General features: G+C 40.2%; 1 protein-coding gene and 2 long non-coding RNA genes across 3 annotated transcripts; all 3 read left to right on the top strand.

Annotated features, from left to right (window-relative positions):
- The first annotated feature begins 566 nt into the window (after window positions 1–566).
- On the top strand, window positions 567–1,248 carry LOC116063359. The gene is made up of 3 exons (XR_004108251.2): window positions 567–708; window positions 792–854; window positions 1,097–1,248. It is a non-coding gene; the product is annotated as an uncharacterized LOC116063359 (long non-coding RNA).
- A 5,237-nt stretch (window positions 1,249–6,485) lies between these two features.
- On the top strand, window positions 6,486–15,988 carry LOC116063362. Its single transcript, XR_004108255.1, has 3 exons — window positions 6,486–6,497; window positions 7,839–7,842; window positions 15,913–15,988. It is a non-coding gene; the product is annotated as an uncharacterized LOC116063362 (long non-coding RNA).
- A 6,888-nt stretch (window positions 15,989–22,876) lies between these two features.
- LOC118496344 lies at window positions 22,877–26,163 on the top strand. The gene is made up of 6 exons (XM_036007703.1): window positions 22,877–23,016; window positions 23,176–23,284; window positions 24,370–24,561; window positions 24,862–25,234; window positions 25,822–25,865; window positions 25,961–26,163. The coding sequence occupies exons 1-6, from the start codon at window positions 22,877–22,879 to the stop codon at window positions 26,135–26,137; spliced, it is 1,035 nt and encodes a 344-aa protein (XP_035863596.1). The 3' UTR covers window positions 26,138–26,163.
- Window positions 26,164–64,287: the final 38,124 nt, after the last annotated feature.

A 64,287-nucleotide genomic window follows, 5' to 3' on the forward strand; every position in this document is an offset into this window, starting at 1 on the left:
GTGTTTGGAAACTATAATTAAGCCAGCAATATTGGAGCATACTGCTCACTTTTTCTTGCCTAAACTTAACCGTTTTTTCTGCCGAAATGACTGGCAGCTCACAGTGCTCTGTACCCGGATCACAGTCACCTATTCTTGGGTAACTGAACCACCAACTACCGCTGACGTGACGGAGCACCAATGCGGAGCACCATGCGGAGCACCATGCGGAGCACCGTAGCCAGTGTCTGTAGCGGCTAAAGACATCTACTAACTGCCGCTGATACGAAGCTCAGTAGCGGCTTAAACAGCTAGCAACTGCCGCTCGTTGTCACGGAGCTCTGTAGACGATGTCATGTGACCAGCTGGCAGTCTCCTAATTTTCGTATGATATCATACTTTTTTGTGTGTGTAAGCCTGTACATTTTGCCCCAATAAAGCCCTGAAATTATCTTTAATGCAAACGCTTAAACCTAGAATAAAGTGCAATATCTAGTTCGCCACTAGGTGGCAGTGCACAATGAAACGTTCTTTTTCTGCTGTTTCCTGGCATTCGTTCTTCTTCTGCTGTTCCTGGCATTCGTTTTTGCCTTAAAAAAAAGCCTGAAAAACGGGAGCTCGAGCGGAAGTAACTATTACAATTAAAATTGATCTAGAAGCTGAAATATATCCTCGAGGTTGAACTACATTGAACATTACACGACATCTGTTGTAAACAAAGTTATCTCGGTGAGTGAAACTATTATTTTGTGTTGATTAGCTTGAAGCTAAAATAGTGAAATGACTAAAAGGTTTACATTTCAACGTTACAGTGGATTTCAGTGGATTAAAAACCAGTCTGGCTATCGACAATAGCAGTGGATGTTACCCCACAGGTACATTTGTTGTATATTCTACTGTTTAGTACAATGAAAAAAATGCATTTTGAAAGGAAATAATTTTGTTTTGAGTCAAGTATGCCAATTTTTAGTTACTATGCTATACTGTACTTTTGTTGGTTCAATTCCATTTTATTGATTTTTATTTTAAGTTGTATTATTGAACACATGGACTTTTAAATGATGAAAAAAGGACATTTAGTTGAACATTAGTTAATTTTCTGCACATTTTTGTGTAGACTGTTTTTTTTTTTTAGGCTTCTCTGGTCCCGGATCCCTGATGTTCTTTCCATTGAGGCTGGATTCTTCTCTGTTCACCCTGGTGCCTGGTTCCTTGGTCCACTGCCTCATCTAACAGCGCTGCAACGGTCACATTGGGTGGTTTGATATGGACGCTAAGGATTGAAGGGGTGTTTGGACAGTTAAAATATTTGAGTGCACTCAAGGGTAACTATTTTTCTTTGGAAAGATTTTCCTTTTGTTTTTTGTTTCATGAGATCTCAAAAATAATTGTGGCCGATTTGTGAATATTAATGGTAGTGATGTTGTGTGAACTGAACTAAATATTGAATTTTGAATAAGAAAATAATTTTAATAAGAACCTCATTCAAACTTTAATCTGTTGTGCTGTGCTTCATTTGGGGTGGAATCTGTGAGTTTTCTGGCCATATGATTAGTACAAAACCAACCTCCTCATCGAATCTAGATTTAGATAACTCCTACAATAGATTCTTAGCCTGCTTATAAGCAGAACTACCACCGTAGGGTTACATGTGCATAACTTTTTTGTACGATATCATACAAACCTGCATGCACGAATGCATTGAACATTTTGCAAATTTTCAATTTGTGCATAAAACCTGAGCAGGGGAAAGAAATTCTAATACTGCAAAGATTTTTTCTTTTTTACGTTTGGCTAAGGTAGAGAAGTTGGTGTATTAACCCTCATGTTGTCCTCGGGTCAAATTTGACTCCACTGAAGAGACGAAAAGACGAAAAGAGTGTGGAGTGGACCTATGAGGAGCAGGGTAACGTTCGTCCATTAAATACATGAAACATACCACATTTCCATCACATTTTCCACATGGTTTTTCATCAGTTGAGGTGGTGCACTTTTAATTGTGCCCTCTTTTTCTGCAATGGTTTAATGGCACTCGCTTGTATACACTAGTTCAGCAGTTTTCAGTGAAATAAAAAGACAGCCACGTTGGATTGTTTAATACATTAATGAGACATTGAGGAGAGAGTTAAAAAAACTTACAAGTGGCCACACTTCCTAACAATTCTGGATTGACTGGTCTGTATTAGTGGTGTGCGATACTGCAATATTTGGTATTGATCCGATAGCAAGTAAATACAGGGCCAGTGTCGCCAATTCCGGTACCGGTGACGATACCGATACTTTTTAATACTTAAGGTGGATGCATCATCAAATTGCTGAATCTGAATGAATTTTTATTTGTTTAATTTTTTTGTAATTTTAACTTTGGATTATTAATTAGCCTACTTAAAACCCAGGACAGAATTTTCATATGCCTGAATACATTTGTTGTGTTACCACTGTATCTTACAGCCTTTTTACAAATTATACAGCTTGCCGTTGTTTCATTTTTGGCCTGAAAATATAGCCACACGGCGCTCCTCTTCTTCTCTGCCGTTCTTCTGCTCGATCTCTGTCCTGCTTGTGTGTGTGTGGTGCTGGCCGCTGCTGGGCCTGGCTGCTTGCTTGCTTGTTCGCCTGGCATCGCTGAGTCACGTGACGGTACAACATCAAATCACAAGAGGGGGGAAGAGGAGCAAAGTGTGCCTTCTCCGCTGCTGTGACAGGAGCAGCACTTTAAAGTAGCGGCACTTACACAGACACACACAGCCAGGTCGCCTTTTTGATGAAACTGCAGCAGTGCATACTGGAGAGAAACTGAAACTAAAGTATCAATCTCATTACACTCGTATTGATCAATGTCAATATCAACGTTGGTATCGTTATTATCGATATTTGGATCGATCTGGCTATCACTAGTCTGTATTTCATTTTATATATATTTTTTTTTTATTATTATTTTTTTATCTTTTGTATGCCTGTTTTTCCTTTTCTGTCTCGTCAAATATTGCTCTATTTGAAGGTCCTTGATTTAAAATTCTGCTAAGATTCAGTTCAGACAGCTGGCATGAATAAATAAACTCAAGTCGGTTTCCTGATTGCCATATGTTAACATACCCCTACAAGCCAATCTTGAAGTAGAGCGTATTTAAAAATGAATAACTGAAACCATACATATTTACCATGATTGGAGATAACTTTTATACTTTGCTAATGCTAAGAGTTAATTAGTTTGTGATAGCTAGAGTGGATCAGAGCAACATGTAGACAGTTAGATTTACATTTTGTTGTATGAAGTTATTTCCACTCAATAATGACATTTTTTTTTTTGTTTGAACCATCCATCACCCCAGCCAACCGCCTTGCGCAGATTTTCGGGGCATTTCGGTCTTTTATACTACTCGCTACCATTGTCGCTCTAAATTCTTCTTCATCTTACAGCGTGGTCGAGCTGCTGCTCTTCTCGGTGCGTCCCATATGGATGCTGAAAGGTGCTTTTTGCGTCGTATCTGACGCTGAGAGCCACTGACCAAGGGTCCATATTTTACGAGTTGGGAGTGAGAACAGGTTGTCTGTGGCACAGCAGCCTTCAGGCTATTACTCAGAACGTGTAACCAATCAGATAGTACTGAGCGGGACATCGTGCAAGAATAAAGAGTGGTGACTAAGAGAGAGGCCAGCTGCATCAGAGCCAAAAGCACATTTTTTAAATTCATTAATTTTATCAGCAAACGGAATAAAAAAAAAAAAAAATTCGGATAATCGTAAAAATGCTTAATATCGCAGCAGATATTGGGCTCGGCTGATATTTGGCCAGGTTGATATCCGGCCAGGCTGATAATCGGTCGATACTTAAAGGGCTAGGTATTGTACAAAAATGTTCGATACTGGTACAGATACGGTGAATTTGATACCGATTCCTTAACGATACTTTTCTCGATACCAATTTCATTAAAATCCATTTTTAACAAAACTAAATTACAACATTATTCACTATGGTACAATTTAGTTTTTTTCAGCTCATTTAAACTATGTGATGCACACTGTAGTAAAGCCTTTCAAACCAATACACGCACTAGCGTAGTGTTTTTCCTGAATGCCTCTTCGACGTGTAGACAGCCAATCACCAGCATTATTAGAACTTGGCAGAAACATGGTGATTGGCTCACTGACGCTGATAAGATTTACTTCATAAGTATTGAAATTTGGTAATGAATGACAAGGCATTTTCGATACTCAATACTATGGGGGAAATTCTGTCGGTGCCCAGAAGTATTGACGTTTGATAACCAGCCCTTATCCTTACCTATAACCTTCCCTTCTCTAAGCTATCATAGCAGGCCAGGCTATCATAACGGAGTTGCAGATTAAGGCTGACAATGTCACAACACATTTCTCTTTCAAAGGGCATTATTGACCCCCTGTTGTCAAGGAGTGCAAAGATTTTCACAGCAGCCCTAAATAAAACATCAAATCTTCCTCTTATGTCTTTTTTGTCTTTAATTATCATAGCCCTATAAAATATAACAAGTTAAATAATAGACTCTTTAGTAAATGATGGGAACACAAATCTTTTGTCTATTGCCTGTAAAATAATATGTGCTGTTATTTTTTGGCTCCTTTACTAACAAATGACAGAGAGTGAGGAGACAATGTGTTCCAAATCAAGAGCCAGGATCACAGCATTGCAGGTAGGCCCACATGTTTAGTGCTTGAACCCAGTGACCCGTCAGGGCAGCCTGAAGTACAACACACAGCAGCTGTATCAGGGAGAGTTGCATTGTTTGACGAGTCTCAGTTAACCTCAATAGCACACACCAGACGCATTATACCGACAGAAGAAGTGGCCAACTAAATACGAGCCGGGGAGTGGATCTGATGAAATTGCTGCTTTTCTGGAGAGTTGATGTGTTGAGACCTGGCTATATAACAAGCTGACACATGTCAACAGCAATGACGACAACGGTGTGCTTACATAAGTGTTCTGATGCAGTGTAGAATGTAACACACACTGGCATTGTATGTTAAGTTGAATACTTTTTGAGATCCATTTAAATCATGCATAGAACGTCAACATAGAACAGAATAGCACTTACCCCTACATTACCGTGTTTTATGTATATTATGTAAATAAAAAAAATTAATGGTAGCACTTTACATTACAGCACAGTAATAAGGTGACAATAGTGGGTTAACAGTGTGATAAAGGGGTAATAATTATGTAATAACATGTAATTACGTAAGTAGTAATAACTAGGTAATGACCTGATAATAACAATATGAATATCTGGGTAATATGTCACTGAAATGTATGTCAAAGGGCAATAATGGCCCAAAATCTAAGGGTAATAATAAGGTAACCAATTTGAAGAGGTAAAACTAATTGGCAAATGAAGGTAATACTTGGTTAACATACTGACAGTAAAATGGGTATACCAGTGCAATATTTGGATTCAGAAATGGTAATATTGTGATAACATGATAATAAATGTGCAATATATGTTGTGTTCACAGTATTATAGGCTTAGCCCCAGATGAATTACAAAATTCTGATTGCTGTTCTATTTTGAACAAGTCCTCCAAACCATACGAAGATATAGGTTGTTTATTCCTAACCTCTAATACTACCCACAGGAGCGTTTTCCATCCTCATATCTAAAAAAAGACAATGTAAGGTTAATGGTGTGAAACAGTCGCAGTTTGGTAAGGTTTAGGCACAAAAACTACTTAGTTAAGGTTAGAAAAACATTGTGGTTTGTGTTCAAAGTAGACATTACTTCGCTTCCGGGTCTTCAATGTTTTCAGGCTAGGGACCCCTTAGCTGAAAGAGAGACCAAGTTGGGACCCCCTACTGTATAAATAGTGCAACCCAGTCTCATGGCAGTTCGTGAAATGGTCACGTTATTTAATCTATTGATTCGTGTACATGGACACGTTTATGTCGTTTTTTCGGGGTGGTGAGCACAAATTTTAATCTAATTTATTTAAATGGGAAGCATCTTTCGTGATCACAGCATGACTACGCTAGGGAGTAGTATGAAAAGCCGAAATTCCGCGCAGGGAGGTTGGTCGGGGTGATAGGTCAAACGATACAGGACTTTCACCCCGGAAACCAGGGATCGTGTCCCGCGTGTGACGATTAATTTCCCCGTTGTTCTTTTCCTAAACACAACCGTCCCAAGACAGCGGCTGTTTCCCGCGTCTGGCAGTTCATTTCCCCGTTGTTCTTTTCCTAAACACAACCGTCCCGTTGTTGTCGCGTGTCCCCCAGAGACCCGGGGGCGTGTCCTGGCGTGTGACGTGTCCTTTCCCTGTTCTTCTTTTCCTAAACCCAACCTCCGTATAGATGCTTCCCATTCCGTGCTGAGGACCACGAAAAAAACAAGATCAACGTGTCCGTGTACACAAATCAATAGATTAAAAATAATGTGACAATTTCACGAACTGCCGTGAGACCGTATTGTATATTGTATACAATTGAGTTGCATATTAAACTGAGCTGAATGGATGAAAATAAATGGTTATTATTTATACATCATGTTTTAACGTTAAACATACATTCGGAAGGCACAGTGAATCGTTAAGCTTAACTGCTATCATAGTGGCTACCAGAGATGGCAAAAGTACTCACTTCCCATACTCAAGTATAAGTACAGATACTTGTGTTAAATGATGAGATGAGATGCAGTGATTTGTAGTCTGAAGATTTCCCCTCTCTGATAAACAGGGCTGTACTTGAAACTTTTTTCCATGTCCCGAAAATAAAATGGGGACGGCGACCCAGACCGGAGGGACCAGATGGACAGTTATCCACTGAGTAAGTACACTAGACAAGTTATGTTTTACATTGGTGTGATTATTTCAGATATACTGAGCAAATTGCTTTTGATTTTATTTTGCAGCCAGCTGTAAGTCATGATTGGTTTTCCGATGTACGAGGCTCTGTGGCGGCATAGCTCTCTCTCTCTCTCGTAGCCCTTTCACGGAGCTCCCGCAGCTCTTCGTTCAATAAACTGTCTGTACACTTACAAAGTTCTCAATGCTTCGGTTAACATGTAGGGACCCTCATTATGCTACCGTTGAAGTTTGGTGATATTTTGAGCCTTTTTAGTGGTACAAAGTAGCAATTTATTTTTACTTTCCCTGTGCCCCGAATACTAGCGTTGTAAGCTAATCAGCAGCATGAAACACATGTCCCAGAGAACGACAGAGTGGGTACACATCTCTTAATAACCCCTAGGTTCGTTTTGCGACGGAATTGTCCTTTAATAAGATTCTGACTGAGTAGCAAGATATGAATTCAATTGTGATTCTGTGAGAATTCACAGATCCACTTTCTCTTATTTAATCTTCCCCTTAACATTTAAATGAATCTACATGTATGTGTGTGTGCTCAAATATGGCTTCTGGAAAGAAAATAAAGGATAAAATTACTAAACAGACATTAATTAAGAAGTTCCCCATCATTTTAGAGTTACTCAGCACATTCGCCAGGAGTCATTGTTGATGCCTAGTATCTCAAACATCTCTCTCAGATAAGGCCAAGGATGATTGGGAATGTCTTGCTGCTTGTCTGCCGAATCCGTCCATACTACTACGTGCTAATGTTACCGCCATCAAGCTGCAATGATTTGCCGTGAATGAATGCTGCCAAATCTGTCGAGTTGTCTTGTAGTGGTGCGTCAAGTACAACTTATATTCCCATCCAATTAGATTGAATTCGGTATTGAAGATGCGAAAAATAATAATGATAACTCTACTGAAATTATTTGAAACGAAAGTAATGAGCCAATTTTGTAAAATGTAAGGAGTAGAAAGTACCAATATTCGTGTTAAAAATGTAAGGAGTAAAAGTAAAAAGTCGGCACAAAAATAAATAGTAAAGTAAAAATATCTGAAAAATCTACTTGAGTACAGTAACAAAGTATTTGTACTTTATTACTTCCCATCTCTGGTGGCTACGTTTCCTATAGTAAGCTTATCTTCAATGTGTAAATAATTTTTTCACAAATAGGCCAATTTATCTTTGCTATTAATATGTTCGATTCATATTAATGTATATTTTCAGACATTTAAAGTTTTGAGTGAAGAAACTTTAAAAAAAAATTAAAAAAAATGTTTTTACATAATTTGGCGGCCCCCATGCACTAACTCTGAGGACCACCTGTTGAAGATCTCTGCCGCAAAGTAAAAAAACCCACACAGTCTAATTTTATTTTCAAACAGGACTCAAACCTCGGTCTCCTGGGTGAAAGTCCTGTGTATTTGACCCAACCGCCACCCCAATCTCCCTCCTTGCATGGAAATTTGGCGCTGTACTTTGTCACCTTACTTTCTGCTTTACCCCTGTCATAATTACTACGGCCGCTAGAGGGCACCAACATTATAAATGTAAATATAGGTTGTAATTGCTGCTTGAACAAACAACTTATGTGGCCGTTTTTCGGGGAGGAATAATTGCAGTATGTGTAGAGACTAGATGCAAATCTCACTGCAATGAGAACTTGATAGAATATTTTTTAAATTGGAGTAAAATGGAGTTAAAGTGTTACATTATGTGTTTGCTACATTATGATAAATATGCTCTCACTTTATGTTATCTGCCTGACATGCAGAATAGCCATAATCCACTCAGTGCAATTCCACATTTTTTTATTTCACTTTTATTGATGTAGATTTTGTATGGCATCTACTCTGTAACTACTTAAGCTTGACTATGCCTCAACATTGGCCTTTATCATTTGATAAATGTTTTTCCCCTGAGTGCACGTTGAGTCCCCTTACAAGAAATCCATGGCTTTTACTAAAAGCCATCGCACCAGGAAGTAATCTCATAATGAATACAACAACAGTTTACACACTGCCTGCCTTTGTGCCCATAATATAAACAATGGGAACTGCAAGCATCCAGGCCACCTCTAATGGAGTACCCAGAGCAAACACATTCATTTAATCACAAGCCTTTCTTTCAAAGCAAACTGGCCAAGCAGCAGAGGATGAGAGGCTAATGACCCATGAGCAATAAGCAAGTGTTAGACTGAATGTACTCTTGCAAAAAAAAAAAAAAAGCTTTTACAGAATAGCGTATCAATATTTTAAAGCAAAGCCTCTATGGCAACCCCCCCCCCAACCCCTCTAACTGGATTAGCTGTGTGATGTGTTCTGACAGTATGTGGTTAGTGATACTCCATTTGCTTTGTCTATCATCTGATTTTCCCATGGTAATCCACAGAGCAGCGTTATATTTCACAATTTGTTTTGCTATCAGGGCTGATTTGTAAATGTGCAAATTCTAATTAGCCGTAGCTACTGTTTCTAATTTATTAAATATTAAATGATTCCTGTGGTGCAGTCTTTCTTCACATCCCCCAGATGAAAGTTTGTGGTATGCAAATTCAATTGCCTTTTAGATGTCAGCAGTTATTTTTTTTAAATGCCCCATTTTGCGAGTGAAGCCATTTTCTCCCTTGTTGTTTGTTTGTCTGTCTGTCGCCGCTCCTTTTTAACTTAATATTTATTCATCTCCAGTTGTGTTTAGGTTTTCAACAAAAGTTACACGTGCTTCGTGTAACTTCATGCTCCGGTACCACTGCTTTGTTTAACTTCATTAGTGTTGTCTGAATAATGTGCTTTGGTCACTTACAACAAAGGATGATTTGCATACTCTCTGAAGTTAACTTGTAGGTTAGGACACAGACAAGTTTTTTTCCCTCACATAGCAATCCTTTTGGTTTTGGAGTCTATAAACCAGGGCCCTGATTCCTGATAACACTTGATCTTAGAAGTTAAGAGTGTTTTTTAAGAACATTTCTATGAGCACTTTTTAAGATAAGATAAGCCTTTATTGTCTTGTATCGGAGAAATTCGTTTTGCGACACATCGCACCAAAACACACAATAAACATACAGTAAACATCCATGAAACATAATCATATATTATCTCATCCAATGCGTTCAATGAACATCTGATGAACCTCACACAAGAGCCCCCTACCTTCCCTCACACTCACAGAAGAGAAGAGAACCCAAAACACACCTTCCCCCTCATATTGCACTTAATTCTGCCCACATTGCACATTTCCCATTAACTCATGCTGTGGTCAATCACTTATGTATTGCACAACGCCCAAATGCACAACACCATATCAAATTAAAAATATTGCACCAGTACCCTATCAGATATTGCACAACCTACAACCATAATGGTAAGTACCACAAATATTACCTATATATCTCTATGGCCGATCCTCAAACACTGGGCCACTGACACCAAAACAATCTCGATTGATAAATAGCACTACAGGTAAGAGGAAAAATACGTCTTTCTGATTTTGGGGTGAACTGTCCCTTTTAATGTTCAGTCAACAGGGAGGAAATAAACATTGATTGATTTAGCTGCTGTTATAGGCAGACGTCCCTTTAAACACAAGTTAAAACTAGAATCAAGCAGTGATGGTCCCTACAAGTTTCATATGCACCACATCAACAATTTTGAATGTCCCTTTGGCATAATGTTTTTTTAAATCTAACTATAAATCGAGGAATCTCTGTGCGTGCTTGTGTGTGTGTGTGCGTGCTTGTGTGTGTGTGTGTGTGTGTGTGTGTGTGTGTGTGTGTGTGTGTGTGTGTCTCCCGCATGCACAGTACATCAGGAGTTGCTACATCCCTAGAAGGCTCATTGATTGCAATTCACCGGCTCTGCCCCGAACCCTGGTCTCTTGGCTGAAAGTCCTGTGTTGTTTGCCCATCCACAACCCCAACCTGCCTCCTTACACATAGATTTTCAGTCTAGTCTAGACTACTCTTTACCATTGTCGCTCATCATACTACGTAATCTTCATAGATGAGCCGCAGCTGCGCCGCACCTGATTGAATCGCACTTATAGTTAGATAAAGTTTGGCCCGTTCTGAACAGCTCCAAACGGGACGTGCACTAGTTATTTTAATTTTGAAGAAATAATATGAAATATATTGTATTGTATTATATATATATATATATATATATGCGCAGATTGTGATCTTATCTCTTGTGCATGTGTACATGCATGCAGATGTGTATCTAGATAAGTCTGATAAATCTATATATGAGGAAAATGCACCTGTCTGTAAAGTGATCTGCAGTTGTGTTTACATATGTATTATGGTCCTTCAACATTCAGGTTCATAATTGTATTTAGAGGTTGTACCAGAATAGGTTTACATGGTTTAATTTTCAAAAAACACCATATTTTTGTTGTACTGCACATTGCTGCAGCTCCTCTTTTCACCCTGTGTGTTGGGCTCTCTGTTTTAGCTACAGAGTGAGGCATCACACTTCTGTTCCATCTTTGCTGGGAGTAGAGGAAAACTAGCCATTAAGAAGCAGAGTATGAGGATGTGCTACGCTAGCAGCTAGGTGAGCATTATGACGTGTGTTACAAAGTGACGCACGTTTGTCACAGAAGTAAAGGCTGGACTACAATAGAGCTGTTTGGAGCAGTTTGTGAACAGTGTTTTCTGTTGGAGATGGTAAGTCCCTTTGGGGTGGACTTTGGGCTGTTTCACTTTGTAAACCTATTACATACACAAAAAAGATATATAACACAATAAAGGAAAGGGGAAAAGCCAAAAAAGCATAATATGAGCAGTGCACTTTAAGTAGAATGCTATGCAGGTATCTATGTACATACTTAAACATAATAAGGAAATAACAAAAAAAGAAGATATGGAAACTACAAAAAGAACATCAGGAAAGTGGCATTTTCAGCTAGAAGAGACATAAGAGGGAAATCATGACAGGACAGGCAGATTATGATTATTAATTATGCAAATAAAATGTGTAATGGATGTTTTTGAATCTGTCTTAGTTCATTTTTATTTTTCTAATGTTTTATTTAAATATCATTATGCATCTTACAGCACATAACAGAGGGCAAAAATTCCTAAAAACAATAAAAACACATATGGTTACTGCAGCAGGTCCAGGAGCTTCTTTAGATGCTCGTAGCTTTCTATGAGTAGTAGTAGCTTTTCTACAATATACTCTACAATCCTTTCTTAAGTCACAATGCTTTTAGAAATTTGGACGGTAAGTATTGTAAAACCATGACAATCTAGTTGCCTTTCTATTCACTCCTCTTGCTTCTTAGTGATTGTTGTCACTTTGTGACAGTTTTCCTGCTGCACTCTCAGCTTTATGTGATTTGAAATGTGTTTGAATGCCACTTGTATCCAACTGCTAGACATTTATTGAACGCCCACTTATCTTCACACTAATTAAGTTTTTAGAAACACATCCATCAAGCCATTGAGGCAGTTAATTTACTATTGCAGTGTGAATCTGAAATTCTCAGGATGATGCACATTGTGCTGGCTTCTTCCACAGTCTGGCTTAAAGATTATAATAAAACCATTGTAGCTAAATATCTTTCTTACTGACCTATTGTAGATAGCCTATATTGTAAATATCGTTAATAAAAATGAATCTGCATTAAAACAATGTAGGGTGTTTTTTTATGGTTAAAAGATCTTACATTTTCAGTTAACATTCAAAAAAAGAACAACTCTGTTTACAAAAAAAACATTGCATGGACTTCAAATATACCAGCAGTAGTTAGCAACCAAGCAAAAATTTTAAGTCATTACCACAATTTCTGCCATTCCTAACTACGCCTCCCTTTATTTCAGCTCCTCTCTGTCTCTGTTCTGCCTTCCCGTCTGCATAATAAACCTCCACCCAATTTGTCATGAAATCCCTCATTTGCTGGATACTCAGAAAGGCAGATTATGCTTATTTTTCATTTGGACAGTGGGAGATGGAGCCAGGTGTTTGGCAGCAGCAGAGTGTTCAGGTGTAACTGTGCCGGTGACGGGACATGACGAGCAGCCGCAGATGAAGGATGAGGCGTGGAGGATTTTGGGAAGAGGGGCACCCCTCGACCTGCTCCCTCAAGAATACCCCCACTGATTGGGAGCAGGTAAAACTTACTTTTGAATCACTTCTTGCTAGAATCAGCTCCTATTTCTTAATTAGCCAGTTGAAGCCATATTGGAAATAACAGCTGTTAATTTGGGAGAATAGAGAAGGGATTCTGCTTTGCTCGACAAGATGAATTCATGCCTCTTCAGACAATAGTGCCCTGATATAACAAGTCTATTAAATCAGTCGGCTTCGGCTGTAGTCGAATTATGTGAACAAAGTGGTTGGGTTTCACGAGTGTAATTTCTATTATAAGGACGTGATTACAGAGCTTGAATACAAACATATATATATATATATATATATATATATAATGGACCTCCTCCTGCATAGTGATCTACTTTGTAAGGTGTGTTATAGGGATCGACCGATACTGGTTTTTCATGGCCGATACCAATACCGATTATTAGTAGTTAATACAACCCACAACCGATATTTGTAACTGATATGCATTTACAATGAAAATGGCATTTTTTAAATCAAAATTAAGATTTTAGAATGTTACAAACTCCAACAAAAGTTCAATGTAATACCCAGTAAAAGATAGTCAGATAGTGTCGCACTTTTTAATTCATTAACTTTATCGGTTATCAGGCAAATGAAATGATACAGATAATCTGCAAACTGCCAAAAAACGGGCCGATAATCGGCGAGGGCCGATAATCGTTCTATCCGTATTGATTCAGTCAACTTTCTGCTTCATAAATATGTGTATATGTTACCATAAATACCATAAATATTGCCATACAGTAAACTATTTTGCTGTCGCGTAATATTCTAAATTTACCTCTAACCATAGTTGTGTTTTTGGAATTAAACACAGTAATACAATATCATGAACAATCAAACACTTTCTCGTACAACTAGTAGTTTTATTGTACAGTAGTAATTGTAAAACAATATTCCAGAGAACGGTGAACTCTGTACACGTGTTAGTAACACAAACCACGAAAACAAATGCAACAGATCAACGGAAGTTCTCCAGGCCTCTAGGGGGAGCGCTAAGTGGAAAAGCTTAACTTTCGACGAGACAGAGAGACAGACAGACAGAGAGAGAGAGAGAGAGAGAGAGAGAGAGAGAGAGAGAGAGAGAGAGAGAGAGAGAGAGAGAGAGAGAGGTTTGTTTTGGAAACGGGAAGAAAAGTGTAGTACAGAGGTGACATAAAAAGGTGCATATTCATTTTTACGTTGTCCATTAATACCTGACAATGGATACCTTATCGGGCATTAACTCTTACATAACATTGTGTTTTACATATATATATATATATATATATATATATATATATATATATATATATATATGCCACACTATATATATATATCATATCATTTGCACTACATGTCCAAGTACATGTTCACTCTCCTCAGTCCAGTAGGCTTTTGTTTGTGTATGGAATAGTGTATGTATTTCAATTAAAGAAAATGTTTTCACAAAAAATCGAGGTATTATGGGTAAATACTCAGCGGCTTCTTCTCCCAAGCTCTGTAGTGTGTTAACATACAAATTAGTTTTCACTTTACTTTTAAAGGGGAGTGACTTTAGCATTTCTGTATTTCCTTCTATGTTTGACATCAAAATCCCTGGGCTTGACTTTTCTAGCAAGTCAAATAACTAGCCATGCCTGCAAGCAGGCTCATCTGAGCACACAGCCCCCATCATGTAAGCCCCTGAATTGAAATATCCTCTGCTTGAAATATTGACTTCAATATCTCATTTGAAAAATTAATGTAACCTTTTGATGTTAAATCCATACTCAATTTTGCAGAATGTTATAGAAATATGCAGAAAGGGGATAGGAGGCATTATTATGTTTTTTTCCTGCAGAGAAATTACATTTTACGGTTGTAACACCAACCTCCCCTGTGTTCTTTTTAGTCCACGAGGGAAAAAAGACGGGGCCATTAAGGCAAAATGAAAAGAGCTATTGATTGGGCTCATATGCCTTTTCTATTTGCCTCATTTCCTAAATGCATGATAATAAGGGCCAGCCACTGAAACTAACAATACTCTTTAATGAATCAAACTCTAAAGAATTAACCTACAGTACGTTTGCATAATGATTCACAGATGTTTCCATCAATGGTTGATATGCATTTGTTTTGTTGTTTTGTGGATTCATATTCCATTTACCAATTACACACTCATCTCCTTATATCATTATGATGCAATCAAGACATTATTTGATGATTTCTGTTCTGAGAAATGGGTTTCTTGTTATCAGAGATGTCTGGTGTGACATTTTTAAAAGCTATCATATTAGAATAATGTCACAGTTGATGTATTGGAGATAATAATAGTCAAATAGGGAATAGTAGGGTATAACAAGTATGGAAAAACATGCTTTTAGCTAATGGAGTCTTTTTAATGGAGATATTGGCATTAGAGCATCACAAAGAGGGAGAGGGAGAAATGAAAATGAAATCCACAGTTTGCTAATAGAGAGGGTGAGGAGTGCCTTGCTAATATAGCAATTAGCAAAGTGTGTCAAAAAAGGTGGCACTCATGTTGCCATGTCATCAGCCCATTTTTTATCATTACTTCATGTCACAATCGCACACAAACTCCTTTAAAGAACAGATTTCTACAAAAGGACAACCATATCCCTTGAGGTTTTGGCCACAATGGGTGCAGTGTTTTCATGAGTAAGCCCCTCAAAATGCTTGTATTTCAATAACTAAATATAACTATAATATCACAATATATTGTAAATACTATATGGTTATGATGTGGCTAACCCCATCTTATTTTCTGCTTTCATAATTTCATATGATTTAAAAAACATATATTATATTACTTGTCTCCTCATTGTTTCCGTTTGCTCAACCAGCTTCTTTTAACATGCAGTTGTGTGATGGTTTTAGCATGAAAAGGAAGTGCAGTGAGTTGCGCTAATGTTTCTGGTACACTTAAAACTGGAGAAATATAATAACTAAATATATCATGTTATATTGCTCAAATAGTATAGCATTTCTAGCACTTAATGGTCGGTTAAGGAGATATTTTCCTGATTTAAATCCAGCTCTGTGTCATGACATTGTGGGCAGTGTGTTAAGGATGAACAGTGTTTGGAATCCCTCTGCCCACATAAAGATGACACAGAGCTGGTTAAAAATCCGCAAAGCATTCCCTTATCATAGCACTGCGCCAATAGAGGAGAAGAGAACATTCAAAAAACCTTTGCAAATGTTTTGTAAGATATGAAATGCATTTAGCATGTTTGTAAGGCATTAAGGATACACACAAACCATTTGGTAAGCAACACTGAATGCAAACAAAATCATGTTTTTTTAGAATGAAAACACTGCAGGGTAACTTGAATTATCTTTCATAAGTTAATCCTGGCCTAATTAATTATAGTTGTTGTTCTCTTTAAAGTATTTACCCAGCTACTTGGACAGATATTTGCACCTTATATTCTTTAGTATGATGAAGTGGCGCATGTTTGTCCTAGTTTATGTTGCTGATAAACTCTTCTTTGGCTACAACAGAAGCATGTCAAATTGCTATGAGTCTCCTTATCAGCGACGTTTGCTCATACACTTGATGCTAGGTAACTTATTTCCTTCTGGGCAAATTATATATTATGTGTCGAACCAGCATATCTAAACATTAAAGCAAAACAGGGTTATATCACAGACCTCACTCCTTTTATCCAAAATACGGTAACATTGTTAAATAAGATGTTAATTGTAGTGTCTTTACTCTCCAGAATTGTATCGTCTGATTTGCTTTGGCTGTTTGGCCGTGCATTACCTCAGGCTATGTATTTGCATAATGAGCATTTGGAGTTGGAGCAGTGTATTGTTATTGTCATTCTCAGTCTTTCAGTAACAAAACTGCAATGTTTGCATGGCATTTTAAGTAAAATGCAACTCTTTAAACATCACTAAGATACCTGAGCTCAGGATAAAGGTATATGCAAATAATCAGCTGATACCATTGTTTGCCATTTATGACTCCCTAAGTCTTCTTTGTGCAGTGGTTTTGTTAAATATTGTTATTTGTAAGTACTTCCATGACCTCATCATTGAAAATGATGCTTCTTCGTGACGTGGTATATACAGCATGTGGCACTCTTGGCCTTTCGAAGCCAGTGACAAATCCATGGCCACAGTGTCACCCCTGGTGAGACACCCAGGAGGATGTCATTCAACACTGGAAGCAGTGCCACTGTGGCCCCTTTGGCACACGCTCCGTTCTAAATTAAATGCATCACTGTCACAATCTGAAAACATCAGTAGATTTCAGAGAAAAAGTGCCAGCTATAAGGTGGCTTTTAGTGGGCCATTACAAGGCTGTGCCTGCAACAGCAGCTTCATAGCAGGACAGTTTACCCTGCTGCTCTCTTTCGCTGTCTCAGCTTAACTCCATCCTCTATCCGGGGACAGTCACCTGCAGAGGGGCAGATGGTCTCATTTCTCCCACTGGGACTGTCTCTCTCTTACGTGCAGCAGTGTTGCAGTGCTTTCTTCTGCAACATCTTTTCCGGAAGTATTCATAGCATTGGTAATACTTGTTGTAGAATTAATTTTACTTACAATTTTGATGCTGTTTGCTTTATGAATTTGTGTGGATACAATCTTTATCTACGTTTGAGTTGGACTGATTAGTGTGATCGCTGACCTACGCAAGCCCGTTGTCTCATTAATTTTGTAGTCGTGTCCCACCCGTTACTATACACCAACAATACAAGTTCCTACTTTTACACCTGCCTACTCAGATTGATATACAGCAGGGATACTTTGTCTTTTAACTTGTCTACAAGGGACATTTTATTTTGTAGGTTTGCATCTGCTGCTTGTGTAGTTAGTCTTGCATTGCCAGACTTATCTCCACAGCGCTATGGTGTAAGGTCTGGCTACACGACAGGTTCTGGGATAGGAGGAAAAAATGCTCTGGGTTGTTTGCATTTTGTCTTTGGCGGCACTAAGTTCTGAATGCAGCGACGGTGCCTCTGCAAAATAGTCTCGGCTCAACTTCTTTCAGTGGAACATTTGCACCCTGCAAAAGAAAAACCATCCCACATCAAATATTACATTAAAAGTTAACTGTTCACACAATACAGTAAAGTAAGCTATTTAAATTAGCTGGATACATGTCTACATAATTTGCTCTTACCAGTGTGTATCGCCGTGTCCCGTGTGTACTTCATAGTACAACCATACCAATCCCTGCTAATTGGTCCTGAAACATTCAATTTAGATAACAAATGTGTCTTCTTTGAAACATATTCTTTGTAAATCTTTACAATCATTCCCTGAAAGAACCAATAAGGCCTGTCTTATTGCATGATCCAAATTTTCATCAAAACTTGCTATTTTCAGCGTGTAATGTTTGCTTGCAAGCTCGGATGCTGTTCTTGTGAAGTGACAAAGCTGGACATCCGGCGCTTCACTGTAGGAGTATCACAATTTCAATTTTAAATCGAAAATCGATCGAAATGAGCTTTGGATTTCGACTAGGGCTGTAAATCGATATGAAACCGAAATCGCAACACTCAGATCCACGAACCTGTGTCGCGGAGTGAGAAGGCAGAATCGCGACACACCCCTTCCAACTCCCAAAGTTATACTTCCGTCCAGATCCAATGCTACCACATCTTTAAATTACTATTAGTATTAGTCGTTTTGGTGCCTTATCCCCCTTTTGTCAGGTAAATTTAGCTAACTGTAAAGACGGCTAAACGCGAAGGCCCCCCCCCCCCTTCGCGATTTAACGTAACGTTACGAATGGCCGCTGTTCTGACTCGGGTGCCTGGGTCTGTTTCCCGACGATTCAGTAAACTGCTGTTAGCAGCCTTAGCACCGGAGTTAAGTGCTGATCGGGTTTGGATTGCTGTAATGATAGTGGCTGGCTGCTAGCTGGCTGGGGGCTGACTGTGAATGTGTCCCCAGGCCGGGGCTGTTGTCAGCTCTCATCCCGACTGAAGCCTTGCAGCGCCGGGAGAGTGAGGCAGACAGACAGTGGTGTGCTATCTGGCTAAATTACCATTAGATTAGTCGTCTACAACGTTACTGATGAATTCGTGGGTTAGCCCAGAGTTGTTAACCGTGGTCAAAACAATCATACTAAAAATAACTGAGCGTGTTGAACGATGTCGTAATCTTATGTTACCCACCAAGAATTAGCTAACATTATAGACCAAGCATTAGCATTAGCTACTTGTTAACCAGCACCTTTATAGTAGGCTAACCTTAAAGCAACACCAAAGCACTTTTCCTCTTCAGTCCCCCTACAGGTTGGAAGCAGAATTGTCCATTACCGTTACCATTACCATTATTTTTATGTCTCATTTTTGGAATCATTATTTTAAGGTACAAGAAGAAGAATCTATGGTGTTGGATTGATCGATATTGAAATCAATTAATATCAATAAATAAGGTCTCTGTTGTATTATTGTGTTGCAAAGTGGCATGTGGCAGAAAAAAGTTGTATTACGTTTACTGAGTATAACCTTTTCTCTTTCTAAACATTAATTGTCCACTTTCACAAATGCAAGTCCTCATGCTTGTGTAAGGTATTATTTTCTTGCATACACAGTGGCCGCTTTGCCTCGCATGTCCCACATCTCAACACCTCATTAATATTACATGAACTTGTTAGTGTCTTCTACCTCTTCTTTACCCTTCCAACCTCCCCGCCCCCCACCCAACCTCAACGGCTGTCAGGTAGCCAGAGGGAACATCTAAAAGTAAACTTGCATCTCCTGTTTTTACCAGACTTGCAGACATGGGATAGGCTCGTACTCATCCAAGGATTGTCCTCCACTGTCTCTTACTTCCAAAAAAAAATCATTATAGGGAAATGTCAAAAGAAATGAGATTAGTTTTCACTTCTTCCCTCTCCGCTGTGGCAAATACATTTTATGTGTGATTTTCACCCAAATAAGATGGGGGTACAGATGAGTAGGTTCTTGACAGTTATGAATGAGGAGCGTACTATGAAGGTAATGACGGATGGAGGAGCAAGTGCAAGTTTCAAAAAGCTTTTGAATGAATCATTAGCAACTGTGTTGTGGGTCCAACACTCAATCACTTGACCTCTTATTACCTCGGAAGCATTCCTTTAAATATATTTATAAAATGTTCAGTGGTTGGAAGTCAACATTGAACTGGTGTCCATATGCAGAGCCACTCCCTCATTACAGCAGGCAGTCAGGGCAGCAGTGCAGCAGCATATATAGGCTGTGGTAATGAAGACCCCACAGAGGCCAAGGGAAAAGGCTACAATGGAGAGGGAAAACAGGTGGAGTGCTCTAGGAAGAAAGGTCAATACTGGAAGTGGAATAATAAAACAAAGTGTTATAATTTAAAAATGCATCTGCAGAACAACTTTCCCATATCAGAAAAAGCTGTAATTATGCCTGTATTTATACCTAAACATTAGCATGCATCTGAGTGTGTGTGAGTGTGTGTGTGTCTATGCCTGATTTGAATAAGATAGATGCAGACATTGGCCAAGCAATAACCAATGCATAAACAATGTATCGACATCATGAGTATAGCACAAAGTAAGAAAAATCTAAAAAGCTATAATTTGAATTGACTTGTCAGCATTAGGTGCAGCCTTGACTACAGTTGGCAGGTGAAAGAAACACTGTGCTTTGTAGATGTCGTTTTTAACCTCTCTTTGACTACCAGTGAAACTGTTTTCAGTGTAGCTATTTAGCATAAGAAAATGCTGTTCAAAATTGTTTAATTGTTTAAATTGTTTAAATTTCTTTGAAAATATATTAAAGTTCTGTGTCTGTGTCTATCTCCCTCCATCTACTTGAAAATCCAGTATTCATACACAGCCCTGGCTCTGTAAATGAGAAACATACAAAGTGGCTCGGACTGAGCCCCACAACACTATTCCGTTTGTGTTTGGGAACAGAACAGGACAGGGGAAAAGCCATGGCTGTATAAAGAGAGAGGCAGTGGGAGTGAGAAGGACGGTAAAATCTGGCACATGCTAACGTACTGAAGGAGCACTGATGGGATGGGGTTATTTGTTTGGGTGTTGAGTTTAAATATTAACAATCTTCCTCCAGAATCATGAACTGAAAAAAGCAGTATGTGCAATGCATTTATGATTAAAGTAGGGCTATAATTAATTATCATTATTGCTTAATCTTCTGATTTATTTTCTCGATTAATCGTTTCGACTGTAAGATGTGACGTCTTGCTTTGTTTGACCAACAGTGCAAAACGCACATATAATTCAGTTTGCTTTCACATAAAACAGAAAATCTTCACAAATGAGCTGGAAGTTGGAAGCAAAGAATAATTCTTGCATTTCTTTTATCGATCAATCAATTGACTAATCCACTAATCGTTGCAGCTCTAGAACAAAAGGTCAGAATCTTATCAAAAAGAAAAAAAACAATTTTATGCTGTTTGGTCAAGATGTTATTGAATAAAAGAATTGACACACTTAGTTGTTTGAAAAAAAAATCACAATGATGGCCTAATGGTTGCATTCTGAAAAGCAATGAATAAAGCAATTATTATGTAATTGCCATAATCCCGCAAACCCATTATGTTCTTTGCATATTGTGACTGAATCTCTCTCACAGAGCTACATTCGGTGTGTTAAATGCATGTGAGACCTCACAGTAGGCATCTTCCATCAGCTGTCAAAGCCAAAATACCTGCTTTGACATCACTGATTGGATTGTGGCTCCTGTGCAGCTTAGCTGCTGTTTTTTATTTAAAGAAGACCTAATGTGCTTTTCCATATTTTCTGTCATATATATATATTATATATATATATAATATATTAATAATGTTACAGTGTCAGATGCTTATTTTAAACGTGGCCAAAGCTTCAAAAATGGAGGTAAATGTATCTAAAAGAAATCCTGTGAGCAAAAACCTCATATTTCACACAGTTCTGAATGCGGCGTTTTCAACAGTTTTCTGTCTCTCTGCTCAGTGACGTCATACTGGGCCGGTTTTCTTTAGTGTGCCATATATGGTAATTTGCTCCAGGCACACTACTGCCGTGTTTACATTACATACCCTGTAGTTTATTTCCACGACGTTCTACTTCAGGAATTGTTCCGTTGCTGCCGCAAATTCTGCTGGTGTTATGTGGGCAGCTGTTCTCTCCTGTCCTGTGTGTGTCTCTCCCCTTGTTTCCCTACTGTGTCTGTTTGTCTGTATGTGTGTATTGCTGACTCTGCCTGGAAGTAGGTCATGGGGCGTGGTCGGTCGATCTACCTCTCTGCACAGCTGCTGGCTATCCCACTGATCTCTACCTACACAGCTGCTGTCAATTCCACTTACCAACCATGCAGTATTTATTCCTGGGCGGGGATCAACACCGGCGCCAGATTGTTGCACCTACCAGTGTGGTAACTAGGCTCCCAAGTTGAACTTTGTTTGTGCCAGTTTAGTTGTGTTATATTCCTCGTGCTTTTGTTAACGTCCTGTTTTCCCTGTCCAGACCTACGCCTCAAGACCTGCTGCCGTGGCTAGCTATTCCGCCATCACGCTCAAGTCTTCCTACCTTCCCGCTTGGATTCCAGAAGGAAATTTTGGACACACCACTGCCTGCCCGCCTCAGCCCCTATCCAGCTCGGAGTCATCCTACCTTGTGTTTTCTGTCCTTGGTTGCTATAAGTACTGAACTTTCATTAAAGCGTTTTTGAATCGTTACTCTGTGTCCGTGTATGTTTCTCTGTGTTCTGGGTCAGAACCTCGGCATTATCAGAATGATCTGGCCATGGACCCTATAGAGAAACAACACGAGGTTAGCAGGGATAGCGTCCGGCGAACTATCCAGTCCCAAGGGGCTTTGTTGGGGCAATATGACCAGCTAATTTTATTATATTATTATAAAGCCAACTTTATTGGAAAACAACCACCAACTGCTAAGTCAGGTCTCCTAACCTCCCAAATTACTAATGTCTGTCGACAGTTCTCCACCTCTCTCTGATCCTCAGCTTCCCTCCCTCAAGCTGTCTCCTCAGACATGACGGTGGCTCCGTTCCACCGGGAACCCCCAGTTACGTCACCAGAGCTGTTCAATGGAGAGTTGAAGTGCCGTGGATTCTTGCTGCAGTACAGATTTTTCAACAAAGACCACTATCATTCTCTACGGAGGCTTCAAAGGTACATTATGCTCTGGGGTTGCTTAGAGGAAGAGCGTTGGTGTGGGCTGTGGCTGTATGCTCTAAATCAACAAATGACTGAATTAACCTTTGCTGATTTTTCTACTAAGTTGAGAACTGTTTTTGACCATCCTGACCATGCTGGAAATGCTTCAAAAAGACTATTCAATCTGAGGCAGGGCACGGACAGTGTGGCAGAATACGCAATTGAGTTTTGGACTCTGGCGGTGGATTCCAAATGGAACAAGGAAGCACTTCAAGGAGCACCGGTTTGAATGAATCAGTTAAAGATGAACTTGCAACCCGTGACGAACCAAATAACCTGCACTCTCTCGTGTCCCTTGCTATTAAGCTTGACAACAGGTTGTGGAGAGGCGCCGGGAGAGAGGCGGTCGGTCACATCTCACAGGACAAGTTACCACGCCTTCAACCTCCCAAGCCTCACCTCCCCTGAGACAGCTTCCCTCATCACCAGACCCCATCTTAAATATATTTTGATATTATCATTTCATTGATCACAATTTAGGTAACCAAGCTGGTATTTCCATTGAGCCACTTCCAACTCCCCTTCGTGTTACAGCCCTTGATGGTCACCTCCTCACAGAGATTGCTCATCAAACCGCCCCCGTTTCATTAGTTTTTATCTGGCAACCATCGTAAAATCATTCAATTGAAAGTCATGTCCGCTTCTACAACCCCAATTATCCTCGGTTTCCCCTGGCTGAGTCTCCATAACCCACAAATTGATTGGAAACATCACTCCATTCTCAGTTGGAGTACTCACTGTCATTCTGAGTGTCTTGGGTCAGCTGTTCCTCCCGCTGAAGAAAACCCTGCACTCCCCATTGCGTGTTCAGTAAGGACAAGGTGCTTTCGTTACCTCTCCATAGACCTTACAATTGTGCCATAGAGTTGCTTCCTGGTGCTCCTTTGCCATCAAGTCGTCTTTACAATCTGTCCCGAAGAGAGAGAGGCGATGGAGAAATATATTGGTGACTCTCTGGCTGCTGGCATAATCCGTCCCTCGTCTCCTGTTGGTGCAGGATTCTTTTTTGTAGACAAGAAAGACAAGACTTTACGTCGTTGTTTAGATTTTCGGGGATTAAACAACTTAACCATCAAAAACAAATATCCCCTGCCACTCATCAACTCTGCTTTCGAACCCTGCAGGGCGCCAGGGCGCCAGTGTTTTCCAAACTCAACCTCAGAAATGCCATTTTGAATATTTAATTATGCCTTTTGGGCTCACTAATGCCCAAGCTGTGTTCCAAGCCATGGTGAACTATGTTCTAAGGGATTTTTTTGAACCGTTTTGTTTTTGTATACCTCGACGACATTCTCATTTTTTTCCAAGTCTCCCGAGGAACATGAGTCACACGTCCGACAAGTCCTACGTCTCCTGGAGAATAAGCTGTACATTAAGGCTGAGAAATGTGAGTTCCACAAACAGTCAGTTCCTTTCCTCGGCTTCATCGTTGAGAGTGGGCAGGTGAAGGCAGACCCGAGAAGATCCGGGCAGTTACAGAATGGCCCACGCCCACTACCCGTAAGCAGGTTCAACAGTTTTTGGGCTTTGCGAATTTTTACCGGAGGTTCATTAACTCTGCCCTCACTAGACTCACGTCCCCCAAAACCCCTTTCCAATGGTCCCCTGAGGCTGAACAGGCTGTTTGTGTGCCGGCCTGCCTAAGTCTGAAGGTAATGATTCTATACTTACCATCGTGGACAGATTCTCTAAATCTACCCACTATATAGCATTACCAAAATTTGCCAGTGAGACAGCGGATCTCTTAGTCCAACATGTATTCCGTCCCCATAGAATATCTGTGGACATCGTGTCTGATAGAGGCCCACAGTTTACTTCTCGTGTCTGGAAAGTTTTTTTTGTACTGCTTTGGGTGCATCTGTAAGTCTGTCCTCAGGGTTCCATTCCCAATCCAACGGTCAGACTGAGAGCGCCAATCAGGACCTCGAAGCATCCCTTCATTGTGTGGCTGCTCAGCATCGATCCTCCTGGGCCAAACATTTGCCGTGGATAGAGTATGCCCACAACTCCCTGACCACCTCCGCCACTGTCCTCTCACCTTTCGAGGTAGCCCTGGGATACCAACCCCCCTTGTTTCCCGCTCAGGAGAAGGAATTGGCTGTTCCCTCGGTGCAGGAGAACCTTCACCGCTGCCATAAAGTTTGGAGCGACGCCCGGGAAGCCCTGCTTCGGACCGCTGAGCGGAACAAGAGGGTGGCGGATAGGCACAGGACACCTGCACCCATGTTTCAACCTGGCCAGGAGGTTTGGCTTTCATCTAAGAACATCCTTCTTCGTACCGAGTCGCACAAATTGTTGCCTCGGTATTTAGGACCATTTGTGGTGGAGTCAATTGTTAACCCCTCAGCGGTCCAGTTGAAGTTGCCACAGGCCATAAAGGTTCACCCTACGTTTCACGTTTCTCAACTGAAACCCATGTCCTCCAGTCCATTGTGTCCAGCTGTGGATCCTCCACCACCTGTTCGGATTATTGACGACCATCCGGCCTACATGGTCCGGAGGCTCCTGGACTCTCAGAGGCGGGGTAGGGGCCTCCAATATCTGGTCGATTGGGAGGGTTATGGACCCGAGGAGAGGACTTAGATTCCTAGACGCTTTGTTTTGGATCCGCAGTTGATTAAGGACTTCCATCGTGATCATCCAGACAAACCTAGTGGGTCGCCAGGAGGCGCCCGTTGAGGGGGGGGAAGTACTTTTATGTGGGAAGCTGTTCTCTCCCGTCCTGTGTCCACTTACCAACCCTGCAGTATTTATTCCTGGGCGAGGCTCACCACCAGCGCCAGATCGTTGCACCTACCAGTGTGGTAACTAGGCTCCCAAGTTGAACTTTGTTTGTGCCAGTTTAGTCGTTGTGTTATATTCCTCATGCTTTTGTTAACGTCTTGTTTTCCCTGTCCAGACCTACGCCTCAAGACCTGCTGCCGTGGTTGTTATGCCAGCTCATCACGCTCAAGCCTTCCTACCTTCCCGCTTGGATTCCAGAAGGAAATTTTGGACACACCACTGCCTGCCCACCTCAGCCCCTATCCAGCTCGCATTCATCCTACCTTGTGTTTTCTGTCCTTGGTTGCTATAAGTACTGAACTTTCATTAAAACGTTTTTGAATCGTTACTCTGTCCATGTATGTTTTTCTGCTGGGTGTCCCTCTTTTCGGCCGAATGTCTTCACCTTCCGCTTTCTTTGTGTTGGCATTCTAAACTCCGGTGGATTTATGAGGACTATGGTTAACTGCTCCTCAGATCTCTGCAAGGTAAATCGAGACAGCTAGCTAGACTATCTGTCCAATCTGAGTTTTCTGTTGCACGACTAAAACAACCTTTGAACGTACACATGTTCCACCAAAACAAGTTCCTTCCAAGACTATTTTGCAGCGGCACCGTGGTTCTGTCCGGTGCTTAGTGCCACCATGACGATTGTGATTGGTTTAAAGTAGGGATGCACCGAATCAGGATTAGAATTTATTTTTTTTACCGAACCCTACGCTTGCACTACGCGCGCTACGCTGGTCGACGTAATGACGCCGCCGTTGATTACGGGAAGGTGTTTACGTAGGTGGACCGTTCAGTTAGGCAGTAGGCAGAAAGTGAAAATGTAACTCGTGAGCAGAGAGTGTTTGGCAATACTTTCAGTCAAAAGAAGGCGATTCAAGTCGAGCTACATGTTCAGTTTGCAATGCCGATTTGTCTTGTGTTGGCAAGGACACTAAACAATGCACTACTACAACATCGCCGCTGTTAAAACATTAGCATATGAAACATCCGAAAGAATACAAGTTGTGCATGAAGAAATCTACATACAGCAGCCAAAATGCAGCAACTTCAGGTACGGCAAAGGAAGGATAGTCACAGCTAAACTTATGTTAACCAGACAGTGCCTCTCCCGGGCTGTCAGCCGTTCTCTCGGCAAATGAGTCTCCCTGCAGTGGAAGCGGAGCGACCAAACGGCCGGCTGCTGCTCGTTAGCTTTCTAATTTCACCCACCCAACATGCCTTCATCATACACCGGTTAGCGAAAATTTGCCAAACAAAACTGTCACTCAGCTGGCGATAGCGATGTGCTTTCCTACGATGTAAAAAGAGCGTGTGAATTCAACATTAAGTAGTTACATTTAACTATTTTAGAGGCTGTGGATGTTGTTTATTTCATTAATGTGTTTACTGTGTTAATGGACTGAGGATGGGAGTAGGATTCGGTTTCGAATTCAGCAGAATCTTAACCAGTGGATTCGGTATTTGGCCGAACCCCAAAAATCTGGATTCGGTGCATCCCTAGTTTAAAGGAATGCCAATAAACCAGAGCACGTTTTTCTTCCATCTTGGAATGCTGTGTGGACTCACCAGACCTCCTCCGCAGCGCTGTGGAGGAAGGTCTGGCAAAGCGAGACTACATACCCTGCTACGTGTAGCTACATGCTAATTTCGGATCACCTGTTTTTGGTTTATCAGCCTTTATTGATGATTTTTGTCGGTAGAAAGTGCTGCTATATACTCCATTGCAGTCAGTCTCCAGCTGGAACAGCAACGTAAGCAGAGCACAGATGTGGATACTTGTTCTGTTTTGGCCTAACTAATCAAAAGTGAGTTTGTCCCGTTGAGGTAGTGTTTGCAACAATAAAAAAATATACTAATTTAGGAGTTATTATGATCTATACGTTGACGTAGAACATGTACAGCTGCTTTGATGTCATTTTTGTGGCCATGTATCTGTCCCTATTTAAATTAATGAGCCTAGCTCTATAGGAAGATGACAATCACAGGATGGTTTCTGTAACCAGCAGGAAAATAGTTGACACAACACCAGACTATCTTTAAATTAAACAAGCCAACGGTGTACTGAGCTGACACGTCAGATGGTTTGTTAACACAGAACCATCTGAAAAGCCGTCATTGGAAACTGTGAATATGTGGCAGGTGATTGGATGAAACCCCTATCTATTAAATTCTTGCCGGAGCCAGTCGTGATACGTGCGGAAAAAACTTTTCCTTCGGAAAAAGCTTTCAGTGCCATTCCTAGCTCTTCGAGGAGCATCTCGCTGCAGCCTGCGGGAAGGCAGGGCTTGACATCAAGCCCCGTCCACATCCAAGTCAGTCATTTTGATTTGTTTACGTCACGCAGCTTTATATCCGGGCACTTGGGGCGGAAAAGTTTCGCTAGGATAACGCCTTAGAAGAGAAGAGAAGAGAAGAGAAGAGTACAGTACAGTACAGTAGAAGAGGCAACTATGTTGGCAAGTAACAAACATGAAATAATATAAAAGCTTAATTTTAATTGCAAAAAAAAATGTGTTTGTGAAATGGGTTTTTGATGGATCTAACTACTTATACTGAGGCACGTGTTATACAATTAGCTTAGTACTACACTGTACACTTTGTTAAGCTTCCATAAGTTTATCATTGTTTTAAAGAAAGCGTTCCTCTCAAAGCCTTCTTGATTTAAGTTGTCAAGTAGATGTTAAGTTAATGCACATCACGACATCTTTTGTGGCACCAAGTTCATAGCTAGGACATAGACTTAGCTTCAGGGACATTTTGGCTGCTAGCTAGGTGCACAGCACATGACATGATAACGTGTATACAGTGTGAAGGGAACAGCAGGAGTAGACAGCAGAATAATTACATTATAAAATAATCCGATTATACAATCCTTCTGAGTTTGCTAAAAGCAGGAAACTGTCCTTCCAGGAATGATGTGAGAGCAATCATGTCACTTAACACTAATAAAACTGAGGAGATGATCTTTGATCAAAAAGAACCCTATAGTTAAAGGAGACTGTGTAATTCACAGTACCTCGGCATTCACATAGACTGTCACATAGACACATAGACTGTAGATTGTCTCCGGACGTTGTCTCCGTCACATTTTGACATTGTGAAGTACTTTACATTACATTTTTCACTCAACCAAAACAACTTGCAGTCAAGAGAGTTAGTAAGGCTAATCACTCACTACTGATCACCAAAATGCAACAAACGGTAAACTCATCTTTATTTCCCCAGCACCCTACACATTTTGAGGGCCTCCCAGACCCAGGAAAATATCTTGAGGGTGGATCCTATAAATGTCCATGTTGTAATTACTTCACCAATATGTTGTACAAGATGAGACTTCACCTTGAAAACCACATGCAGCTTGCAGTGCAACACAAAGGTAGGGTTTGTTGGGATGGACAATATGTGTATGCTTGATGTTGAGCACCAGTGGATATGTAAAGGATAATGAACGCTTTAATTTATTTCATTTATTATGCACACTTTGGCGGCCATTATCCCTTACATATAGGCCTAGGTGGTAAATCCATGACATTCAACGATATTTGTCTAAATGAGTTCAATCAGTTTCACTGTTGCTTGCCTCTTACCCTATCAGGACACAGTGCAGATCAAATATGATAATTGCCCCTGATTCTGTAGGTAGTTGTAACTTTGTACAATGTAGGTCTTTGTTTTAATTGTACATTTTCATTTGAAGCCATGGTCAAGTCTTTGCACATTGGACAGCGGAGTGCCAGGAGCTGTTGAGTGGAAATTATTCCCCAGTGTTGCGGCTGAAGAGAAGGCGCGAGCAGGACCCTGAGGTTAGTTGTGAGGAAGAACCTTGATACACATAGTCTTGTCAAAACTCTTTTAAATTGTCCCCCTTTTGCACCTACCACCATCTCACAGTCTCCATCTCACTGTCCCGCTTTTGCACCTGCCTCTATCTCACAGTGTCCACCCTCTGCACCTGCTACAATCTCACAGTCAAGACAGTGTCTTGCTGAACAAAAGGGCTTCTGTGTTTTCCAGTCATCAGCAAACTCTGGACAGAGGTGGGTTAAAAAGCAAACTGAATATTTTTTTTTTTTTCAACTCTAACATCTGTTGTGTTTGTAGAGTCTTATACCCAGATGTTGAGCCAATGGAATGGCTGCAGTGTGAAACCTGCAATGAATGGCTACACAAAGACTGTGTGGGTCCAGTGCACCATCAGAGTTGGTCGTGCGGCTGTTCATGTAGCGCTGATGTCCGAAGGTGCTACTCCACTTATTACTGAAATATATGCTTATATCGTTTTGTATTTTTTATTTTTTTTAAATAGTACAAAATGTGAACTTCTTAAGTAAAGGATAACATTCAACAAATGTTTCTCATCATGAATTGTCAGCCAAGTTGACCTACTTACTGTTGTGTTGAGATTCTGACTATTAAATGATTGGAGAATTAGTTTTGAGAGTCAGTATAGAAAACATTTTTTTTTTTGCAGTTGTTGTTGTTGGCGGTCCACTTTCCAAAAAAATATATTTCCCTCTTGTCTACAGAATAATTGATACTGTTGAGAGGGAAGGGATTTTATCAATTTTCTCAAAGGTCCAAATAAAGGTAATTATTAAGACATATATTAGCCGTAACAAAATGAGAAGTGTTCTTATGTGTTCACACTTTCGTTTCAGAGCTTATATGATGAGCTCATCTGTGGGAGCAGAAGGTCCAACAGGATGTTCCTATGGAATCATCCTGTATCCCTTTCTCTCAAACAGCACCTGAAGCAGAAGATGCTGCTTTTTAGTGAGAAGCGGGTAAGCAAAAATGTCAGTGATGTGTATGTGTGTACCCATGACTGCAGTGCCTTACAGAGAGTGGTCAGAGTACCTCTCCCTAACCTGCAGGATACCTATAAGAAAAGAGTATGTTAAAGGGCCCAAAGTATTTGAATGGACTTTTCACATCCTGACCATGGACTTTTCAAACTACTGAGGTCAGACAGACGTCTCTGCTGCTACAAGACCAGAACAGAGAGACTGAGGAGGAGTTTCTTTCCTCAAGCTTTACATTAGTATGTCTATGTATGTGACAAATAAAAGTCCTTGTATCCTTGTATTGCTTTGTCTCCATAGACCATTGAGATCTGGAAAATAACAGAGGAGGTGACTGGCTTGGGCTCATCCAGCAGGGAAATGGGAGCATATATGAGCGCTGACTTTGTGATGGATGTCATGTATCCAGAGGTAAGATGGTCACTTTTTCAAGGTAATGTTATGGTCCCCAAGACCCTCATGCTGCCTCCACTGTGCTTGACAGGTGGCATTAAGCATCAGTGTAACATCTTATGTGGTAAAATGGGAGATTTGTATAGAGTGAAAAGGGGTCTTGAAGAAAGAAGTCTTGCATACCCACGTTATGCAATACCCAGTGGACGGCACTTGATTGGGGGATGGGAAATGGAGGAAACTTGATATACGAACCCTGCACTCATCGCATGATATGATTGTTTGACTGTTTTCCAGATAGTCATCAAAATCCTGGAAGGCGAAGGTCTGTCAAGACTTCAATCTGAGGTCCTGATGACCAGAGGAGGCATCGCATTTTAAATATCATTGACCTCACATGCTCTGGTCGGTCAGCATTTCCAGATCTTCTGCATCTGCACTCTCTGTCTCTGAATAAGGGTTATTAGTTATATTACAATACTATCTCTGAATTGTAATGCGTTACACTACTTTTCATTACTTTTCACCAAAATAACAGGGGAAGTTTGATTTGGCAGCTAGCTTGTGAAGTTCACCAATGGATCAATAGTCTCCTCTTTATCCAGGAAATGTTCAATAAAAACTCACTATTTACAGTACTTGATTTACAGCTGATTTGTGAAAAGGTAGCCTACACAACCATTTAACAGTAATTTAGTTTTACTGCGAACCATCACGGGAAGTGCTTTTATTTTGAAGTAGGCTACACGGAAGTTGTCTGTTGTGTATGCAACATGTCCGTCAGGCTCAAGTTGTTCACTGTTTGTAAAACTGCAACATATTGAAGAGTAAATGGTCCCAGTAAAAGACACGCGTTTTTGGTCGTTGCTTATTGTCTGCATGACTTGTTTCACCTGTATTTGTTTCACCTGTTAATAAAGCAAAATCACCCCATTGTACATTTGGTTGTAATGGAGACTGAATTGTTATTGTTTCAAAATCGGAAATCAAATGAACGAAGAAGTACACGGGCCCAATTACAGTAAACTTCAGTAAACTTTACTGTTGTTGCATGAAATGTTGTTTGTGTTTAGCCTACATCATCAGTTTTATATCATCTAATGTGAAAACGAGGCTAATATCAGCTTTGCTACCAGGCTAGCTTCCAGGCTAGCTTCCGAGCATATGGGGAGGGCTAGCTTCCGAGCATATGGGGAGGGCTAGCTTCCGAGCATATGGGGAGTGACGTAAGGTAAGCAAAAAAAAATGGCTGACTTGGATGTGGGTGGGGCTAAAATGACTGACTTTGATGTGGGCGGGGTCAAAATGACTGACTTGGATGTGGGCGGGGCTTGATGTCAAGCCCTGCCTTCCCACGGCCTGCAGCGAGATGTACTTGAGCTCTTCTTTTAATGAAGAATGGGTCGACCGATACTGTTTTTTCAAGGCCAATACCGATACTGATTATTAGTAGTTAAAACAGAACAGATATTTCCAACGTAAGGAGGAACAGGAAGATCAAGATGGCGCACGGTTGGTTGGGCTCCGTGCTCCTCTTGCTTTTGCCTTTTAAAACTGGCAATTATATGCACTTTGACAGACTATTTACTGACACTAAGATTAATAAGCAGCAAATACGTGAATATGTTATTAAACCAGAAGCCGTAAGTAAGAAGGATAAACAACACCAACAAATGAAATGTCGGCGTGGAGCAAACAAGCAGCGTCAGCGTTATGACCTGCTGTTCACCTGTTTGGTGTGGCTTCTTCTGCTGCTAATATTTGGATCGCTTGTCCTAAGGATTCCACAAAACGAGCCTGACAGTCATTTGTGCCACACGCCATACTTGAACAACGTTGGATACGGCCGATTTACCATCTACTATTCCCTCCTGAAGTTTGGAAATGCACGCGTAATAGGCGCACCAAAGTGGAGCTGGGTAGCAGGATAAAAGATAATGGGCGCGCTATAATATATCTCTCCTTCTTGGTCCTGTTAGCGGGAGATATCCAGCTTAATCCCGGTCCAGACGCTGATTGTGCACAGCGGGAAGCGACAGGCTGGATTGGTGGGCATGCGGGAGCCTCCGCGGCGGAGCTAGTGGGTCATCTGCGGCAGCAGGCGGACCCGGAGGTGGTTCGCGGATTTCCAGTGGGAGACAGCTGTGGGTCCTCTGTGCAGACGAGTGTTCGCGCGCCGGCACCGGAAGACACGGAGGGAGTGGCTCCGTGTGCCCGCGTTGACCGGTCTGCGGCGGGGGTTGCGCCCGCGGATGGCCCGGCGGGCTGCTGGAGCGACCTGGCCCAGAGTTGTGCCCTTCTTCTCGCGGATTCTTCTGTCGACGAGGCAGAGGACGCCATACTGGAGACGGATTTTAAATCATCCGTCTGTGTGCAAGGATCCAGAGGCGCTCATAACCGTAAGACTGATTATACTAAGAGTAATGTCAATACAACTCATACAGTCAAGTATAAGCGAATAAACAGAGACACTATTGACAATATAAAAACTTTGCAGTCACAAGCAATAATAAAGCAGAGACAATATTTATTTTTCCAGACAGTAAATCATGCGAAAATAATCTGGGATCCCACAGTAAAGCCTAAGGGTATTTTAGGAGGGCATTTAAATATTAGAAGCCTGTATCCAAAATGTGATGAAATTCGAATTTTGCTAACTGGTTCCAATCTTGATTATTTGTGCATAGGTGAAACTTGGATGCATGATAAAATCCCCACCTCAATGATAGATGTGCCAGGATATAAGTGCTATAGAAAGGACAGGGTTACTAGTAGAGGAGGAGGAGTTATGGTTTACATTAAAGACTCCTTTAAAACCAAGGAAGTTCAATTAGATGAATCTTTATCACTTGAAAGTCTTTGTGTAAATGTGGCTCTATCCTCACGCATGATGTTTAACATCCTTGTGGTGTATAATCCACCATCTAGTTGCCTACAAACTTTTTATCAAAACTTGGAAAAAATTCTTTAATCTTTTAAACCGAACAGTGAGGTGCTTATTTATGGAGATACTAATGTTAATTGGCTAAATAAATCCGGTAGGAAACAACTCAAAGAACTAATATCAAAATATGACTTTCATCAATTTGTAAATGGACTGACTCGCTTGACAAAAACATCACAGACAGCAATAGATTTAGCTTTCTCAAATAAGCCGGAAAGAGTCTTAAAAACATACAATCTGGTGTGTGGCTTATCAGATCATAACATGATATTAATTTCCAGAAAACTCTCAAAAAAACGTCTAAATGAATATAAATATGACCGAAAGGCAACCAAGTTAATAATTCCCTGCAAGGATCTTATTAAATTTGAGAATGAGTTAGCAAACACAAATTGGGATGAAGTCTCACAACATAGTCAAGTGAACAAGTGTTGTGATATATTTACTTCTACAATGAGTAACATTTTAAATAAGTTCTTAAAACAATGTAAAAGGCCACAAAGAAAGTTACAGCTTCCATGGGTAAGTGATGCAGTACGACAGCTAATTAAAAAAAGAGATTTTGCTCTAAAAACCTATCTTAAAACCAGATATGACACAGATCTGATGTTATTTAAAGGTTTACAAAATCAAGTAGTAAAAGAATTGCGCAACTTAAAAGCAAACTATTATATGAAAATTCTAACTGAAGCTAAAGGAAATTGTAAAGCAATGTGGAAACAAATAAACAGTCTAATTAAACCTAATGCAAATACAAATAATTCATATGAACTAAAATGTGAAGGAAAGGACATATCAGACCCTGTTCAAGTTGCTAATGCTTTTAATCAATTTTTCATTAAATCTGTACAAATTTTTTAGATGGCGAGCCTAATAGTAGCAACTTAAACATATTGTCATCAGAGAATGAGAATTCCTTTAAAATTAGAGAAGTGAATCATGCAGTGGTATTGAAAGCTATTTCAGACCTGAATACCAATTTATCCAAAGATAACTATAACATAGACGCAACCTTCCTCAAAAAATATGCACAAGTTATCATTCAACCTTTGACCCACTTATAAATGTCTCTATTAAAACTGGAATATTTCCAGATGCTTGGAAAAAGTCACTGGTAAAACCCATCTTTAAGTCCGGGAATACCACAGACGTTAGTAATTATCGACCAATAAGTCTAGTTCCGGTAATGTCAAAAATACTAGAAAAAATAGTTTCAGAACAACTAACTCAATATTTAGAAATACATCAGTATATACACTCTCAACAGTATGGTTTCAGACAGAACCATTCCACTGAAACAGCCATCTGCGCATTATTGGAAAATATTGTGCAGCCGCTTGATAAAGGAAACATCGTGGGTGCAGTATTCCTGGACTTAAAGAGGGCATTCGACACCGTAAATCATAGTCGTCTTATCTCAAAACTATCATCTTATAATACATCACACCAGGCATTATCATGGTTCGAGTCATACTTACAGGGTCGAGAACAATGTGTAGTTATTGATCACGCAAAATCTGCCCCATGTGAAATTAAGACCGGAATCCCGCAGGGAACCATACTGGGGCCTGTTCTCTTCAGCCTGTATGTGAATGAGTTGCCTGAAGTATGTCCTGAATTTGGCATTCAGATGTATGCCGATGACACTGTGGTTTATGTGTCTGGCAAGAGCCCTGTTGTTATCGGCAGTACATTGACTAAAAGTCTTGAGAAAGTGTTTGATTGGCTAAACAAATCATGTTTAACACTTAATCTGAGGAAAACTAAATCTATGTGTTTTTCTATAACAAGAAAGCGGATAATAAATGATCTTAACATTAAAATGAATGGTGAACTTATTGATCAGGTAGAAGAAGAAAAATATTTAGGAGTGATTTTAGATTCTCAACTAAATTTTAAAAGTCATATTAAAAATATCTCAAGAAAAATGAAGGTCAGTATGAACTGTTTCAGGTTGATCAGGAGCAGTTTAACATTTGAATGTGCTCATGTCTTTCTGAATACTATGATCCTGTCCCACCTGTCGTACTGCACCACTGTTTGGTCCCAGGCTAGCCAAACTACCCTAAAGCCTATTGAGAGGCTTTATAACCGTGCCCTAAAAATTTTAGATAAAAAGCCCATTCGATTCCATCACTGTTACATTTTAAATAAACATAAAATCTTAAACTTTGTTAATTTTGTTAATCTTAAATACATAAAGCTGTTTTTTAAATGTTTGACTGGATTTGCACCTGAGCCACTTTGTAAATTTGTGAACAGGCTGGAATCCTCCAGATCCACAAGAGCTGCTGCATGTGGAGACTGTAAAGTTCCATTTTGTAAAACATCTTTTGCCCAAAATGTTTTTTCTGTGAAAGGAGCCAATCTGTGGAACTGGCTTCCTACAAATATAATGACTCTAACTAAAATGTCCACCTTTAAAAAACTATCAAAAGCATGGTTCATACAGCAGCAGCAGTGTGATCATGCCACATGAACTGTATAGCTGTGTGTATGTGAGGTGTGCATCTGTGTGAGTTTGAATGAATGTGTTTATTTACTATATTTATTTTTATTGCTGCTAACTGGTTTCTGTACATTTTATTGTATTCACTCTAAAAATTTGACTCTTTTATTATTTTAACTGTTAAAAGCCCTTCTAGGGACAGGTGTTGCGAATTAGCCATGGCTATAAACACTGTGATACAGGCATCGGATTGTTCTTTATGTCATAATCTATGTTTTTTGTATCTGTCCCTATTCAAATAAACAACAAATAAATAAATACATTTTGAACCAATATGCATTTACTGTATGAAAATCTTTCAGTCAAAATTAACAATTTGGAATGTTACAAACTCTTGTGACGACCCTCTCTGCCATGTCTGCCTGTTACTTTGTTTGTGTGGCTGCTTTCCTTGCAGCTACTGCAGGTGGGCGTGGCAGAGGATCATTAGTAGAGTGGCAGATCCATGGGTTCATTAGTTACACTGGCAACACCTGGGCTCTGTGGGCAAGTGAACTTTTAAAAGGCCTCTTGGATTCAGTTGTGGTCTATCCTCGCTAGGGTTGGGCATCGTTTGGATTTGAACAATTCTGATTCCAATTCCAATTCTTCTTTTCAATTCTGGTTCTTATCATTTCTCGATTCTGATTCTTTGAGGGGTGGAGTTGAAGCGGGTCACATGCTTATTTCACAAATAAAAGGAAAGTTTTATTTTGATTCAATGGTTGTTTGCAGTTTTACCAGGCTTTTTGAACGTAAAATAAAGCCACACTCGTTGATGGAATTGGAATTTTTGGAGCGATTCCAAGTAGGAATCGATTCTCGATGCCCAGTTCTTTTCCTCGCTGACACATCATCATCCTGGCCTTGTTTGCTGTTTGTTTTGCTGCACCATACAACACTACACATACATTCTTTCACTCATGCACTCACTGATCTTACTGAATTCATTGATTACACACCAAATATCGGCCTCGATAATCAGCCAGGCTGATAATTGGTCGACCCCTATTCTCTAGTTCTGATATAAGTGATGCTACGCTAACCTCCTAAGCAATTGTTGTTTTGGAAGAACAGTCGGCCACACACACACCTAAACCAACCCCGTAGCTGCCTGTAGCTTCTCACTGGATGCTGATTGGCCGTTTGATTCTGGTCCGGACACAAACGCATTACTTGAAGCCTACTTGAAGATATGTAATCCTGCCTTGTAATATCACAAGAATTCAGCTTCTGTAATAGGTAAACTGTGTACCTCCCTGAACTTCTAAAATGGTATTAACATTTCTGTATGTTACAGATTGGGACAAAAATTTGGCCCTGGCAATTCCGTCCCTTACCGGCCCAATTTCAGACGGGGACGTTATTTCCTTTATAACTGCAAAAACCAGGCTCACGTAACACCAACAGCATGAGGAGCACTTACAGGCTTTTATAATTAAAGAATACACACACTGGAGAAATTCATAGAACCTTCAAATAAACTATCATGGCATCATCTTAGAATAGAATGGACATGCTTACATATTTAACACCCAAAAACCAAAGTACGAAGACATAGCGGACAAGATGCAAGCTTTTATTTTGAAAAGTAGAAGCCCGATGGCACCAGAGAGGAGGCTCCAGGCTGCAGCCATACTTGCATATTTTGTCAAACTTGTGTGAAATGCCAGTGTTGCCGCATTTTTTTCTTTTTCATCGGTTTTTCGGTTCATAGGTGTTAGAATAATTTTGAATTATTATTAATAAAACTGTTTGCATAAGAATACCATATTATACTGATTACTCTAAACAAGATACCATGGAGCCATCGTCTGTCCATGTGAAAGGCACAGGATGCTTCTGAGGGCAGAGCAGGCAAAGGAGATTTCCAGCCTGACCAGACATAACATCAACATTGACTCTTTATTATGACTATAGACTTTGTATCCACATTGTATTATAAAAGCTGTTGTAAGAGAGTGTTTCGATGGACATTATCTGTACTCTGTGGAGTGCTGAGCATGGCTCCTTGTAGGTTCGGTCTATTCTTGATAATGTAATTATTCTAACAATCGGCCCCTGGCAATCACCAAAACTGCCAGATTGCCAGTCCACCTATGTTACAGACCCATGAATGAACTATTAGTACTACACATAATTTACTGTATTTGTATGGCTAGTATGGATCAGGATTGGATGTCCGGTGTCTCTCGTTCAGTAAGAGACTCACACTGCACACACAGGCCATCTTGCATGCTGATGTTTCCTTCTGGCAGGAAAAGGAACAGGCAAGTGAAATGTTGCTTTCATTGCAACATGGTGTAAAATGTGAGGCTGCCCCTTGAACTGCTGATAATTGCACCCAGAGGGTGACTGATATCTCAGTTTAGCAATCAAATCTCTTTCAGATAATGTTTAAAAAAATGACTCTATAAGCACCATAATTCGATTTTTTTACGACTACATCATTGAAACAATACAGTAAATCTACTGAAGGACGGCACACCAAACAAGGTATTACTTTTTCTATGGGCATATGTTTAAATGTGGGGGGAGGAGAATTCTGAGAACTCTGGAGATTACGTTTTGTTAATTGCCATCATCCATCAAGCATAACATTCATAAATGGGATAGCCATTGGACATTAAAGATAATGCTCAACTATTCTGATGGATCATGGTTTCAGTGCTCCTGTTAAATCTAGGTAATGTCTAAGATAATAATTTTGCTTTAATCAGTCTCATTTTGTAGATTTTAAATCACCACTACCTCCTGAGGCACTCATGGGTTCATGTGGTCCACAACTAATAACACAACAATTTAAAGGACAAATAATTGAACTACTAAAACACATTATCTGGTAATTTGATGCAACAATGGCTCATACCCGTGATCTTAGGACACAGTATGTAATAGTAGTTGGCATATTTGTATTGTAAAAATAGCCACTTAATAGTCTTCATTGTATTTGATGTTGCTATGACTACCGCAGTCCTGGATTTAGTGTAAAGTTCAGCAATGGAACACATACGCACTCCACTGAGTCATCAGAAATAATACTAGACTTAAATCTGTCATTTACCTCTTAGGTTTGAGTCTTACGCTAAAAGTTTTCTTCTTCTGCGTCTGTACTTAACATACTGCACAAGGGTTATGTATTGGGGATCAAAGGTTCCACCATTCATACACCGTATATCATTCCAGTTTGACTTTCAAAAGACACAAGTGTCAGTGTCAATAAATGACAAGCAGGTGGAGCTGTGAGCAAAGTTAAGCTCAGAAAAAACTCCCAGTAACATTACATTTTGGGATTTCTTTCTCCAAAGAGAGAGCCATGTGTCGATGCTTTATTCCTGAGTCGGTTCCTTCTCATAGACGGAGCTTATTACAGTGCCGCCTGCTTCCACACAGTTAAGTCTATGTAACATCAAGACCTTGCCTCTCTGCACTTACTCCATATCGGGCATAACTAGAGGCTAACAGTCTCATTTTAATTGATGTTACTTCCACATCTCTGCTTCTTCCTGTGCATTCTGACGCTACTGCTGGTTGGTGCTGTAAGTGACAGTGTGGAGAGGCGCTTCTAATCCGGAGGTGGCAAATAATCAGAATAATTTGGCCCGCTGTGTGTGTGTGTGTGTGTGTGTGTGATTGTGTGGGGCGATGGCCTGTATGTACTGCTTGTCATTTTTTCAATTACTCGAGCTGTGGTTAAATGTTCATTTTCAGCAGTCAGCCCGGAGCAAAAAACTACTGAGCCCCATTAGGTTTTACCCACAGCCTCACACTCATTAGTTTTCTCCGGTCAGACGAGAGTGAGGGAGAAGCTGGGGCCGGCCTTTTCTAAAGAGGTCAGGGTGGAGTCTAGTGCTCTGCACAGCCACAGCAGAGATTGTTAAGGAGTTTTCAGCCAGGATCCCACAATAGTAACATTGCTGTGAAGATTTGTGTGACCTTTTGTAAGGCAAATCAGCGCACACTCCTAATTGACCTTATCTCTTTTTCCTTCTCTGTCTTTCCTCCTTTCTCCCACATGTGGACAACTACTGACCTATGAGAGAAGCTGCTAAACATGACAAAACTAAGGATTATGGTTTTGTTCAAAATCCAGATTCCAGGAAAACTATTGGAATTGTACATTCTCTTTACTGCTAATAGATGGTGGGATGAACTAAGTACACTCAAGTACTGTAATTAAGTACAAATTTGAAGTACTTCTACTTGATCTTTTTCTTTTCATGCCACTTTCTACTTCTACTCCGCCACGTTTCAGAGGGAAAAACTGTACTTTTTACTCTACTACATTAATCTGATCACTTTAGTTACTAGCTACTTTACAATTAGGATTTTTGCACACAAAACACATGTAGTTAATAAAATACAATGTTTTTTTTAATAAATTAAACTACCCAACAATATAACAGCCTACAAGTCCAGCTGAAATAATTAACCGATTGAACACTTAGTTGATTGACAGAACTGTTTTGATCGTTTCCAGTTTCTAAAATGATTTTTCTGCATTGAGTACTTTTACTTTTAATACTTTAAGTCCATTTCCTCATGATACTTACATACTTTTCCTGAGCACCATTTTCAATGCAGGACTTTTACTTGTAACAGAGTATTTTTATAGTGTGGTATTAGTACTTTCACTTAAGAAAAGGATCTGAATACTTCTTCCACCACTGCTAATAGGTACGGAGGCTTTTATCTTCCTTCTTACATCTAGCGTGTAGAGCAGTACAGGCATCATTAACCAACGCCCTCTGTTTCCATTGACCTGAGGGATCCTGTCTTGATTTTGTGCTGCTTCGGCTCTGCCAGCTAAATGGAGGTTACAGGGAGATTGCATCCATTATCGAGGTATTCAATTCAAATGTCACCCGTTTCCACTTGGCACTGTTTTCTCTTCCCTAATGTTTGCTCGGGGCGTGTGGGGAGGGACAGCAGTTTTTGTGTCTTGTTGTCTCAGCACCGAGAGGACTTTTTTCCGGCAGACATTAGCAGGGACGGATGCAAGGTGACACTGTTGCAAGTCTCGCCACTTCACTTTGCGCTCTGACACCTGGACGTTCTCCCCGCACTCTCTCTGCATGGTTAGTATCCTCCTGAGCACAGGCCTCTAAAACAAGGCTGATTGTAACTATTCATCATCCATCCTCCACTTAATTGGACCAAAAATAAGGGAGACCGGGGTAGTTGTAACACGTCCAATTTCTCCAATCAGGAACAAGTTTCGAATCACCTGATTCACTCTAAACATGCTCTGTTTAGTCCTTAATACACATGTGAAGAAGCAGCCTCCTGTGACAGACACTGCACATTTTAGAAAGAAAAAGAAAGAAGAATTTTTTTTAACCCAATTTATTTTTGTGATAGCATTGCCAGCTTTGTAGTTAAACTCAATATACCTTAATCTTTTTTATTGCTTGTCTATATGGATATCTTTCATGCAGGTTGTTAGTGCAAATTTTTTAGCTGTTAGCTGTAAATTAAACTAGTTCATGGCGACAATAGTCTGTGTTAGTTGTAACAAGAGTCTGGGTTACAAAATGTTACAACCTACCCCAAGCAAAATTTTGTTTTTGTTTTGTCTTGGAAAGAGACAAACCGAGGGGTGCTTCTCAACACACACACACACACACACACACACACACACACACACACACACACACACACAGTGTTGAATAAAAGTTTCTATGTCAAGTTTTTGTCATAATCCGAATTTCATGATGTTACATTTCACCCCAGTGTCAACGCATTCTCATGAATGGGTCCGTAGTTTCTAGTTGGTTAAGCCGCTACAGAGCTTCGCGACGCAGGCTACGGACCTCCATCAGCTCGTATCAGTGGCAGTTAGTAGATGTGTTCGGCGAAAATGAGTGAATTTTAGCCGGGTACAGAGCACTGCAAAACTACTTGTTTCGGCAGCGATTACAGTTAAATTATTCCACAAAATATGAGAATTTTGCCGCAACGAAAATTAAGATTAGGCACCAAAATGACTAGTTAAGATTAGGAAAAAGATTGTGGTTTTGGATTAAAAGACTCCCAAGGAACACGCGTTTCCTGGGTGAAAAGCTTTAGTTTCCCCTGGGAAGCGAATTTGGCTTGAAAGTCCTGTGTGTTAACGCTTGCCCATTCGCCCCGACCACCTCCCTATGCCGGTTCTTATAGAGCAAACAGCATAAAAAAAACGTGGAATGCTTACAAATTACAGTGCTTAACTTTTCGTAGCTTTTTGACTGAATGGTTCATGAGAATAGGCTGCCATTGTGTATCATAATGTTACATTCCACCCCAGGGCATGGCACAACTAACCCGGACTATAGGGTAAATTATAACATCTTACTCCTTGTGTTTGAGAGTAAACCATGCATTTTCTGTTTGCGTTGCAGAGATAACAACTACACCATTTAATAGCAGACACATGTAACTAGTTTGTATCACGTTTTCAATGCACTGGCTCAGAAGAGCTCCAAGATGCAGATAGAATTGCCAAAAATGTTACAACTATCCCCGGTCTCTCCTAGATTGTAGGGTGGCACAAGACTCTTAGGTGGGTGTGGACAGAATACAGTTCATAGAAGACGCTAAAAGCACTTCAGGTGCTCTCATGGAATAAACACACTTTGTCTCTACGTGTAAGTTACCCATTTAGCCCCTACAGACTTGGCTTTCATTACCCGGTTACCCTGCTGTCAGTGTAATTCAGTCCTATCATCCCTCAACCCAGTTGAAATTAACAGGTAATTTGTAAATGTCACTTTGGGTTAGACACCTCATTTTCTTCCTTTTTCCAACAATCCAGTACCCACAAGCTAATTTTTCTTGTCTTTTGAATAAGGTTTTCATTCACAAATAGAGTTATGGTCCACTAAATAAATGAGAGTAAGTGATGAGAAAAAGAAAAAAAAGTGATTTGCCGTAACCTATTAGAGTCAATCAATGACATACTACCCAGGATTCCTTTAGTTACCGTAATGCGTGTCTGCCATGATTCTGAAGATGTCCATTTGAGAAGTGAAATGAGATGTGAGGAGATGGTAAAAGTACTGTATTCAATATCTTGTCACACGCAAACACCTGCTCACACACACAAACTCATTTTAAACGACAGATAATTTTTTAAGTCGGGCACAAACACATAGAAAACACAAGTTTAACCTCAGTGTAACAGCACTGTAGAATACTGACTGCATTTACAACACATTGTCACTCTCCCATCGAGTAAAATACGGACATTTGGTCATGTGCCTTTGGCGTTTGTTATTCATGCTAAAAGTGTCTGTTAGCTTCAGGACTCTTTGTGTCCTTTGGAGTTTGTTATTCACGGTAAAAGTCTCCTTTAGCGTCCGGGACTCTTGAATTCACTTTTGACGCTCTGGGTCGGAACATAGGCTACTGACAAGAGCGGGACAGTTAGGAAAAGAGTGTTTGAGTGACACGCGTTACAAGAACGGGAGAGTTAAGTTTAGGAAAAGATCGTGGGTGGGGTTATAAAATGTATGTTTCAGTGACACACAGGACAAGAACGGGACACAAACCCCGGTCTCCTGGGTGAAAGTCCTGGGTGAAAGTCCTGTGTTGTTTGACCCACCCATCCACCACCCCAACCACCCTCCTTACGCAGGATTTTGGTCTTTCATACTACTCGCTTCCGTTGTTGCTACGTCATCTTACAGCGCCGCGGTCGCGCTGCTGCTCTGCCCGGTGCGTTCCATACATACGCTGAAGGGTGCTTTTTGCGTCGTCCGTATTTTACGAGTTGGGAGTGAGAACGGGTTGGCATTTACAAAGACTTCTTAAAGGGCCAGGCATGTTTGTTTGTAGAGCACATTTCATACACAACCTCAATTCGAAGTGCTTTACATAATATATTTAAGACATTCAAAAGGACATGCAGCTGAAACAGTAAAATGCAAGTCAATATGTTAGAAATAATTGTAAAAGACACCAAAAAGAGAAACAAATAGATAGATAAAGACGCAAGTGCAAGGTGGATAATGATGAGTGCTTGAGGTCGAGTCAAAGGCGGTGAATATAAACGTTTTTAGCAGGACTTTAGGTAGTCAAAGTCGGGCAAGCCTTATTTTCTATATACAGTATCTACGCATAGTAAACACGGCTGTATTCAGGGTGCGATTTGTGAAAAAATCAAAGGGAGGGATGTTTTTGATCATGCCCAACAAAACAAAACATGTAAGAATTAAATCCCCCTTTCAATACCATGGATATAGTGCCACTCAGCCAGCCATGCAAAACCACTTATTTATGAACTTCAATATTTAATGGAAAATAATCCCAAAATGAAATAGCATAACGTGGTGTCAACATAAAACACAGCACTTTCAAGCCTGAGGGCAGAGTTCACTTCGCGGCGAAAACAAAATACTTTCACCCAGAAAACGCTTGTTTATTCCTCGGGAGCGTTTTAATCCAAACCACAATCTTTTCCCTAAACTTTCCCTTACTTAGTCGTTTTCGTGCCTAAACTTAACTGTCATCGCCACATTATGCTCGCTTTTTCTGGCTAAACTCCACTACCACAGCTCCTGAAAGGACCGTCATCTGGCGATGCCTGTAGCCGGCTCGCAGTCATCTATTGGCGGCTAAACAACTGCTGGTAGCCGGCGTCCCGGAGCTCTGTAGTGGCCAAATACAACCAGCAACTGCTCCTCTGATTTTCTCGTTCTATCGCCCTATGTGTTCACGTTACAGCACTTTAGTTTAAAATACTTCTATTTTAGATATATAATATATGGTCTATTGGTGAAGTAGCATTGATCACTTTGAGGGAGGATGCATTGTGTCCCCACCGGTGATAAAAATAATTCAGCAGAGGCAGTGATATGTAGACCAGAAAGGGGGAAATCCCACGCATCCCAGTGTGGGCCAGTGTGCATCATGTGATCCTGCATTGTGGCCATTACTCCAAAGTCACCTCACAGCCCGGCTGTTTAAAGAAAAAATGTACAGTTGGATTGACTACATTATTAACACATTCAAATCATAACTGCAAGTTTATTTCTTGTTTCTACTAACTGTTAGAACTTCCTGTTCAGTTGTTGTAATTTACACTTCCCACATGCTCCCACCATGGATGTTATTGCACCCCAAGTTGTTGTTCTTCTTCAATTTTGCTTTTTTGTTTCTTCTTCCATTCTTCTTCCATTTTTTTGGGGAGTTTTTCCACGTCCGTGTAAGGTCAAGGTAAGTTTATTTGCCATATGCAATCAGAACCACATTGGAATTGGGGAACAAGAGCTAAAAACCAACAACAGATCAGACAGTTTAAGTTAAAGAACATAGAGTTAACAATATAAGTTAGACCACAGTATAAAACAATATAAACAGTATTAGTTAGGAAAAACATTGAATAAAATAGGAAACAGACAAATGCCCCCCCAGTGGGCTCAGATACAATATTAATTTTGTCTTAACTTAAAGCTGCTGTTATCAATATTATATATATTCACAATGGATCAAATGCCTATGTGTAATGTGATCAAATGGCTCCATGCAATGTGTCAGGGGTGGCTCGTAGTGACAAATGCTTCCCTGCTGTTCCGCATCAGCTCTCCAGAAAGTTTCAATGTTTTTCAGCTCATTGTTTTGGTTTTACTGTTTTAGGTCAGTCCCACGACTCTCATCAGTATCATTTCCAGAAGCAGCAGCCAGCTGCCAGTGTCTAGCTCTAAATCCCCAGCATCAAATGGCTAAAATTGTAAAAACCTCAGTTTGAGATATTATGTCATATTGGGCTTTACAAATTAACTTGACGTAAAAACTGCTTGTGTGTCCAAGGATGTCTTAGTTACATGCTGATATATCTACATACTGTTCTTTCTTTAACCAAAAATGTAAGAATTGTTCTCTAATTTTATTTATATTATTCTTATAATATTTATTCTTATGTTATCTGTAGCCAGTCAAAGGGTATGCTACTCACGCAGAAAAATGCAAAATTCCATAGATAGGCGCAGTGGCACATCTGCAGGCTTACTGCCGATCTTCGCAAAAGCCCCCGCAGAAATATTGTGCTGTTATGCCTGTAGAATCATGTTTTGATCACAGAAATATCAAGACGGAGGCTTTCTGATTATACATTTCACCACTGAAATAGCCTAATACTGTCTATCTTGATATCAGTAATGGGTTGATATTTAGGGAATGGATATTGGTGCTTTCAGAAGTTTTTTGAAATTATCATTAGGAACACGAATATAATGACCAAGCAGGTATAGGGATTCATGTTTCATTTCACTCAGCTAAAAGAGTCTAATAAGGAAAAATGTTCCATTGACTGTAATGCTGCCTTTAGGACCAGGAAAAGAAAACATTTAGGCTACATCACAATAGATAGATAATATCTACTCTCATTTGAGGACATTATATTCTATTGATACATTGCCCTGCTCCAGGTGGCACGAGCATCAAATTTGTTAGGAGCAATAAATCAATTCAGACAAAGCATCATCGGCTTTCATACATAATGTATTAGTTATTAAAGGTCCACAATGTTTGAGGTAATATACAAAAAGCATGGAAGTCCAGATTTAACGTGAGTCTATAACTTAACATTGTGACCTCTTCAATTGAAAAAGACATATACTGTATATATAGCACAGACTTTAAGTTTTAGGGCATTTAATGCTTTTGTTCTGTAGTTGTCTCAGAACTGATTTATGACCATCACTCAAAATAGCATTCTAGCTAATTCCCCAATCAGTCAGTGAATCGGCTAAGTGGAATTCAAGACTGATTTTGCCCATGTGATATCGTGTGCCTGCAGCCTAAAAGCCTCTGTGTGATTTATAAATATAAGAATTGAGGAGACATTTAGACTGGGAAAAAGGCCTCCCTCATTAAAAATATGGTGTTCGTAATGAAGAGGAAATAGAATTAGCACTGAGAAGGACCAAGGGGAGCAAATTGTTGTAAATATTGTAATGACTGATCGGCAACCTCCTCCTCCAGCCACAGCAGAAAGTCATTATGTGGGTTTTGGATATAGGTTCCCCATGACCGCATATTTATTATCTATCTAAATAGAATCACTTACCTCTGATGCTGGCTCTGATAGCCAGTTACCACAAATATCAGTTCCCCCTGGTGCCTCTGCCAGCAATTTTACATAAGGCCAGATGATTATGCGCGCAACCAGACAGGATTGCATTTTGTTGTTAACTTGATCTGTGTTTTCCTATGAGAAATAACCATTTGTGGGGAATATTTTTTCCCTTAAGAGTGTAGATTCAACACAGTTTGACATCTCCCATGGTGGAAAGGAGGTCAGTGGTAAAAAGTCAGCACACTTTTTAAAAACAGAGAAAGAGAAATGCCTCCTCATAGTTCCATGACTGTGATGTGGCCATACGCCTCCTTCATGATCCCATATCCAATTTCATTCACACCTTGTTTGTCAGTATGGTGTAATTCTGTGCCACCATTGTTCAGGCATTAAGAGTTATGGCAATAAATATATGTATTACAACAGGGGATGCAGCACAATGCCTATTCATGAAGGCAAAATATGCGGTGCTCAAAAGCATGTATGCACATAGGTATTGGCCCATTTGTCAAGGCAGGGGAACTAATTATCTCATACCGTGCGATATTGTTTTCAAGCCATGCATTTCATTTTGCAACATTAAAACATATGTGGTGGAGGCAGCAGAAATGGTTTCCATGAGTATGAATGCATTAGAAAATTTTGGGACGGGATGTTGTATTAGAACTCCACAGGGATATCAGCATGCTACACCTCTTTTGGTTTGTCATTCATCTTCCTGTGCGAGGGCGGGGGAAATAACCAGTGGGTAGTGACGCCTTCAGCCAACTTGGCAGGTTAATGAAGGTAATTTGATTTCATACATAATGGCTGCCCATGCCATGCAGGGCTTAATTGTGCTCGGTGTCTGGGCGTCATTTCGTGGTACCAGCCGAGACCCTGTGCATTTCCTGAAGGTTGTGCGGAGGCAAACAAGTTCCTGATTCAAGTGAGATGGAACCGATAGCTCTGTTTCATCTGCTAATAGTTGATCTTATTTCCCAGGCAGCTGTGAGCTCCGCTGTCACAGTGTGATGGCGGCAGCATGGTTTTAGTGAATCAAGCTAGTTCATTACTACATGGCAAACAAACGCCGTAGTAGGTCTTACAGTCCTGGGATGACTCTAAAGGAACATGATGGTGTTCACGCAGTCCTATTTCTTCCAGCTCGATTTGATATTATCCATGTAGAATCTTTTTTTGTGATTTTGCCATCAGGTCTCTTACACTGCTTTTCAGAGATATTTTACTCATGCCAACTGTACATTTCTCTCTTAATGTGAGCAATTGTTTGAATGAATAATACACATTTTCATTTTCCATCTATGTACATTATATAGTGAAGTAATCCTTAAACTGCCACGTTTGCATGGTTGGAATGGTACTCTTCAGTCTGTTATTGAAAATGTTAAGGAGGCTGTCAGTTTGTACCAGTCTACAGAGACAAAGCAAGTATTCTATAGTTCTATAATTCATTTGATTACATTTCAATCTGCTAGATAGTTGGATGCTATCGAACAGGTGAGATAACATAACTAGCATGAGGCTAGTAACAGATATATCTATATATAGATCATTTCACAGGTGTAAACACTAACATTCCAAATGGCCCATCAAGTGACAGAAAGTTAACAAGGGTCCAGTATGTTGCCTAGCAATGGAATTCCATTGAAAAGGTCTAAAGAGAGGCGAAGTCCCTCCCCTTCCAGTGGACCTAATTTCGGGAAAAATATGTACGATAGTGAATGGGGAGTGACAAAATAATTTGTTGATCCCGTTTGTATTGAGCCATTAATTACACATATGATTTTTTTTCAATTTAAAAGATAAGTTTACAAGTGAAGAAAGTCTGTCAGTATGTCGTCGGACCACTTAGTTTTTGTGTGAAACCGCTCAGTGAACTACATATCTCGTCTCTCACAATATACGTCACCTTGGTTGGTGCTCAGCTTGCTCACTAGCTAGCTTAGTTGTGTTCCACAACACATGTAACGTTATCTTACCTGATTTTATGCAGCCTCTTTTTATCAGCTGGGAAGCAAAGAACGAGCAAGATCCGCTGCTCGTCTGAGTAACGTTACATCCCGGTACAAAACACACAAACATCATAGCTTCAGCAAGACGTCACTTAGAGACTTTGGGGTGACTAGTCTTTCTTATTAAGTATTTTTCACAGTGTTATACTTCAACAGTTTTACAACAAACAAAACTGCAACTTTCTTAAATTGCAAAATTATTTTTTAAATTGACGAACATAATTTGTGTAATTCAATTCAAAACGAGATCAAAAAATAATTTGTCTCTACCATACATTCCGAAATAAGGTCCCATGGTGGTCCACAGAAAGGGGAGGGACTTCTCTCTATTTGCTGTTGTTTAAAAGTGTCACCATATGTATATGGAAACCAAGTGGTCAATAAAAAAAACCCATTATAAATTAAATACTCATGACTTAATACACACAAAAAAATGTAATACAACTAAGAAAATGTTAACTTATACTTACATTTTTTAAAACCCAGCTCATTATTTAATTCAACTTGTTTTCAAGTAGGACATCAGTTTTTATTTCTAAATGTCTTTTTTACAAAGGCTTTTTCATTGACATTTACCTTCTTTAAAGGGGTGATAGAATGCAAAACCGATTTTACCTTGTCATAGTTGAATAACGAAGTTCGGTGGGTAAATAGGACATACATAGAAGCTCAAAGTCCCATTGATACCCCTTTACTATGCAAATCTCACATTTTGAAACTGCCGCTGAAAACGGGCGAATCTGAACAAAGCTAAAAGTTGACGTAAGCATCTCAACTCCTAGTCTTTGTCACGCCCCAACATTTGCATAGGCTACACCACTGACCTGAGGTCAGCTTAGTCTTCTGAATCTAACTAGGTCATGCAGATCTCCAGAGATCCGCTATTTAATTACTAAATTCACTTCTGAGATTTTTTTATGCGAGAAATCAACAATGTAGTGGTCAAATATGGGCCGTTTTACGAAAATTGATGGCTAATTGCAAATTTTGTCCGACTGTGTGTCGCAGTTCAGCAGGAGCTCAGCAGGCTACGTGACAGCAGCCGGTGCTGCCTCGCCGCCCGGCGCGTCCTACTTCATAGACTCCAGCTCACTGTGAGCTAGCTGGATCTCTGTCACGAAGGGAAGCCCACGGCGCTCCATACCGCGCAAAGTCACAGTTTCTGGGTTACTGGACTACAAAATGCCGAGGCCCTGATGGAGCTCCAGGGCCTGCAGCTAGCCGCGATCTTTACCCATAGGATTGAAGGGACAGTAGCAGCTAACGAAATCCCTAATGTTCACAAAAATGCATTAAATTGAAATCGGACCAATTGTTAGCTTTATAAGACCTTGGGGTAGATGTTATATAAGTGGCGTGACGAAATTCAAACTGTAAATATACTCTAATTATGCCGAAAGTGAAGCTAACTAGCCGCGATCTGTACACATAGGATTGAAGGGACAGTAGCAGCTAACGAAATCCCTAATGTTCACAAAAATGCATTAAATTGAAATCGGACACCATTGTTAGCTTTATAAGACCTTGGGGTATATGTTATATAAGTGGCGTGACTAAATTCAAACTGTAATTAAAGCTGCAAGCAGCGATGGACGGGCCCTCATGCCTCTGCGCGCGTCAGGGTTACTGGCGGACTCCGCTCCTTGCAACCGTGCATTTGCGCGGCACTCAGACACTGCAAATCATCACCAATGATAAGGGAACTCCCCACTGAGTTCAACGATACCTCACACAAGACTCTACGTCATACAGTTCATTAGCTGTGAAAAGCGGCGTGGCATGGGGGGCGGGTCAAACCATCACCAATTAAAAAGGAACTCTCTGCTGAGTTCAATGACACCTCACACAAGACTCTCCCTTAAGCGGTTCAAATGTTATGAAAGGGGGTGTGGCCTGAGTGAGTGGGCGTGGTTAAAGTATAGGGGGCGGCTCAGTATAACATGTAGACCACACATAAGTTTCATGTAAATCGAATGATGTTTGTCATATAAGGCTCATTTCCTGTTGCCAGCGGGAGGCGCTATGACCAAAAGTCAATATTGGCCTGTATATGTCCTCAGGCCTGGACTCTTGTTGATTGTGGGAAATTTCAAGCAGATATGACAATGTACACTGTAGTTACAGCCACTTTCTCGTTCATCGCTAAACACTCAAAATGGCCGCCACGCCACGCCCACACCGTTTGACGAACTGTTTTTCTTTTAATAACTTTTCATCTTTAAGTTGTTGAGATGGTACAGACCAAATTTGAAGTCCATCGGATGAAATCTCTAGGAGGAGTTTGTTAAAGTATAGCACCTTGACTTTTAGGCTTACTTCCTGTTGCCACTAGGGGGCGCTATGACTTTAAGTAAATATCGGCCTTTATTTGTCCTCAGGGTTGGACTCTTATGAATCCTGAAAAGTTTCGAGCCAATTGGACAATGTACACTCGAGTTACACCAACTTCCTGTTTTGATGGCGAAACGCACAAAATGGCCGCCCCGCCACGGCCACGCCCTATGACGAAAAGTTTTTCTTTTAACAACTTTTCATCTTTAATGTCTTAAGATGGCACAGACCAAATTTGAAGTTGATCGGATGAAATCTCTAGGAGGAGTTCGTTAAAGTACGATGTGGAAATGGCCAAAATCGCACAAATTTTCGAACTTTGAAATCAAAATGGCGGACTTCCTGTTGGGTTTAGGGTATGGGTCCAATGACGTTTTTTGTACATCTTGACATGTTACATATGTGTACCAACTTTTGTGAGTCTACGTTAAACGCACTGCAGGGGCTCAATTTTTTTAACTTTGTAGGGGGCGCTAACGAGCCATTTTTGTGTGCCTTTTCCCGAAACCCATAAAATACGTACATTTTCACCATACTTGATGCGACCGCCAATTTTGGTGAGTTTTTTAATATGTTAAGCCCCTCAAAAAGCCAATTCATTTGGTGTAATAATAATTCCTTCAGTTTCAATAGGGCCTTCGCCTCTGTCGGCGCTCGGGCCCTAAATATACTCTAGTTATGCCGGCAGCTGGCAGCCAGCCAGCTCCACAGAGCCCCGAGCCCCGGTAGTCCAGTAACCGAGAAACGGTGACTTTCACTGGGTATGGAGGTTGCCGTTTTCTCGTCAGACTGTGTGGCGCTCCTAAAGTCCGACACGACGTCTTACCAAATTTGCAATTAGCCATCAATTTTCGTAAAACGGCCCATATTTGAGCTTTATATAGTTGATTTCTCACATAAAAAAGTCTCAGAAGTGAATTTAATAACGAAATAGCAGACAAACAATGTATAACTTTGCTGTCTAGTCTCCAATGGATGTGTATGTGGTTCGCTCAAACCAATCAGCACGCAGCTCATCTAAATATTCATGAACATACCATATTTGGAAGAAAAGCTCTTGTTACAAATAGGGCCATATTCATAGGGTAGTTAAGGACCCATAAAATAGCATTTGAGCAATTTTCAGCCCAACCAATGTTACATACCCTATTAGGAGACCTTAAGGAACAGTGTGAAATACCCTGTATAATCATTCTATCACCCCTTTAATGATAATTCCAGACCATAGCAAAAGCCACATAACTGGCTCTGCCCCTTATATGTGGAAAGGTAAAAAAACATTTTGGAAATGGTGCTGCAGCTTTACATATTTTACCAACTGACTGAAAAGGAATCAATACAGTTCAGCAATACGGTGGAAAATGACTTTTTGACTCTTTTGTAAATAAATAAATAAAGTCAAATAGGGTCAAGAAGTATGTATAAATACAGAAACACTAAAATCAACAAAACAAAAAAAACAATATAATGAACAATGCACAATGGAATCAAATCCTACATGAGATATACTGTACATATTACATTATCATGGAATTATTTTTGTTCTGAATGATTGTCATGCAAACAGCAATTCTCATCAGAATCAAATGTAACTACAAAATAACGGTAAGTTGGATTGAGCCTGAAATACACCATCCTAGTAAGTTAATTAGAATATTTTTTCTCACCCTATAATTGGATCCTAATCAGCATTAGGGTTCAAGCTACTTTCTTAAGACCTCTTCATTTGATCATAATCTACAAAGCTGTGGTAGATATAAGCCATATTTCTTTGCTCTGACATACAATCTAAATGGATCTTGTTTCAAAGCCTCGAGGACAGTCTGTGATCAGCTTGACTAGATTGCACTTTCCTGCTTATCTTCATCTACAGAAATGTCTGTAAACATAATGCACAGATCAGTATAATGTTTTGTTTAAAAAAAACATTTTGTAATAAAACTTCATACCAAAGAATTTCTAAATATTATAATCCATGATTGTAGCAAAACTGCCAAACGGTCCTCAAAACCAGTGCATGAGACATCTACACCCAAAATTATAAACGCAACACTTTTGTTTTTGCCCCCATTTTTTGCTGAACTCAAAGATCAAAGACTTTTTCTATGTACACAAAAGAACTTTCTCTCAAATATTGTTCACAAATCTGTCTAAGTCTGTGGGCGTTTCTCAATCTGTGTTCTTCTATTGACTTGTGTTCTTGTGTCCCTGTGAAACGTCATCTCGTGTTGCCAAAGTACTGTCCCAATACACAAGTTCGCATTTCACCAAGAACAGTTAAAGTGCCCATATTATGAAAAAATCACTTTTTCTGGGATTTGGGGTGTTATGTTGTGTCTCTGGTGCTTCCACACACATACAAACTTTGAAAAAACATCCATCCATGCTGTTTAGAGTGAGATACGGTTTCTGAATGTGTCCTGCCTTCAGTCTCTGGGTGAGCTGTTCAAAATCGGCACGGCTTGTGACGTCACAAGCCGAAACGAGCAGGCTAACCGCAACCATTAGCTCGTAGCGTTAGCATGCTAACGCTAATGCTAACGCTAGCATGCTAATGCTAGCATGCTACCTCGTTCTCAATAGCAAAGCACTGCTACAACACACACAAGTTCACCATAATCTACAAAAGAACTACTTACATGTGCGCCCTCATTTAGAAGTCTCCCAGCTAATCCTGCCTTGTAACTGACCGAAGTTGTAGAAACAGCCTTTCTTTTACTGTCTATGGAGCTAGCTAGCTGACATGATCTACATCTGAGCTACTGGGCATGTGCGGGTGCAATCAAAGATTGTACAGAAGAAGAAGAAGAAAAGAGGTCTCACTCTGTAGCTAAAACAGAGACCAGCTGAAAAGAGGATCTGCAGCAGTGAGAGAGAGCGGTGCAGTACAACACAGATATGGTGTTTTTTGAAGATCAAACCATGTAAACCTATTCTGGAACAACCTTAAAATACAATTATGAACCTGAAAATGAGCATAATATGGCTGCTTTAAGATTCCCGGAAATGTTCTTGACACGCCCATTTTACCGAGGATGCATTGGTTGGTAACTTGTATGAACTTCGCAGCACCCGTATCCCAACATTCATTTCGGCATTCAATGATGGTCGGGTTTCCGGTACATAGACAGCCCAAAAACGAATATAGGCAGTCTTGCGAAAATCTTTGCCGAATTGACAATTTGCTCCAACGTTTTCGGAGTTTTCGGAGCTCCGTGAAGTGAGGCGGCCGCCAGCTTGCGCCTGCCCCGGCCGCCAGCTCGTCGCTCGGATAGTCACGCTCAGACACCCCGCTGGAAGCCGGAGGTCTTTTAGACCGGTCCCGTAAATAAGAGGCTTTTATTTCGCCGTTGACGGATCGTTTGTTTAAATATCACAACACATGTCCATCATAAGATTAATGGGAACCTGTGGTTAACTGTCTTTTCAGAGTTAAACTCCACAAGCACACACACACACACACACACTGCGCAGCAGGCAGAGGCGGGGGAGAGAGATATACCCGTTTCTTTTCGGGAGACTTGTTAAAATTATGCCATAGGCTACACATTTACGTATACATAGATTTAGTATTTAGTATTTTTTTGGTGTATTTGTTTTCTGATTTATTAGAAGTTGAGTTTCAGTCTGTATGATAAATTAACAGTTGTACATAAAGTGGTAACATGCTGACATGTTATGTAGACTAAAGGGGAGACACCAACCTTTATAATTTGAATTGCTCCATCTCCCTGGGCATATACAGTGCACTACAATAATATAGAAATGATCACGATCATGAACACATAGGACACACCAGTGCATGCCTACTTATTTTTTAATTTAAACTGACTTAAACTTATACACTAATAATAGTAGGGATCACGTTCCACTCTTTCGAATAAGTAAGGAGTGTTTGAGCTAAACCATAAACAATAAAATTAAAGCTCAATAAGTTTTATTTTTCAATATTATTGCAATAGTTGTAACATTGTGAGGTTTTCTTGTCCGGAGATTGTTTTAATATAAAGTGGTTATATTGTTGTGGTTTTTATTTCTAGCTGTTATTTTGGAGCCCTGCTGGTAGCCTCTGTGCTGGGGGTGTTGAGCAATAACAGGAAGTACGCATCGTCTCAAACTCTTAACAGTGTTTTCTGTGCTTGTGAACTTGCAAGTTCATTCTTCCAGGTACAACTAGCAAGAACGTTCTCCCCAAGAACACAAGTCCGTTCTTTGCATTCTTGGTATTGGGAAACGCCCTGTGTTAGTGAGCGCTTACATCCACCTCACAGGTGTGCCATATCAAGATGCTGATTAGACAGCATGATTATTGCACAGGTGTGCCTTAGGCTGGCCACAATAAAAGGCCACTCTAAAATGTGCAGTTTTACTGTATTGGGCAGGGTCCGGGGGGGTACGAAAACCAGTCAGAAAAAAAGAAAAGAAAAAAATAAGTTGCAAGCCTCTCTAAAATGTGCAGTTTTATCACACAGCACAATGCCACAGATGTCACGCAAGTTTTGAGGGAGCGTGCAATTGGCATGCTGACTGCAGGAATGTCCACCAAAGCCGTTTCAGAGAATTTGGCAGTACATCCAACTGGCCTAACAACCGCAGACCACGTGTAACCACACCAGCCCAGGACCTCAATATCCAGCATCTTCACCTCCAAGATCGTCTGAGACTAGCCACCTGGACAGCTGCTGCAACAATCGGTTTGCATAACCAAAGAATTTCTGCACAAACTGTAAGAAACCATCTCAGGGAAGCTCATCTGCATGCTCGTCATCCTCATCGGGGTCTCGACCTGACTGCAGTTCGTCGTCGTAACCGACTTGAGTGGGCAAATGCTCACATTCGATGGCGTCTGGCACTTTGGAGAGGTGTTCTCTTCACGGATGAATCCCGGTTTTCACTGTACAGTGCAGATGGCAGACAGCGTGTATGGCTTCATGTGGGTGAGAGGTTTGCTGATGTCAACGTTGTGGATCGAGTGGCTCATGGTGGCGGTGGGTTTATGGTATGGGCAGGTGTATGTTATGGACAATGAACACAGGTGCATTTTATTGGTGGCATTTTGAATGCAGAGATACCGTGACGAGATCCTGAGGCCCATTGTTGTGCCATTCATCCACGACTATCACCTCATGATGCAGCATGATAATGCACGGCCCCATGTTGCAAGGATCTGTACACAATTCCTGGAAGCTGAAAACATCCCAGTTCTTGCATGGCCAGCATACTCACTGGACATGTCACCCATTGAGCATGTTTGGGATGCTCTGGATTGGCATATACGACAGCTTATTCCAGGTCCTGCCAATATCCAGCAACTTTTTTTTTTTTTTTTTTTTTAACTGACTGGTTTTCAGACCCCCCCGGACCCTCCAAATACAGTAAAACTGCACATTTTAGAGTGGCCTTTTATTGTGGCCAGCCTAAGGCACACCAGTGCAATAATCATGCTGTCTAATCTGCATCTTGATATGCCACACCTGTGAGGTGGATGGATTTTCTCGGCAAAGGAGAAGTGCTCACTAACACAGATTGACAGATTTGTGAACAATATTTGAGAGAAATAGTTCTTTTGTGTACGTAGAAAAAGTCTTAGATCTTTGAGGTCAGCTCATAAAAAATGTGGGCAAAAACAAAAGTGTTGCGTTTATAATTTTGTTGAGTGTAGTTGTAGATATTTCAGTTTTACTTTGTCTCCGGACAACCCATTCTCACTCCAAACTCGTACAATACGCACGCTTGAGCAGTGGCTGTCAGCGTCAGATACGATGCAAAAAGCACCCTTCTGTGTGTGTAGAACGCACCAGGCAGAGCATCAGCTCTGCGGTGCTTTAAGATGACGTAGTATTAAGAGTTACAACGGTAGAGAGTAGTATGAAAGCCCAAAAGTCCACGTAGGGAGGGTGGCTGAGTGGTGGATGGGTCAAGAAACACAGGACTTTCACCCAGTAGACCAGGGTTCGTGTCCTGCGTGTCTCGTTTCCTAAACCCAACTGTCACTTTCTTCTTTTCCTAAACCCAACCCCCCGTTCTTGTCCTGCGTGTCATGGAAACTCACCTTTTATAACCCCACCCACAATCTTTTCCTTAACTGCGTCAAAAGTGACGCCAATAGTCCCCGACCAAGGGCGTTGGGATAAAGCGCATGTAGATGACAATAAAGGATACTTTTAACGTCAATCACACCAAAGGCACCTAACCAAGCGTCCGTATTTTACATGATGGGAGTGAGAATGTGTTGCTATGGAGAAAGTCACTTCTTAATGAGTACTGGGTTCAATCCCCTGTCCAGGCCTTTCTGTGTGTAGTTTGCATGTTCTCCCCATGTTTGCGTGCGCTCTGGCATGCGCTCAACTGGAGTTGGTCCCTGGCTGCCTGACTATGGCTGCCCACTGTTCCTAATTAGGATGGGTTAAATGCAGAGGATACATTCTATGTACTGTATGTGTAATAATGTACGTGGCAAATAAAGGATTTATCTTATTTTATTATATTATAATTATGTGTAGTGTCTCCACTGTGTTACACGGCTAAGCTAAACTGGGCTCGAACAACAAAGGAGCACAGCTTCTAAAGGCTAACCTAGCTTATAACATTTAGTGGGAATGCTGCATACGTTCAGCTATTAAAACCATCTTTTAAAATGTTCAGCTCTTTCAGCTAATGATGGGACTTCTTAAAAGTTTTTTTCTACTACTTATACTTTTTTAAATATTAAGCTTTTTAACACTTTTTTATAACATTGAAGTCAATGAGAGCATGCTTCACATCCTTCAAATCCTCTTCTGCTTCAAAATGTATCTCCTCCTACATTCTTTCACCTACAGACGTGAGTCAAACTTTAAACCATTCATGAAAACTTCAGGTATTAGGCTTTGGCTTTTCAGTTTGATATATTGTATAGTTTTTGTGAAAAAGCTGTTTAACTTTAGTGATCATTTCAGGATTTTTTTGCGTTTAAAATGGGTGTGTATTGCATGACTTACAGTGGGTGATGTCATCAATTAGAGTGCAGACCCTTAAAAAAAATCTTTGTCCCTTCTTTATAAATTGCTCTCACACCCACAATATTTACTTGTCATGCACAGTTTATATATCAGAACGTAGGTATTGTTGTCTAGTTTCAGACAATCTGCTCAGTAATGCGATATGACATACTTTTGGCTCGGTGAGCTTCCAAATGACAAGAGTTCCAAATATTTCTCCATTCGCTGCCCTGTTAAACATCCTCCACATTTCTGAGCAAAATGCAGAGCGAACCACTTTTTTAAAAATCGCTGATATGCCCACATTTAAGTTTATCCACAAATCTTATACCAATATGTTCGCAAAAGCCTTCTGGTGCTCAGGATGACATCATTTGACTGATACCACTTATTTTCACAGTCTGAGCCTTTATTTGAGAGCTTGCTCTCAGTGTCTCTGAATAGCTGCTGTGTGGCACAGGTGGTAGTTTAACAGCAGGTGCTATGATCGTTAGCTGATTAAAGATCAAAGGAATCTCAATACATAGATCAAAGCGTTCTATACTGTGTTTACAAACATGGTAACTATGGCATTAGTAACCTTCACAGACTGACAGTTTAATATGAACATAACAGAACATCTCACACACAGAGTCACACATACACACAAACACACATACGCAGTCACACACACCAACACATATACGCAGACACACACGCAAACACACACGCACACATATGCAGATACACACACAGCCACACACTTCATCGGAGCTGAAGGAACACTTTCTATTTATTGGGTGGTGATGGTGTAGTTGATATGACACATGCCTTCGGTGTGGGAGAGCTGGGTTTGAATTCCATTTTGGTACATCAATCGATGTGTCCTTGAGGAAGACACTTAACCCATATTTGCTCCAGAGGCGTGTTACCACTGACATAGCAATTGAAAGTTGCGTCCTCTTTTTTCCTCTCCTATCTTTCTTCTTCCTCTTCTCTCCTCTCTATTTCCTCTGTCTCTTTCTGCTTGTTTGTTCTATGCAATGGATATGGCTGATAAGTCTTTTTAGTTAATTTATTGAAACTTCCACTTTTGACAGTATTACAGTTTAGCTTCCAGCTTTCCTACAAATTTATTTCAGCTCTTAACTTATGTGCAGTTTAGCTTCCAACTTCCAAGTTTTTCAGCAGTGTAGTGCAATGCATTTGAACAATTTGTTCCATATTTCTGCATTTTCATCAATGTTTCTCACAGCATTTGTAAGTCTTCCATACTTATTCATAATTTCAGTTAGAAAATAAGTTCTTTTATACATTAGTGGCGTTATTCAACTTTAATGAAATTCATACTTAAACCGATTTCCACTTTTTCAACTATTCTCACTACTTCAACTTCTTGATTTAAGCTATTCATCCAGTTTAGCTTTAGCAATTCAGCTATTCAGCATTCCCACGCATTTTCTGCAGAAATGCATTTTCTAGTTACTGTATATTGTCTCCTCTCCCTGCGTGTTTGCATTTAGAGAGTGAGAATGAGACCTGAACTTTCCCACCTCAGACGGGTTGTGCTGTGTTAAACTGACTTACCCAGCCGATGTTTCAGTTCGCAGTCAAAAGATGGCTTAAGAGCAGTCTTGTTAATTTGGGGGTTATCAGAACTGCCACTCAGTGACATCAAATACTGTGGAGTGACTAATAATTGATGCTGCGAAAAGCACCAAAGCAATAGACAGTGTTGGGGCCAGGATTGTCTGGGCCGTTTTCTAGGAGGTCATTACTAATGGTGATAATACACTAAACTGTAAAAATTGTCCAGTCATTGAATGCTACAAAATATTAAAATGTTAAGATTATGGCATAGATCATTTTGTTTTCAGCTACAATAAAGAGATTAGTTTGTAAGGATATTATCACTTTAACACTACTAATAAAATAAACATTAAATATTTTTCATACAGTAGACATAGTGTAGTAGTCTCTTTTCGGTTGTTTGCTTTTATACAACTACCACTAGGGGTGAAATAAGCTGGGTGTTTTAACCATTTTAGCTATCCATATTTACATATTTGCTTGCATGCTAACAAGTTTTCACGCACTCTCAATTACAACACGTGGTGTTCAGTTGTTACAACTGACTCAGGTTGTTGTGAAGCGAGTCCTGTGCAGTCTTCCCATTATAGCTGGAAGGCAATTGATTGTGTTGAAATTACCAAATTATATTTTTTCTCTCAACTACTCCACAATATTTCCATGTAACCCCTGGCAACTGCAAACATACCCTCTGGTACAAATACATACATACAAGTTGTAGAGTCTCTTTGGATTGGGTTTTAGGAGTTGAGCATCGCCATGGTACATCGGCAAGAATGTATGAAGGACAACAGGTGTTTCCATTTAAGCCATTTATTTACTCTGCACACATTCAGGGCGAAAACAGATGAGGCTTGACAGTTGTGTTTTTTTTCTATAAATGATAAACAGAAAAGACACAAATTACAATACAGTTAAACATACAACAACAAACTTAACAATTAGATACCTAAACAAACAATACGTACAAGTACTCTTACCGGTGGGGGTGAGGGGTAGGTACTATATAACAAACATTAATTTGACAATTACATAAGAAATTGAACTAATCAGGTTATAAGGACACTGGTATTTCCTAAAGGCTACAATTAACAAATCATGTGCACTGCGCACTTACAATAAATTTCCTGTAGTCTCAAGGCAAACAGGCAAGACGACAATTCAGCATTTACCAATATATATATACACTGGTCAAGCATTAAATTACATCAACTTGCAAATAACCATTAGAGTAACACAACATATGACAAAGGCAGTAAACTCACTTTTTCCACACAGAACCATAGGATTTACATTTGAATCGTGAGGACAGAGGACCCTCACATGCTGCCTCATGTTGCTGCCAGCCAGGACGAAGGAAATGGGTGGGACTTATAGAGTAGGCCATGATTAGCAGTGAGTGAAGTCAGGTGAGTTTGGACCATGATTGGGAATGAATGAAGTCAGGTGAGAATGGTTGAGTCCATGTCATGAAAGTGGGCCACTGAATAGTATGGCTCTATTCTACACAAATAAAAATGTAATCACTGATCCTGAATGATCCCGTTGACAGCTTTCAGTCTCATTTTGGCTGCTTAGCTAATGTTAGCTAACATTAGAATTTCATGGACTAACAGAACAAAGCTGCTGCTGCTTAGCTCTGAAGGCTCTTTGAGATCCTGATTAATGTGATTCAAATTCATATGAAGTATAACTGAGGGATCTTGCAAATGTCTTCTATCCACTAATGTTAGCTGTCGGTTAGTATTCCAATGCTTATCAGATAGAACTTATGGGGCTAGAACACTTTTTAAATATCAAAATGGCAGAAAGTTGTGTTTCTCTCTCTAAGAAACCATCATTAGCCACGCATACAGACCCAGCTGGGTCTACAGTGCAGGGTTGCCAGATAACTGATTTTAAAGCTTGGCTAACTCACAAAAAGAATGTTGATACAGCTGAAAAACTGAGAGGTCTACTGCTGCATGGATCCTGCCCTTGATTTTATGGGGTGCAGGGAGGTTGTACTGTTGGGACATTTAATGTTTTAAAGGGGCCAATGTCTCAAGAATGTAAATCTGACAAATAATGACTTTAGATTTATAATGCTTTGTTAAAGCTATAGTGCATAGTTTCTGCCGCCCCCATGAGGAATTGTAAGTAATGACAACAAAACTGTCGGCGCGTCCACATGATACAAGCCTTCCAGGACCGCGCACCGCCCCTCCTCCACACAGTTGCTAGTAGCCAAGGAGGACACAGAGGATTAAAAAAAACATTAAGGAATCTTCAGAAGAGGTGATTATCTTCAATCGAGTTTCTGCACGGGTAAGTCACCAGATGACACAATCTTCTGAATGTAGCCATACTGAGAAATAAAGCAAGAGTTTTGTGGAGCTGATAGCTGATAATAAACCAGTGCTATTACTGTTGGATTGCATGAATAGGGACCACAATGTGCAGTATGTAGTCATTTCTGGCAGTGTTTGAAGAGTCCATACAGGAGAGATTTTAAAGTGTTGTTGTTGTTGTGAGCTAACAATGAGGTAACGTTGCTGAATTATACAATATGATGGCAAGGGTGGTGTCTGCAGTGCATGCAGATTTGTGCCAATACACAAAAGTTTAGTGCCAAGGCAGACCATACTGTATGTAAGGCTGCATCTTGCCTTAGACCAGTGTTGGGCAAGTTACTTCCAAAATGTAATACATTATTGATTACTAGTTACTGTCATTTGAGAGTAATTAGTTATATTACAATATTACTTTCTCTGAATTGTAATGCTTTACACTACCTTTGCATTACTTTTGAGTTCCTTTAACCAAAATAAAAGTGGAAGTATGTCTTGGCAGGTAGCTTGTGAATTTCACCACGGGATCAACAAAGTCTCATCTTTATCCACTATATACATCATAATTTATTCATAATATTTTGTATAATTAATCTGAATCCGCAAATTAACTTAAGCTTTTAAATAAATAGTTAAGGAAAATTTACAATAGCCTACTTGACTCTGAATTGGGGTGGACCAGAAGTAGCCTAATAAGTAGGAGAAAATGAAAATACTCAATAAAGCACCTAACAAATTAATCAAAGTAGCCTACGGTATAGTTACTTTCCACCGCTGATAAAATGTAATGATATTACGTGTAGCAAGACTAAACGTTAATTCCCGACATGTTGTTATCTGTCAGTTGCTCTGGCACATTGCTGTCGGCACTGACAGGACACAGATGTCCCTAGCCTACCAACTCTGGTTCTGGCTCTGACCACGGGAACAGTGACAGGACAGCTCGCTTCAACACAGCGTAAAAAACTCCTGAAAATAATGTCCATGTCGCAAATGTATCCGTCTCTGCAGTCATTTCAACCACCGAATCCAGCAACAGGAAATAACACTTTTTTCTGTGCCGAAATGTTTTGCGGTGTTGGTGAATTCTTAAAAAAACAAATTCCACTAAATGTCGGGTTAAAATGCGTTGTAACTCGCATTACTGAGATTGTGAAATTTTATTAGTAATGCATTACTGCGTTACAGCAAAAAGGAATACATTACTGTAATTGCGTTACTTTTGTAACACGTTACTCCCATCACTGCCTTTGACCCTCATCAGCCAGGCTTACAATCACCAAAATGTTGTTTGCATTGGCCAGTCTCATTGTCCTCTTACTGTATAACAGTGTTCACTCAATGCGAGGGATGAAATAAAAAAAAGCCACTGGACTCCGAGTGTAGAGTGGATAATCACTCCTACAGATTACCATAATATCTAGCTAAAAGCCTACTTCTTCCTCACCTCACTGCCTACCTTTACTAGTGGCTGTACAATTAGCAATAACAATCCCTCACATAATGTGTGTCCCAAGTCTAACACAACGCCTTTGCTCTTTCTTTC

This window comes from Sander lucioperca, chromosome 11 (genome assembly GCF_008315115.2).
Source record: "Sander lucioperca isolate FBNREF2018 chromosome 11, SLUC_FBN_1.2, whole genome shotgun sequence".
In the NCBI taxonomy this organism is placed as follows: Eukaryota; Metazoa; Chordata; class Actinopteri; order Perciformes; family Percidae; genus Sander; species Sander lucioperca.

Coding starts and splice junctions, on each gene's coding strand:
- LOC118496344 (XM_036007703.1), top strand. CDS start 22,877: ATGACGGTGGCTCCGTTCCACCGGGAACCCCCAGTTACGTCACCAGAG. Junction 25,235..25,821: donor CCGGGAAGCCCTGCTTCGGA/CCGCTGAGCGGA, acceptor ATTTATTCCTGG/GCGAGGCTCACCACCAGCGC. Junction 25,866..25,960: donor TCGTTGCACCTACCAGTGTG/GTAACTAGGCTC, acceptor TTCCCTGTCCAG/ACCTACGCCTCAAGACCTGC.